This window comes from Solanum tuberosum, unplaced genomic scaffold (assembly GCF_000226075.1).
Source record: "Solanum tuberosum cultivar DM 1-3 516 R44 unplaced genomic scaffold, SolTub_3.0 scf00144, whole genome shotgun sequence".
NCBI lineage: Eukaryota > Viridiplantae > Streptophyta > Magnoliopsida > Solanales > Solanaceae > Solanum > Solanum tuberosum.
In genome coordinates this window covers 1060134-1121081 of record NW_006239074.1, presented here as the reverse complement: position 1 = coordinate 1121081, position 60948 = coordinate 1060134, and the positions used below count along the sequence as shown (strand labels likewise).

Genomic DNA, 60948 nt, shown 5'->3' with positions numbered 1-60948 from the left:
TCAAGAAAAATACAAATTTTTTTAACCTACCATACCCTAAATTAATTACTTTGAAAAAAGTAATATTTCTTGAAAATCTTAAATTTTTAATCCATCCACTTTATAATTAATAGGAGTAAAATGGTAAACTCACTATGTTAATCATTATTTTCTTAATAGATATATCAATTCAAAAGTGAACAAATAATTAGGGATCGAGGGAGTAATAATTTTATTTGTCATTTATCCAATTTCCTCATAAGTTATCTTTCAAATTAGTCCAGGTAACAGCCAACCAAACAAGTAACCAAAAATTGCACCTTAGAATTCTTATCCCCATTATATCCATTTATGACAATTGACTTGCCGTTCGGTAAAGGGATAAACTTGTAATTTCACACCATATTCAGATCAGTAACAGAGCCGCAAAATCCAGTATACACAACAATAAACAAAAGTCTCCACCTCAGCCAATTAACACTCGCCACGTAACAACAATCCACGTGTCATCCTCAGATGACAAGTACAATAACTCGTTAATAAACACCGAGGATACACTCAAACAAAACCCAACCGCTTTACAAGTGGCATTCGCTGGTGATTACACAACCCCTTGATGGGCAAATATGTAAAATTCAACTCTCGATTCGGTATCCCGCGTCACCAGCAAGCACACAGGAGTAGAACTTCAGTCACCTTTGCTTTTGTATGTATTTCTTCAAATTACATAAAGTTTGCTGAATTTTTCTCTTTTGATATCTGAAAAATTCTCTTCAGATTCAAATTTGGGAAAGTTGAAGAAGAAGAAGAGAAAATGAGAGGAAACGATCCGAATCCGTTTGATGAAGAGGAGCCTGAAGTCAATCCTTTTTCAGTAACCTCCTTTCTCTCGATGCGCTTTTTATGCTTTTTTTTTATGCAAAATATGTTATCCTTAGATCTAGGCTATTGTTAACTTTATTCGTTTAGCATTATCATTTTTCAATGTTTTTTCTGATTTTTTATCGGATGTTTTGTGGTGGTATTTGGAATGAGTTGTTTGATTTGATCTAGATCTGCGTACTTGGATGGCGGAAGTTTGTTAAGGAGTTTAGATTTTGCCTAATTTTTTGGGTACATTGTGGTGTTTAAGATTGGCTTGTCGGTGTGGTAAAGTTATACAGTATTTTAGTGAGATTAACATAAAAATCTAGCTGATTTTCTACGAATTTTAAGATAAATTAGTGAGAATGCCTTCAGTACGCTTAATTTGAAAGATTGGCTTGAGAGTTGAGCCTGGGGATTGATCTTCATCCTGTTTAATTTAAAAAGGATTTGCTTGGATATGGCCTTTGGTGTAAAGTTACTGGTCCTAGTTGATTTATGATGAGGACCTTAAATGAAAGATGTTTTTTTTAAAGGTTGGTTTATTTTATTTTTAGGTATACAGATGCTATTTTTTCATGTGTTTAAGGGAAAAGGGAGTTACGAAAATAATGACAATAGTATCAACCCTGGTTTTCCTAGTTATTGAAAAAATAGAGGGAGTCTAAACATTTAAAATTTATATTTATTGTTTACAGACACAAAAAAAATAAGAGAAGAAAAACAAGCAATTGAAAATCAGTCTGTTTTTGTTTGCCTCCACTTGAAATGAAGAAACCAGTTTTGTGTAATAGTCGGCTATTATGCTGCTGACAAGGGACCTATGATATGTGTGTGTATATATTGACAAGAAGGTATCTGTGAGATGTTTCGAGTTAAGTGAGAAAGCTACAATTTTTTTACCGTTGCATGCCTTGAAACACTGTATATGGAAAAATACCAAGTCAGTAAGTGGACATTAGACAAGCTTTAATACCCGAAAGTGTTTAAGAGAGGTTACTTACATTAACTAGAACATATTTTATAGCCCGTACTGGTGAGTGGCATAAAATGGTTCTCTTTATCAAATGTCACTTGCTGCCCTGCCCTGTTGGGACGTGGCTTCCATATCCTTCAGCAGACTCCTTACCTCCTTATTTGGATCCACAATCACCCATATATCTCATAGGACCTGAAAATACCTAGAACCATCAAAACCCACTATTTGTCCTTCCATAGAGATTATATGAATTTCTTTAATCTTTTAAGGTTGTGAGTATTGTTAGTGCCAAAACGGGCATGCTTCAGTTCTCGAATTATTACAGTGTATCTATGTTCAACTCACAATCACTTTGTCGTAATGCAGAATTTATTGTTACATTACAATTACAATTATAACTTCTTATGCACTATTTACTTTGAATGCTCTGAATGTGCAAGATCCTCCTTATTTATATCATCTGTATTTTCTTGCAGAAAGGTGGCTCCGCTCCTGCATCGAAATCACGCTTCCCTCAAATGATTGCTAGTACTCTTGGTTTTGGCCAAAAGCATGATGCAACTGTTGATGTCCCATTGGATTCAATGAATGTAATGAAGTTGATATGCTTTTGTTTGCAGTCTTGTAAAGAACATTGTTTGTTCTGAATATGTTCTTCTCAATTGTGTTTTAGGGTTCCAACAAGAAGCAAAAAGAATTAGCAACCTGGGAAGCAGATCTGCAAAGGAGAGAAAGAGTTGGTTCTTTTTCTTTTTATTTTAAATTGTTGTTTTCTATGTGCATTACTGCGAATTATACTTTTTTTTGTTGATTTCTGATCATCTATTGCTGCAAGGGTGCAAATTTTTGAAAAGTTATGTTCCTAGTTTTTTGGCTAAACTATTTACTACAACCTCCTTATCTCTTGTAGTGTATTTTTAGTCTATATTTTTCCCCAATTCAGTTTGAGGCTTGTGAATGCTTCCCAAAATGTTACTTTTTAGCTAAATGTGTTGTTATGAGTTCCTTGATATGTAGTTTATTCTAGTTCATATTTGCTTCAACTCAGTTTGAGGCTTATGCATGATTCTCATTAAGTGCCGGTTTAACAGGATATTAAACGAAGAGAAGATGCTGTTGCTGGTGGTAAGAAATGACTTAAGCTAGTTTCAGATTGTTATTAAATCGACTTATTTTCTCTTTAGCGTGCTGAGGTAATGCGTTTCTATGATTCAATTCAGCTGGTGTGCCAACTGATGATAGAAATTGGCCGCCCTTTTTTCCAATTATTCATCATGATATAGCAAATGAAATACCAGCTCATTCTCAGCGGCTGCAGTATTTGGCTTTTGCGAGCTGGTTAGGTAGCATCTCACTTCTGTTTTGTTTTCTTTAAAAGAAGAATGTTTCTTTGAATATCAAAAACAACTGTCTGCTAAATTTTCTCTAGTTTCCGCTTTCATTAAGTACCTACAAGTTTACCATTTGATTATGATTTGAGTGTACTTTACTAGTGCAGAATGTTGGAGTTTTGCATGAAACTCTTCATAGTTTCTTTACTTTTCTGGGCTCAACATGTGCAGTGTGCATCAGTTTCTCTGCTTTTTTGTCTGGATTTTGCTTAAAGGATGTAATGCATGAGATATGCTACTCACTATGTTTCATTTTATGTGACCCTCTTTAATTGGGGAGATTAAAAAAGAAAGGAAGACGTACCAGGTTTTAAACATGCCATACATAACATTTGTGTGGCTGTAAATGCTTGTCATTAGGATAAAATGGAAAGTTTAAGTTAGACCGTCTCCATATGTAGAAATGAATTGTCTGTTGGAACAGACTAAAATAGGGTCACAAACTGAACAGAGGGGAAAACCTGCTTTTCAGCTCAAGTTTATGGCAAGAGAAGAAATTCCTCTCCCTCTGTTTCTGCCTACTGTCTGTTGAACAAGAACCAATATAATTGAATGAACCTTGATTCATTGAGGTGTTTGACAGAAATTAAGACCCCTATGTCCCAAGTAGATGGGAAGTGCAAACCTAAATTTCTCTATTGAACTGATAGCTGAATGTTATTTCTGTAAAAGTAAACGCATACATCAAGAGCTTCATTGCACATAGTTATTAGTTTGATGCTATCAAATGTCTCTTACTATATTGAGTTGGTATTTTAAGACATAAGTTAATAACCAGTTGCTTTCATCCTTCGTCAAACTACATTTTCGTGTTTCTCCTTGACAAATTGCCAATATATTCATAAATGATTATATCTAATTAATCATGGGGTGACCTGTCAAGACCCAATTTCTCAGGTCCTGATGGCGCTTACTATATGACCCACCAGTAGGCAAGCCGACCCATATCTCGAAACTCGAAGTAATGGGATGTTAGGGTAGAAAACCAACCAATCAGCCTAAAATAGTAATAAATATAACAAGAACATGCAATGAACGGGCGGAATAGTTTAGTAAGGTATTTGGGACGTTTTCACGGATTCGTTTTTGGGATTCCAATTGTGGGTCCCACAATCCCATTTTAGACCCAATTTTGGGTCCGTCTCCGAAAAATATAATTTTGGTGTCAACATATTCGTAATGACGAGGTGATTAACCTTTTGATAGTGGGGAAGCATTTGGAGACCGTTCGGAGGGGAAAAGCTGCGGTACTGTGAGTTCAGGTACCCAGTAGGCATGATGCCGACTGAGCAAGATAAGCAAAAGTGAACTGAAATGCAGATAAAGGGTCACAATCAAGGGTAAAAGCGTAGTAAATGTGGGTATGTACACGAGCGTACAGGCAACAAAGACAAAGAATCTAACTAACTCCGCCGGGCTCCCATAAACCCGACGGGTACGCTCGTGCACAATAAAAGAAATCACCTGCACAGACCCCCATAAGCCCGACAGATGCACCGGCAGTTGAAGTAAAATAATGGAGCTAGAAGGTCTATCACAATATTACCAATTTCCGGACGTTAACTGAACCATTCCCAATTATATTCCAAGATCTCATTACGTCCCGGACTTTAATCGGAACATCTCCCACTAATGACCCTCCAGGTCATTTTTAAATTAAAGCATTCATTCCATCGTTTAGAGCGTTCCTGTAGCGACCCCAAGTCATTTATGACTTGCTGGCACTGACTGTTCGGTCACCTGGATGTTCGTTTGGGTTTTAGGCTCGTTTCCCTGTTTTGGAGATTTTATAACTTGAAAAGTTGACTTCGGTCATAAATTCAGGTAAAAGACGTGCTCAGATGAAAATTCTGACAGCTAGGTTAGCTTCGGAATATCGATTTTGGTCTAAAATGACCCTTTGTTCACTTCTCGAGGCTTTAGATTCCCGTTATGGAATCTGGCTCAAAACGATACTGGGTGTGGGACCCATTTTTCATCGAAGCGATCTCCAATGGAAATTCCGACTTCACCATTGAGTCCGAAATATCATTTCCAATCAGATTCCATGTATGGTTTGTGTTTTTCCGATTCCGAACGAGTTCGGAATATCGAAATTTAAGTTTGAAGAGTTGTTGAATTCTAACGCGGTGGTGACGTGGCAGAGCCACGTGGTAGCGTGTTGAAATCTGGAAATTTCCAGATTTAAGGACAATTTTCGTCCATTTTTTTTTTCCTCATCTTCAAACATAGATATCTCTTCCATTTTAAGCTCAAATTAGGTGATTCAAAAGGCTAATTTCGTGGGGAATCTAAAGGTGAGCTCATTTTTATTAGCCTTTTGAATCACCTAATTTCCCACGAAGCCTCCCCTCGCGTTTCTGAGCTCACCTTTAGATTCCCATGAAATTCTCTTGAAATTAGCCTTTTGAATCACCTAATTTGAGCTTAAAATGGAGGAGATATCTATGTTTGAAGATGAGGAAAAAAAATGGACAAAAAATTGTCCTTAAATCTGGAAATTTCCAGATTTCAACACGCTGCCACGTGGCGTCGCGTGGCTCTGAAACATCACCACCGCGTTAGAATTCAACAACTCTTCAAACCTAAATTTCGATGTTCCGGACTCGTTCGGAGTCGGAAAAACACAAACCATACATGGAATCTGATTGGAAATGATATTTCGGACTCAACGGTGAAGTCGGAATTTCCATTGGAGATCGCTTCGATGAAAAGTGGGGCCCACACCCAGTATCGTTTTGAGCCAGATTCCACAACGGGCATCTAAAGCCTCGGGAAGTGAACAAAGGGTCGTTCTAGACCAAAATCGATATTCTGAAGTTAACCTAGCTGTCAGAATTTTCATCTGAACAAGTCTTTTACCTGAATTTATGACCGAAGTCAACTTTTCAAGTTATAAAATCTCCAAAACAGGGAAACGGGCCTAAAACCCAAACGAATGACCAGACGACCGAACAGTCAGTGCCAGAAAGTCATAAATGACTTGGGGTCGCTACATGAACGCTCTAAACGATGGAATGAATGCTTTAATTTAAAAATGACCTGGAGGGTCATTACATGATCAATGAAGTGATCTTCTTTAGCTAATAGAAATATAGATACTAGAGTATTATTCAATAAAGGCAACCATTGTTGTGAAGGACACAGAAGTTAAGGTGATAGATTTTTGGTTTTCTTGGAAGCTACCTTTCACTTCTATTTTCCCCCCTTCCCCGAATCTATTCCTTTATTTATTTCTTTTGGTTTTTCCGATAAGGTACATTGTAGTTCCCCTCTGTTTTGCAAACCTCATTTTCAGAACCCACGGAGAACGTAATGAATAAGAGAACTAGAATAATGGTATTCATTAGCTCATTCAAGGAGTAACTCTTGTATAGAGGTTATCCCATCTTTTATTTTTGTGACTTGGATGGCCTATTGTTATATATGTCAGGCTTTACATTGATGAAATTTTGCTTACTGATTTAAAAAATAGTATATGAGAGAAACATACTTCTATGTTTAACACTACTGCCGTTTGTGATTATGGTCAAAAGACTTTAGCCTTTCTGCTTATACATCTTTTTGGGATCCAAGCAGCATAAAATTAGTAGTTGCAAGTTTTGAGTTTGTCTTTTCGAACTTTTATAGTAGTTCAGCTCTGAAGTTTCAATTATCCAATGTTTTGATTGAAATTCAGCAATACTGTTTCTTTATTAAAAGTAACAAGACCACAATTGATATGGAACCTAAGAGCAAGCAATTTGGCAACTTCATCCATGTGAGTAACATTTTAGGTTGAGATGTGAGTAATTTTTATAGGATGGAGAGAAACTAGTAGATTTTTCTTTTATTAAAACGACAGGGTTTATAGCTGTTGTGTAAAAGAATAAACTGGGATAGATGACTATCTTCTTTATGGGCTATAATACTTGTTCAACAGTTGCCCTCTCTCTCACAAATGTTACTCTTTCTTTCAAGGGCTCTATGAATCTTGTATTTTTTTACTCTTTATTTGAGTGTTATATGAATCTTTCTATTTCATAACCTCTTTGGGTTTGCTCCAAAATCTTTCTACAGGTATTGTTTTTTGTCTGGCGTTCAATGTTCTTGCCGTGACTATCTGTTGGATTAAGGGTGGCGGTGAGCTTTATTCTCTCTTTTCTGCGGCAGCTCATGTGGCATTCCTTTTTATTGGCTTAAAGATCTAAAAGTAAATTCAAGTTCAATATATCTAACATCATCTAGTTCTTGCCTTCTCTAGGTGTTAAAATCTTTTTCCTGGCTATAATATATGCTTTAATGGGATGTCCCCTTTCGTACATTTTGTGGTACAGGCCTCTGTATAACGCGATGAGGTATGTAGTGTTGTTTCTCTTAATTTCATCCCCCTTTTGCCTTTGTAAAATCCCTCCAGTTGTTTCTTTTCGTTTTTGATTTCCACATAACAGACTGACCTTTTATCATCTGAGCTTGTTTGGATTTGCAGGACCGACAGTGCATTGAAGTTTGGATGGTTTTTCATGTTCTACTTGGTTCGTTTTGCTGACAGAAGTGATAAAGATGCTGTCTATTTTATGCCAGGAGTTGTTTTTGAGTATTTTGTTTTCTTGTTTTTGTATGTGCAGGTCCACATTGGATTTTGCATACTTGCTGCTATTGCTCCTCCCATTGTATTTCAAGGAAAATCCTTAACGTAAGTTCTGCTGCAATTTTTAGTCCATTAACCTCTCATTATAGAGTTCAGTATTCTGTATAATCTGCTACTTCTGACAGGCTGTTTTAACTTAGTAGAATTTGCTAGTCTATAAGGATATGCCTTTTAGGTGAAAATATGCTTTAAATGCCCTTGTTGCCTTCTTCCCCTTGTTTCTGCAAATGATTTGGTTCATAGTGGGATGATAGAAGAGTTGAAGATCCCAAAAACCCCTTGGTGTCATACACCACAAAAAGAACATGGTTTAGTTTTGTGACCAACGGATTACTGCTTCCCTTCTTGGTGCATCAATTTTCCTGTGGTTGTACCATATTGATTTTTTTGATAAGGATATTTGTACCATATTGATATGAAAACAGTTAAAAAGAAATCGACCACTTAAAGGTCTGGTTGTACTCTATAATGTTTTTAAATGAAATGAGTGAATGATATGAGTCTTGAATGGTGAGAAATGCTCTTCATGAACATGAATAAGAGTGATGAAATATTGATGCCTGTTAAATGCGGTGATTGTTATCAAGGTTTTTCCACTTTCCCTTGGATTGTCATTGTCTTTTTATATTCTTCTTCACTAATTATTGTGCTTCCTTTTTACTTCATTCCAGGGGTATCCTTTCAGCAATTGATGTCTTCTCTGACCATGTGTTGGTTGGGGTAAGTTGTTTAGTTATTTACTCTTATTTTAATGAGAGGAAAAAAAATAACAAATTCTTTGACACATTCCTTTGAAAACAATAAATTGAATGCCATTGTTTACTATGTTTAATAATAGTACTAAATAGGGTGTACAAGTAATACTGGTACTAGTTGTACATAGGTGAGATTTGCAACCAAACATTGTATTAAAATTTTATACCAGCATTATTCTACCTAATAGACCCTACCAAACGACCATAATGCTTGATAGTAGATACTTCCCTTCCAAGTATTATTGTTAAAAAGGTAGAAGGGGAAAAACTCTTAGTTTCTCATTATTAGCAGAGTGAATTTGATTTAGCTTGTGCACTCAGCACTGTCTTTTACAGTTTACTTGAACAAAAACTTAAATTTCATTTTATTTTTCTCATTTCATATTGCAGTTAGTTTGTTAACTGATTTAGCAGATCAAAAACTTTTTGCAGAGTCATTTTCTTGAACAATAACTCAATTTCATTTGATATTCTGATTGCATATTGCAGCTAGTTTTTAAACTGAGTTACCGCATCAAAAGCTTTCTTAGGATAATTGAAACTCCCAAGAGAATTGAGTGTTAATGCTTGTATTAGCTTATCAGGCTGTTTGATCTTTTATCTTCTTAATATATATTCTCGTGTTGTCCTTTTCTTCTTTTTGCAGATATTTTATTTGATTGGATTTGGCTTCTTCTGCTTGGAAGGTTTGCTTAGCTTGTGGGTTCTGCAGGTGAGGCTTTTACTGTATTGTGTTTCTTCATTTCAGGTTCATACCTAGTGTACTGGTATCTGCTGTTCCTCTTTTTAGAGTTTTGCTCATCTTTGCCTTGCGGCTTGAGCTTCATGTGTATGTGGCCTAAAAGTGAAATCTATCAAGGGAAAAAGAGAAATTGTACATTAATTCATATTTAAGCTCTTGCTTGCTGTGTGAGGGGTAGTCTTTTTTGGGGAGGGTGGAGGACAGGGTATCATCTGGTTTCTCTCATAGATCAAGAAAAATGCATGTCCAGTCCTTTGACGATTTGCTAGGTTTTCCTTTTATCACAAAAAGAAGGAAGACAATTTGCTAGGCTATCAACCAGATAGGGACATCCAAGCAGTTTTTCTTTTGGAGCATGTACATCTTTTGAACAGTAAAGGTACTAACCGAAGAGTCAATTTTGGAAGTCACTTGGGGGTGAGGGTGTTGTATCATTTAGTAGGGCTATTCAGAACCTAAGGTTGAATTTAGTTGTGTTAGGTGATTAGATTTTTCTATGCCTGATAACAAGCTGTTCTATACTACTAAATGTTTAAATGCTATACAACTTGAGGGGAAAAGAGCTATCTTAGAATTCAAATGGGTACCATCTTGACAGTTGATTCCCAGGGAAGTTAACGGTCCTAGTATAAATCCTCAATTCCTCATATTAAGATCGGACAATTCCGGCTGAGAGAGAAGATGACATCTTTCCATCGGGCTAAAAAGGCAGAGTTATCCGGTATATGTGTTGTGTTGGGTAGGAGGTAGCATGTACCCAGTAGAATAGTCAAGGTGCTTCGCAAGTTGGCCTGGACACACTCATTATTTAAAATGGAAAAGAATAAAACCAAGCAATTTGATTCCCTCTTCCTTATGGTAGTATAATATGGAGGGGGGAAAAAGAAAAGGGTTTAATAAAGGAGCTGAAAGCCACTTGACTGTAAGGAGAGGAGAGGAGGCCAATAAAAAAAAGAGGTGTTAGTTAATCAAGCCGATCTGACCGTCTTTACTTTCATCTTGTGACGTTTTCTTCTCTGTGGTAGTAATGATATGGAGGGGGGAAAAGGAAAGAAAATGTTGTATGCCGACCCGACCGTCTTTACTTTCATCTTGTGAACGTTTTCTTCTGTTCTATCACTGCAGAAAGTGTACATGTATTTCCGGGGGAACAAGTGATGCACCTGTTTGGACTCAAAGACCTCAGTGTCGTAGCAACAAAACAAAACAATTCTTCTCCAGAGGAAGCTAAACATATGCCTTCATTATCAGTTTGGCTGAGTAATGACTTGCGTGATATAGTTGCATATTTTCTAGGTTTAATAGTTATCTTTGCTTCATTCAAACATATTCGTTTCATTGTCATTTTTGTATGTAATCACAGTTTGACCTTCGATCATTAGACTACTACATTACCTATATAGTACCTTCATTTTGGATAAAAAAAACACCCATTCGGTTTCTGAGTGATTTTGGTTTTTAAATTTGTCCACTTGTAGTCATGTTGATCAAAATGACTAAGTTTAGTGATTCGATCAGTTACTAGTCCTTGTATTATATTATTTAGTGTACTCTATATATGCTGCAAAGCCTCAGGCTCAGATCCTGAGTGTTTTTATTTTATTTATTTTAATAAATACGTCGTAATTAGGCTCTGGTGCTATATTCCAGGTTAGAACAACTTTAACTATGGTAATTTCTTGGGATGACTAGTGTATCATTCTATTGACAGGATTGATATATATTAAGCACTTGGACATCTAGTTTCGTTTAAGAATTTTGCCAACCAAATTCAAATGTTTAGATCTTAGCTTTTAAACACCTAAAAAATTCTCTGAAGCCATTTCCACTCCCCTATTCAACCCCCCTCTTTTGTTTCTTTATTCATTTGTCAGTGTATTATGATGATTTAGAATTTGAAGTTTACGGGTTCTTACAACGACCTCAAGTTAATAACCAAAAAAATAAAAATCTAGTTAACATCATTTAAAAGGAAGAGACAACTATTATTATTTTTTTGGTACACTACAAGCAAGTATTACATTGTGTAATATTTGAAAACTATTGATTTCATATTCATATTATCCCAGGACTAAAATACTAGTATTACACAAAATTGGGTTCTCCAAAATACTACTACTAATCTATAATATAAGTGTTTTTGTAGTGATCTTCTTCGTTTCATGGTATCCTTGAATTGGAATTTGGCAACCAAAAGTTTGAGGCATATGAGAGCATACAGCTTGCTGAATAAATGGATGTTGGAGTAGCTGTTCCGAGGTCCATCTTCTTAGAAGATCCTTTATCAAACACTTGTGTAAAAAATCATTGGCCATCTCAGAAACATTACCCCGAATCATAGGGTATTCATTCATAATCTGCACTTGCAAATCTCCAGTGTTGTGATAAATCCAAATGTGACTTCCAGTCATCATCTCTACCACGGTGCAGCCCAGCGACCATATATCATAAGCTTTGCCATGAAAACCACTGGTCAAAGATTCTGGAGGCGCGTAAATTAGAGTCCCTCGACAGCGTGTCCCCAAACTTTTAGTTTATCCTTAACTCCACCGTGTCTCTTCTATTTGTACTAAGTTTTATGTCATATGAATAACATACACCATGTTAGTTCGTTCTTTACTACAACAAATAGGAATGGTCTAAGGACTGCTTATGTCAAAGTTTCAAACATATGTCGAAACCATTTCTTCATCTAGACAAGAAACTGATAGGGGGTATTCACTCGTTTGTTTATTTATCACTTTGTTTCCCATTAATGAAGGAGAAGACCCCAAGGTGTGATTTAGTAGTCAATGAAACGAGTCAAAAGACTCACACCTATATAAGTTGAGCACGGATAATATTTTTCAATAAAAAATAAGGCACAATCATAAAATGATCAACAAAACAGACGAGGGCAAACAAATACAATAAAATTGAACTAAATTTGGTGGGGTGCGCCAGGCCCGTGCAATAGTGCAACACATGGGCGACGCGCAAGAACCCAGATAGCAAGCTACCTTAATGGACTCTCCCCCTTAAAAAAATAGAGTTAATATCGTGTGAACCGATGGTCCACATATCTGATAAGAACAGATACTACACTTGATCTTAGCCAAAAGGCCGAGAAAGGTATGCTTCAACAAGTTAACGGGCATCCGTTTATGTAGCAGCGCCTTTAGGCTGTCTACACATTGGCTCATTCCGATGTGGGAGATGTAAGCTTTACAAAAATAACACCATTGCCTTTGCTTCTCAATTATATAAATAACTTGCATTAATACTGTCGGAAAGTTAGGATCTATGTACATAACACTCGCCAGAACCATTTCTCATTACCATAATTAGAATATGAATTTCGTAAAACAACTCAGTGGTCACCATTGATCAATAATTATCATGAATCGATAAAAGTATTTAGTTTCCCAGGATGAAGTGGCTATTTCTTGATGTAAATTGAATGTTGTTGAGCCATGTACCTTAGTGAATCGCTCATGTAATTCTTTCTTTACATCCTCTGCGTTTGAAGCACTCTCTACCCTTCTTTCAAATATCAAACCAGAAAGTCAATTCCGAGTCCTTCTCTCAATTAAAAGGGAAGATAAAATCTTTAAATTCAAGCATTTTATTGTTGGACATTGATATGGCGGGGATGGTAAAATAAGTGGATCTAGTTAACATCATTCAAAAGAAACAAAACAACTACTGTATAACTTTTTATTTTTTGGTATATTACAAGCAACTATTACATTGTGTTATATTTGAACACTATAGATTTAATAATAGTAGAAAGTAATACACTATCGTCAATCATTGTATCCTGCAAAATTAATTAGTTTTAAAGAGTGCATTGATGAAGTCCTTTTTGAGGGATTGGAATTTGGCAACTATAAAAGGATTAACCCTTGGTGTAACCTCTTGAGTTTCAGGCATCGACATTGACGCAGTACATGAAGCTTGCTGAATAAAAGGATGCTCGAGTAGTTGGTCTGATGTCCATCTTGTTACTGGATCCTTTATCAAACACTTGCACAAAAAATCTTTGGCAACCTCAGAAACATTACTCGAAATCTCAGGGTTGACTTCATCATTCATAATCTTCTCTTGCAAATCTTCAGTGTTACAATGAATCCAAACGCGATCTCCAAGTCATCATCTCTGCCACAGTGCACCCTAACGACCATATATCATAAGCTTTGGCATGAATACCACATACCAAAGATTATGGAGGTGCGTAAAGCAGAGTTCCTCTGTTGCTCAACGGAATTCCAGTCATATATGTCTTTCTATCACCAACTTTCAACGACAATCCAAAGTCAGCCAACTTCAACTTGTGCATCCCACCATGTTCATTATTGAAAACCAAAATATTAGCGGGTTTAATATCACAATGAACCCACCCTTCCTTATGAACGTGTTGAATACCCTTTAAGAGTTGATATGTATAGAAACCTACTTCCAATTCTGACATCTGTATCATTCTTCTCTTGGAATTGTTTATCAAATCCTGGAGCGATCCACCGGATGCATATTCAAGAAACAAATTGTAAATTGGAATATTATCATTGTCAATGTTGATGTCTGTTCCAAAGAATTGAACCACGTAAGGACAACCTTTGAGAGTTGTCAAGATTTTTTCTTTTTGGAGAGAACTTGAACGATTATTATCAGTACATTTTACTTTCATCTCAGTTTGTGCTTTTTCCATTACTAATTTCTCAAACTACACATCTTTCGTTCTTGCAACACGAATAAATATCCAATAATGGATTGATGCTACAAGCAAATTAATTTTTTTCCTCTAGTGATCGTAAAGTGGCATTCATTATTGTCTATTCCAACTTAATTTGCATGGTATCACTTGAGTAACAAAACAGATTAAAACATTTCCTGATAAAAAATATTTGACTAAAATTGGTGGGGTACGCCAGGCCCGTGCAGTAGTGCAACACATGGGCGACGCGCAAGAGCCCAGGTAGCAAGCTACCTTAATGGACTCTTCCCCTTAAAAAATTGAGTTAATATCGTGTGAACCGATGGTCCACATATCAGATATTAAACTGATAAGAACAGATACTACACTTGATCTTAGCCAAAAGGCCGAGAAAGGTATGCTTTAACAACTTAACAGGCACCCGTTTATGTAGCAGCTTTCGGCTGTCTAAGCATTTTCTCTCATTCCAATGTGGGATATGTAAGCGTTATAAAAATAACCCTATTGCGTTTGCTTCATAAATATCAGCAGCTGCTCAGTTATATAAATAACTTGCATTAATACGGTGTTCAATATTGGTCCATTCAACAACAATAGAACAATTAAATATCTTAACATTCAAGATGTGCAATATTATTTGAGTGATAATTTGCAGTTCTTATATTAAGAGTAGTTTTTTTCATATAAGTCGTTCATTAGACATAACAACGTTTTATTCCCAGCATAACTAAGTTTACTTAAACAGAAAATAATTAAATCTAGATAGGAACAAGCAATTGTTTTCACTATTATTAGAAATATATGCAATATCCAAATAGTATTATACAAAATTTGTGTTCTGTAAAATATTAATACATCAGCAGCAGTCAATAAGTGCTTAATTTTGTAATCTCATTGTATCCTTAAACTAGTTGATGAAGTAATAAATGCTTCTCAGGTACTGAAACTGTGCAACCAGAAGGATTGACCCTTGCTGTCCTCCGCTGAGTTTCAGGCATCCAACTACATACAACTTGCTGAATAAATGGATGCTGGAGTAGCTGTTCCGACGTCCATCTTCTTAGACGATCCTTTATCAAACACTTGTGTAAAAAATCATTGGCCATCTCAGAAACATTACCCCAAATCATAGGGTATTCATTCATAATCTGTGATTGCAAATCTCTAGTGTTGCGATAAATCCAAACACGACTCCCAGTCATCATCTCTGTCACGGTGCAGCCCAGCAACCATATATCATAAGCTCTGCCATGAAAACCACTGGTCAAAGATTCTGGAGGCACGTAAATTAGAGTCCCTCGATTGCTCAACGTAGCTCCAGTCATATATGCCACTCCTTTGGGAACTCTCAACGACAATCCAAAATCAGTCAACTTCAACTTGTGCATCCCACCACGTTCAGCATTATCAAAGACCAAAACATTAGCAGGCTTAATATCACAATGAACCCACCCTTTCTTATGTACGTGTTGAAATACCCTTTAAGAGTTGATATGTATAGAAACCTACTTCCAATTCTGACATCTTTCTCATTCCTCTCTTGTAATTGTTGATCAAATCATGGAGTGATCCACCAGATGCATATTCAAGAAACAGATTGTAAGTTGAAATATTATCATTGTTGATGCTAACGTCTGCTCCAATGAATTGAACCACATAAGGAGAATCTTTGAGAGTTATCAAGATTTTTGCTTCTTGTTGGAGTGAAATAGAACGGTGCATATCAGCACATTTAACAGCAGCAACAGAAGCAGATAAAAAAGAAGAAGGATGGATGTTGACAGCATAATATATTTTTTCGAAAAATCCTGCATCAAGAACGCGAAGCTTCCTCCATTGATCCATAATAAGTATTATTCCTAATACTAATTTGTAATATAATGATTTGTGAATAATAACAAAGAGGAAGCAACTGCTGTTTATAACTTCAGTGCGGTTGTTTTTTTGATAACTTTCTATTTCCAACAAAATCCATATTTGACGCGGAAATAATTTCCTATATGCAACAAGTTTAAGGGAAAATACTATCTACATATAAGTAAATAATTTTTGGAATTTCAAATTTTGATCAATTAGTAACTTTGGTTCGATTTTTTACTTTATGATTTGTTTGATAATTGGAAAAAGGGCCACTACCAAACTTGATGTGGAAAAGGATTCCGTGCTGTTTTTTTTTGGTAACTTTACATTTCCAAAAAACAGAATCCATATATGACACTGGAAATGATAATTTCCTGCTCTATGCACCAAATTTAAACTTGTGAAATATTTATACGTAGAAATATTTGGCTTAATTAACGTAAACACTACCTACATAAATGTAAATATTTTGTTTTTTTTGGAACATCAAAATTTCAAATTTTGTGAAATATTTATACGTGATTATTCAAAAGTAAAAATAAAAGACAAATATTTATAGGATATACATATAATATATAAATATTTAACGACCAATTCATCCATCCAATAGAATGGTCTGAAATTGTGATAGGAAATTTGAATCTACCAACATTCGTAGCGAAATAAATTATTCCTGATAAATCACAAGTGCAAAATACAAGAATCAAATCCAAAATAACTCACGGGGATACTAGTATAAGAATTAAGAACATCTACGGATACAACGTAAGTTTGGAAAAGTTGATGTAATTATATGTTTATAAGAAAATAAGACATAAAATATAGTTTTGTTGAGGAGAAAACAGTTCACATGGAACTCTAACAACAACAAACTCGAACCACGTAGCAACTCTAGTACTGTTAGTACCTAGATTAGACCATGCATATTGATGCATGCAAAGAAGTGTAATAAGTATAGAGTACTTACAAAAAACACGTGTACTCAACAAGTTTTGATTACTGACTTTTTCTAGAGTGATATATTGAAATCAGATCAATACGTCACCTCGAGCCATCAGAGTTCAATCTAGATTTTCCTTTCAAAATTATAATAATCCATAGCATACCACTCCTACACGTCAAATTTCAGCTAAGACGGATCGATATTCGACCCCTAAATCATGAATTCTTACTCTATGAATCCTATGCCTAGCTAAAACTTCAATTTTCCATTTAATTCCATGGATTAAAGCATGAAATACTTGCGAAATTAGTAGAGTAATTAAATAACTAATTTAAGGTTAGAAAATTATCCCATAAAAGAAACAAATCCAACACTTCAAACTCAAACTTCTCAATTGCGAACCCAGAGTTCACAATTGTGATGCACAAGTCAGCTCTCAAAATAAACTTTCTTTGACATTCATTCCATCATAAATCACATATAAAAGCTACGAGAAAAATTAAAATAGGTAAAATTCATGGAATGTCTTATAGTTGCAAATGATCTAAGCAAATAAATTAAAGGGGGGCAACGTAAGGAAGTTTTAATGTTCTTGTTCATTTGTTAAACTCTGTCAGGTGATGTGAGTCTTGGAGTAACGGTAAAGTAACCTCACGATCTATAGGTCATAGGTTTATACTATGGAAATTATCACTATATAATATTCCTACTTGCATTAGGATAGACTGTCTACATCACATCCTTTAGAGTGCGATTCTTCCCCAAATCTCTATTAACACGGGATGTTTTATACACCAGATCGTCTTACTATTAACTCATTTTGTCATTTGTATTATCGGGCAAAATAAGAATCTTTTTCAGATGTAGGAGTGGAATCCTTATCTTGACAAAATAAGAAACTTGCTAAAATAGGACGTTACTAAGATCATCTAAATTTAGAAAACTTAATATAATTAATCTAAAATTCTATACGTAATTAATTCTTGAAAATTGAAAATTCCTTTTCCCCCTTTTATTTTCTAATTTCATGAATTATTTTCTCTTTCTTTTAGTAGTGAAATTTCTTGTATTTATCACACTAAAAAAGAATGTCAAAATTGGAGGGTTGTTAAATTAATGCAGCATACTTAAATCAATTAACAAAAGTTTAGTTAGTTTGAATTACTTCATATCATACTTAAAGTTTTATTTGTTGTATTTAATGTTTTTTAATATACAAATAATAGTGTTTTAGGCCAAGTTTTCCCATGCAATTACTTAAATTTGAATTGAGAACGAACTCATACTAATGTTGGGAGTAATAATAGCAGCAAATTGGACTGCACACAATTTGTTTTGGAAAAATATAGCACATTATATCAAATTAATTTTAGGCTGAAATTCTTTTATTTGACATCGCGATTAATTAGATTTATAGTATTGCCAAGTAATTTCTAATTACGTAAGCTATAAATACTTACTATGAGCTAAGTTTAGCCTTATCAAACTTTGTAATCCTTATGTAGTGTAGCTCCTCTTTTTGTTACTTTTGTTTTGCACTTGAGTTATTTTCTAGTCAAAGAAATTTTTTCTATGTTCCATTTTTAAAATTAAAAGTTGTCACAACTTCATTCTTATAATGGATTTTACAATAAAAATATAAAATTATTTATCTTATATTTGGTTGGACTTTTAATTCAGATTAGCAATTTCAAAATTATTTATACTATACTTATTATATATTTTATAAAATACCAATATAAAATAATAATCACGAAATAAAACAACAAAATAACAAAAGTTACCTTCTTCAAATTCAATTATCTAGTGCAAATTGAATACATATTATATAGTATATAGTATACTTTGTAAAATTCATATATTTCAATTTTAGTTCAACAAAATAAAATATATTTACTAAATAATTATACATTATAATCCAACCTTTAAAAAATTTCAAAATAACTTATTCACCCACTTAAAATCTTCCCAATTAACTTTCCAAAGGTACAAAAATATCAAGTAAAAAATCCAAAGCAAAAGTAGTACCCAAAGTTGTTTGAATTTGGATTACACATTCTCCTCCACACCCCTCTTTCTCCTCTATCTTCTTTTATGCCATCATCCTTCTGCCACGTGTCCTATGAAATATCCAAACTGAAATAAATCACCACCAAAGCTTTTCTCCATTCCTTTATCTATCACTAACATCATCAGCTAGCCCATCATCTTCAATCCTTCTAACAGAATAAATGAATAAATAAATTCAAGAAAAATAATATATTTTCTTATTCAATAGTGTATGTGGGGTGGGGGGTGTGGGTAGGGTAGTTCAAGTCAAAATGACCATTATACCCTTAAACAAAATTTAAAATTACAACCATGTCCTCTCTATTCTTAGCCTTAAAATAATTATCTAAAATAGTTAACCTAAATAGTCGTCCACCACCCAACCGCTTAAACTAAAAGCAGTCGTCAGACGTATAATTCATGTATATCAATGTATACCGGCTAAAAAAGAAAAGTAAATTAATGAATGAATCCTAAAATCTGTCGTCAGACGTATAATTCATGTATATCAGTGTATACCAATTAGAAATTCCTAACTCAATTCTTCAAAAATGCTGACAGATGTGTGTTAAATTCTCAAAAATTAATATACTACTTTTAAATAGTTCGATACAAATACAACAACATTTTAAGAGAGTTCGAGTAACTTAATACTACCTCCTCCAAAGCCAAGGGTAGACATAGAAATCCAAATCAACACACTTCACTATCCAAACAAAACAGCCATCTGTTTTCCTCTAACCATAACCATAGCCTTAACTTCTTACAAAATTTTCTAAGCCTCACATATTTTTTTCCTAATTCCAAGAACAAAATATCCTAAAAACCAAAAAAAAAATTAAAAAAATGCCCATTCATTCATTACATGTCACACATTAATCTATCAGAAAGTCAGTGAGAAAAAAAAAAGAGCCTCCTCCATAATTCTATCTCAAAAACCTCTCAAGAAACAGAGAGGAAAAAAAATCAAGAAAAAATGGCAGTTTGTACAGTGTACACTGCTCAATCACTCAATTCATCTTGTTCAATCTCAACTCCATCAAAATCCCACTTAGGATTTCACCAAAAACAAGTAATTTTCTTCACAAAAAGATCAACAAACAAATCAAGAAACACTGTCATAACATGCTCTGCTTCTGATGCTGAGAAAACAGTTGTAATTGGGTTAGCAGCTGACTCTGGTTGTGGTAAAAGTACATTTATGAGAAGATTAACAAGTGTTTTTGGTGGTGCTGCTGAACCACCAAAAGGTGGAAATCCAGATTCAAACACATTGATATCAGACATGACAACTGTTATTTGTCTTGATGATTATCATTCACTTGATAGAACTGGTAGAAAAGAAAAAGGGGTAACTGCTCTTGATCCTAGAGCTAATGATTTTGACCTTATGTATGAACAAGTTAAAGCTATTAAAGATGGTGTTGCTGTTGATAAACCTATTTATAATCATGTTAGTGGTCTTCTTGATCCTCCTGAGGTTATTAAGCCTCCAAAGATTCTTGTCATTGAAGGATTGCACCCCATGTAAGTGTACTCCGTTTAATTTGTATGCACTGACAATATCCTCAACTTTTTATGTGAGAGTGTTGGGTTGTGGAGTGAAGTTAGGATTTTGAGATTATAGATTCTGAATTTTGAAATACAACTTATCATTAGTGAATTTTTTATAGTTTAGTTAGGCATATTGAGTGGATTTTAAAACATCATTAATTTGAGTCAAAAGTTATTAAATTCTGTCAAACATGACTCCTCAGTCCACTCTAACAAGAGTGAAGAGGGAGTTTAAGAAAGTTTTTTTTTTTGAAATTCTTATCTAAAATATGTGGTGTACATTTATGTGGTTGTGAAATCATGTTGTTAAGGATAAAGAAGATTTTAAAATTAAATTATTTTTAGATATAACAAAAATTTTATTTTTAAGAAAATTAAATTAAAAATAAAAGTGTGTTACATAAAATGAATAAAAGAGATCACTTAACTTATTTTATGGGCTATTCTTCTATTTATTATAGTAATTATTTGTAATATTCTTTGAAGGGAAAAGAGTCGGAAAAATACTTCAACTTTGGTTGAAATTGCTGTTATGATACCAAACTTTATGGAGGACCTTTTACCCCTGCACTATTTAATAGTGTATTTTAAAGGTATATATGTGCCCACGTGGACACGTTACTAATTATGATGATGCAATATTTATGAAAATATATTTAAACTTTGATCGAGATTGTTGTAACAATGCCGAACTTTGGAAAAGACCTTTTACCCCTCCTATACTATTTAATAGTGTATTTTAAAGGTATATATGTGTCCACATGAACATCATAAATATTGCATCATCATAATTAGTAACGTGTCCACGTGGGCACATATATCCCTTTAAAATACACTATTAAATAGTATAGGAGGGGTAAAAGGTCTTTTCCAAAGTTCGGCATTGTTACAACAATCTCGATCAAAGTTTAAATATATTTTAGACTTTTTTCCCTTCTTTTAAACTATTCGAATAATATATGTAAATTTTTTTTATTGTTAATATATCTGATTTATATATAATATATAACTGTGACTATGTTATTGTTAAATTCTTGAAGAAATGCAATGATGTTTTTCTAATGTTAAAAATAAAACAACACCCATGCAAGAGAGGTGACACATTGAAAGAAAACTTTGGTTTCTCCGTATAAAAAAAATTAAGATTCTTTAATTCTTCTTGTCGTTTGTGTAACAAAATATACTTTATAATTTACTTTCCTACAAAAGGGAAAAAAGAAATGACAATGGTATATGGGATTCTCTTCTTTTGACATGTATTACTTGGGATCTTTAAGAATATTGACAAGTATGTGTCTTGATTCTTTAAAAATTATATATGATTTTTTAAGAAAATTTGATATATATATAATAATATTTTTAAAAGGTCTAAACAAGTCAAAATGTCGGTAAATTATATAAATTTAACGAAAAATTTCTTCGATTAATAATTTGATCCAAAATATGCGTACTTTGATCTAAAAATGGTGATTATGAGGCCCGTTTTAGGGTAAAATAACCACTTATGGAGTTACACATTTTACCTGTAAAACTTTATATGACATTTTCCAAACTTCATTCGTAGAATTTAAAACTCCAAAATAATACTAACTATTTCTGCTGCAAAAATTAGATAGAAAATCAGCAGTAGCACCTTTAAACACCATATATAATAATGCCACTCTTGATGCACTTATTTATATTACATTTAGAAGTCGTTTAGTAAGATGTATAAGAATAATGATGAATAAGAGATGTATTTACTGCCAAAATATAGATGGGAGAAAAATACGACTATCTAATGGGATAAAAGTTTCGGATATTGAGATTTGTAATGTAGAGATCAATTATGCTAACATTATTTCTTATCCACTGTGATTTGGTGTATTAAAAATAACATATATTGCATAATTTTTTTAAAAAGTGTTAGTTTTAAGAAATATCATCCGCATTCTTTAGCTTTGTACATTTTTAGGGACAATTGTGTTTTTAATCATTCTAATGCAATGCATGTATTAATAATCTTAGCATAATGTAGTAAATCTGATAAATTTATTTTTCATTTTCTATGGTATAAAGGTATGATGAGCGTGTGAGAGACCTCTTGGACTTCAGTATCTACTTGGATATCAGCAATGAGGTCAAGTTTGCTTGGAAAATCCAGGTAACTATAATTACAATTTAACATGTTATACAATTTACCTATAACGATGCGTATAAGTGACCTGATTATGTAAATATCTTTTACGTTGTCAATACATAGATCTTTAAGACTCGAATGAAATAGGCATGATATCGGTGCTTTTTTGAAAATGCAGAGGGATATGGCTGAGAGAGGACACAGCCTTGAGAGCATTAAGGCCAGTATTGAAGCCAGAAAACCAGATTTTGATGCTTACATTGGTGAACTACTTTCCCTTGAAATAACAATTAGCTATGTTGCTCCACTCTTCATAAAAAAAAAGCACGATGTGTCAGATACTTTTGGAGGATCTGACATGAGTGCGACAACATATTTGGAGAGTCCGAGCAACATAGATAGTTAATACAATACATGATTAATGAATAAGATTAGTAAAGTGGCAAAAAAATTGTTTCTTGGTGCAGATCCACAAAAGCAATATGCAGATGCAGTCATTGAAGTGCTACCAACTCAGCTAATCCCAGATGACAATGAAGGCAAAGTTTTGAGAGTGAGATTGATAATGAAGGAAGGAGTGAAAAACTTCAATCCAGTTTACCTGTTCGATGAAGGATCGACAATCTCATGGATTCCTTGTGGTAGGAAGTTGACTTGTTCTTACCCTGGCATCAAATTCACCTATGGCCCTGATACCTACTTTGGCAATGAGGTATATGTTGCATTCTTTCTCTACCTGCCAAAACTTGATCATACTAATCAATCGACTCTCTTGCCTTGTGGTCGACATTCCATTCCCCTTAGTGATAGGTGCTCGTTCTATTCTGATTTGAATGAGCCGAGCTCCCTAGGTACATATGGTTGGCCTTTATGGTGTCTCAGTGATACAAACATAGAAAATTTGGAAAGGATCTGAATGTGGGGGAAAAGGGATTGATCAAGAAGGCAAGAAACTCCTCTTTCCGAAAAGAGTATCTGCTCGAGCTATCTTAAAGTAAAGTTCTTCCATACTACTCCCTTAGAAATCAGGAATCCGCAAGGAAGGATAAGATACAAAATAACTAATTACGCCATGTAGTTTTGCACCGAGTATTAAGAATAAGCTGAACTTAGGTTAGATCAACAGGGTGCATCAGATGGCAATCTAGTCCACCTGTCTAGACTCGACCCGAGGAACTCAATTGGCAGGACATTAGTTGCTGATTACTAGTCAGGCTAGAAAATTAAGCTTTGTATGTGAGGATTCATCTTAAATTGACTAGGCTGAAAAACTTCAATCCAGTTTACCAACCATCCTTTGTTCGGGTTTGGGACCAACAATGTGAGCAAGCAAGCTAACACAGGTGGTAAATAAACACTAAAAGAATGTTAAAGCTTCTTCTCGATACCTTTCAATGATATGTCATAGTTCTTTAAAGACAACATGCTAGAAAATACCTGGCTAACCCAGAAAGCGGGTTTCTACCATTGCTCAGCTATTCTTCCAAAAATCATGCCGTATTTTCACCATCTGCTTTTCTTCGTACTTGCAGGTATCTGTCTTGGAGATGGATGGCCAATTTGACAGACTAGATGAACTCATCTATGTAGAGAGCCATTTGAGCAACCTCTCCAGTAAATTTTATGGTGAAGTTACTCAACAAATGTTGAAGCATGCTGACTTCCCTGGCAGCAACAATGGAACAGGTTTCTTCCAGACCATTGTCGGTTTGAAGATCAGAGACCTCTACGAGCAAATCGTTGCCAGCAGAGCTGGAGCTCCAGTCACAGCTGCAAAGGCCTAAACTTTGCCAAACTATATTAACAGCTAGGCCCCAGAATCATCTGTTGTACCTAGTTGTTTCCCTTCTTCCCTAAATTTTATTTGCCGACTTCTTTTCTCCACTTTCATGTCTCAGTTTCATGGTAGATAATTCCCCATAAATGAGAAAAATACACTTTGTTATGTATTTATTTGTAGCTGGAAATATGTTGAGAGTTGTAACATGGATAATAAAATGGTGAAATGAATTTCAATTCCAAGCAATTTCTGCACCAACTACTCGGATGTAAGCTACTGAACAATAATTGAGATTGAAACCACCAAAAAAAAATCAGAAAATCTGATACTCGTAAACACAATATTTCATGCAAAATGTGAGTCTCAGAATGTCATACTTTAGTTAGAACAAAGGAAGCATCCGAAGACTAATACAGAGAAGCATGATATTACCAGAATTTATGAGTACAAAGTTCAACATATTAACAACCCCCTACTCAAGGTTTCTTTAATGCTTACCGGAGGAAGCAACAGTTGGAGGGCAAAACAATATATACATAACATACGTTGAGTCAATTTTCCTCGTGTTCACTTGAGAGTAATAAACTTGTTACTACCATGTTTTGCCCAATGGTCCTTCAGGTCAACTGGATTAGAAAGATCATGACCTTCAGTTGCAAGTGTACACAGAAGCTTATTATATGCTCCATTAGACATTTTTCTCCCAGCCTTGCGATTTCCAGGCTTTGAGGGATTGAATGGGAGGGGATACACAGATAAGGAGGTGGTACAGCATGATGATTGCCACCCACCTCCACATTTGTAGCACCGTCTAGAAACACCTGTACAGGAACAAAACGGCGGTGGCAGGCCAGAAAAATCAGCATTAGCTCGGCCGTAAACTGGATTTGGATTCTTTGTTACAGTGGCCTCTCCACATCTAGCTTCTCCTTTAGTTTTTTTAGAGGCAGAAGACTTATTTTCAGGCCGTTCCTCTTTCAAAAGTTCCGATACAGTTTCACGAATTCCCTTCATAGATGTTTTCTTGTTTTTCTTCATCTTCTGTGATTTGGCCTTGAACTTGACATCCACGTTTTGTTCACCTGTCGGGGCAACAGAACGAATAGGAACAGCAGCACAAGGTTTTGATTCGGATCCAAATTTTGTTGCTGGGGGAAAATTATCTCGATGAATCCATGGAAAATGAGAATCAAATGTCCCTTCTTTGTGGTTAACTTGAGATGCCATTTGGTATCTTATGGGAGGAGGTTCTATCTTTGATTGAGCCAGTCCTGCAAATATTGTAGTTTGTGAGAATTTCAGTACAACAACAATGCCTTAGTCCCAAACAAGTTGGGTACGACTATATGAATCCATATTCTCTTTTTGTTTTTTTTATGACAAGGGAACCCGTAACCTAGCCCCTTTGTATGCTCAGGGTAACCGCACTAAGCAAGCCCTGTGCGACGAGCCACATTCTTCATTTAAGCTCATATTATATTATCAATTCATCATACAAAATGAAATAAAATTGACTAACAAGTCTTGGAACAAGTCTAAAACTCCGCCTGTGTGAGCTTGCTTACATTGTCATTCCCCGGTTCAGATAAAGGGAGAGGATTGTGGTAGGCTGGTAGCCAGCGTAAAACTTGCCAATTTATGTGAGAATTTCAGTAACCATATTTTTCATTTTCAAACAGGTCTACTAAGATGGTTTCAGTATGAGATACTGAAATCAGCCACATTAATTTACAAATGGAAACGTGATTATCCTGATTCCTAACCAATGCAAGGCAAAAACTATTCAAGAATGCAGATGCATAACCAGGGGAAAAGCAATTACACGTTAGCGATTGCACACGTTGGAAGCGTTACAGGTCAAAATCATTCAGCAATTGGTGTAAATATAGTAGCTAAGCATATTCCCCACAAGTTTTTAAGGGAAAACTGATAAAGTATCATTCTTTTTTTGTTTCGAGCATTCAAAAGAATGAGCCACAAGAAGCAGAAACGCCCGTAACTATATTATAGCTTGAAAACTGACATCAGAAGCAAAATCCTCGAATGCAAGTGACTGTAGTAGGTGTAATCCAAATGTCAAAAAGGTACAGGGGCATAGTTCCATCCAAGCCAATACTGTTTTGCAGATAAGTTATTGCCCCATCGAATTGTTAACATTTGAGTAAATTATACTAAATACACCTATAATATGACTCAGACACGGATACACTGTATTACAAAATCAAGTACTTTATCCTTATATAATGGGAATCTTACACAAACATTGAATTTTGTATAATTTCTAATTTTTCATTTGTGTTTTGATCATTTCAATACAATTTATAGTAATTTACTCAATCACGGATACATCCTCCGGTTTCAAAATCAAACACTATTATGGTGGGGTGGTAAGTGTCTCATTCATCCTTAACCAGAGGTCTCATGTTCGAGCCATGAGAATGGAGTCAGTCGCTTTTAGTAGGGAACCTTATACCTCAATTCCCAAAGTGTGACTTCTCGGCATGAATCCTGATCAGTCGGGCCCCAAGGGAGCACCGGACACCGGTTAGAAACCAAACAAGAAAAATCTTACATAGCATTTCATATATAATTGCCATCGAAATATATGGATGATCGGCTCTCTGTGTAGGATTTCAACTATATAGGGGGTTTAAGGGTTTGATTTTGAGATACTACTCCACTATATTGTATGAGCATTGAGGAACTTGTGACCAGTCTCAAGTTCCAACATTACGTCATGCACGAATTAAGCTTGATATTTAAGTGGAAGAGGAGGCAGGCCCATTATCTCCGAGTTTTAGTTAGCATTAAACCATAAATTTTAGATTAGATTTTGAAAATTATCTTCAAATATTTATTTTGACCATGAAATTTGATCTTCGAATATTTTCAAGTGCCCAAGAACTGGCTTAAACTAGTTTGTGGGACTTCCACTCACGAAACTTCGAAAATATTTCCAAGTAAAATACATGTCCAAACACAACTTTAAATTCCAAAATCACAACTTTGAAAACTCAAATTTTCCAAGTATCAAATTTCAACTTCAAAATTTATGACCAATCGAGAGCTAAAGGCTGTTGTTGTTGTTCTAGGGTTGAACCCAGACGGATTTCTTGAAGTAACATGCAAAAATTCCAAGAATACATAATCCCACCAAAAATGAAAACAAAAAGTGAAAGAGAACAAACAAAAAAATCATTCCTTTTTTAAAGCATAAACAACTAATTCCACACTTGTATTATATTATAAATTACAAATAAATCAGATAAACAGAATTTATGAAACGAAGAACACTTACAGCGGCAACAGAGTTGGAGCTACAAAGCTTTAATGGGGTTTCTTGTTTTTTTTTTTCTCCTTCTTTGCTTTGTTATATCTTAACCCTTTGTTTGGACGGTTGTTGCGTATTATTTCATAATCAATAAAATTATTCGCGCTTTGCACGAGAATTTAATGCCACAGAATTTATAAAATAATACTTAAAACCTATTGAGAATTAAAACTAAAACACTATATTATCTTACGTACAAGATTACACAGTAACAAACATTAATAATGTAAAAAAAAATAAAAATTATTAAATCTTATCATTTATCCTTAATAACATAAGCATAAATTAATGATTGTAAAATACATACCAGGATCTGTAACATAAGCAATGGTATCAGTGAGTCACTCAACAAGAGCAAAGTACACAAATATTTAATTGTGAAGAAGAATAAGAAGAGGAGGTTTAGAATTTTTGTTATTTTAAAATGAGAGAAAATCTTTATATTTATAGACAACAAATGGTAGTGTGAACAAAAAGTCACAACTTTTCATTAAAGTCGCAACTTTTTATAAAAATCACAACTTTTCATAAAAGTCGCAACTCTTCATTAAAGTCGCAACTTTTCATGAAAGGAGAGGGCTAGTTTTGGAAAGAAATAAATTAACAGGGAATTCTGGTTTGTGGTGGCGCCACGTAGGCGGGCCTAAAGTTCTCTTATATATATATATATGATATGATGTATCATATTGTATCACATTGTGTTTTATTATATGATACTGTATTATTTTACTGGTTATCGTGTTTGAATAGATAGTATCATTTGTCGTCTTTACATAATGTTACACATTCACAATTTGAATGATAAGCCTACAAAGAAAAATAGGATATGAAATAAAGTTAATATGAAAAGGTAGGGTAAAAAATGAAATATAATTATTAAATAATAAATAAAGATAAAATGAGAAGAAAATATTAAGGTAATGAAGTGATTACATCAAATTAATTAAGGCTAATATGAGTCTTTTCAGCTAATTATAAATTTAAACTATATGATATAATAAAATTTAAGTAATAATTAAAATAAATATTATATTTAAGATACAAAACAAGATGTAAAGGAACCGAGTGGAGGACAAAAGTCATGGCAAAGTCACAAATCCCAACATATGCTAATACATCTCGTCCATAATTGGAGATAATTATTTTTATTATTAATTTTTTTTTAAAAATGTAAAGCGCTTAACAATTTTATCAAATAAAGGGTAAATATGAAGAAAAAAAAATTGATAATTTTCTTGGACTTTGATAAATTATCTATTTTGAGTTATGAAAAATATATGAATAATTCACTTAATATGAATTAGAGAATAAAAGCTTGTCACTTCTTCCTATTTCATATTATTTGTCTATTTTCTTCTTTATATTTTATATAAAAAAAATTATAAATAAAAGGGATTTTCTTATTAATTTACCATTTAACTCTTTTCGATTCTCTATATTCATGTATTTTATCCCTCAATATCAAGATTAACAATGCTGATTTTTTTTGAAGTTTTATAATACTTATAATTTTAAAAATAATTAATTTTAACTTTCCAAAACCTAACTTTGGGCAATTTGAAGTAGCAGTGGGTGTTGGGTATTCAATTCGGATTTTCTAAATTTCAAATTAGTAATTTGGTAATTGGTAGTTAAAGGTAGGTATCAAATATCAAAATTTTAAATTTCGATAAACGATAAATTAAACTTTGATTTGATACGATATTCGGTAATACTGTATTGAAGCTATAGCCGATTGTATTACAAAGTTAATATCATTTCTCCAATCATTTCTAGTTTTTTTTATATGGAGACACGATAATAGAAGATTAATAAGTAAGAAAACATCAAGAAAAATAAAATTGATACAACTAAAAGACGTATGTATTTGGATTGTTTATGTTTATTATTTAACTTTCTCTTTGGACTTGTACTAATTAATGAGTAATGAATATATTGATGAAGTAAATACTTTGGTATTCGAAAAATACCGATCGAATACCAAATGGTACTAATATTTAATACCAAACCCAAATTCGAATACCATAATTTTGAATTTTTTCTCTCGAATATCATACCAATCCGAATTATCGAATATTCAATTATCACAAATTTTGATTCAGTTCGATTTTCGATATTTTATGTCCAACCCTAATTCGAAGACAAGCAAACTTTAGACATTTTCGTATCAACTTAAGGCACATATGTCTAAGGTTTAACCATTCTTTGACAAATCAATTGATTTTTTTCTTGAACTTCAATTAGTTTTTTTTATGAACTTAAGGCATATATGACTGAAGTTTAACTGTTTTTTTCCTGAACTTTAAGCACTTTTGCGCAAACAGATTTTTGCCTAAAATTAACTTGTTTTTCGAATATCAATAATCTAACATATGAGTCATCAACACCTACATCTATTTAAAATAAACTCAAATTTAAAATATGAATTTTAAAGATCATAAAGAACAAAACCTAATCATCAGTTTTTCAAAAACAACAAATCTAACACTCTTTAAAGATAAAAAAGAACTTAGGGCATATATATTATGATTTATGCCAAACTAAAACATATATAGATGTAGTGTGATGATAGCATGGAAGACTCACTAAAGGACTAAAGGATTGAAGCATGCATCAATGATACCAAGCCATAAAAATATTTAGATATATTGTGATGATTTCACGGAGGTCTCACTAAAGAACTAAAAGATCGAAGCATGCATCAATGCATAGAGGTCTCACTAAAGAATTGAAGCAGTGATCAATGATACTATAACAAAATATATGAAATTAAATTATGGTGAAAATATAAAGAATATTATGATTCGGGAAAAAAGCTAATGAAAAAAATAAAGAATAAAAAAATAATCCGAAAAAGGAGAAAAGAGAAAAGAAGGAACGGGAAATAAAGAAATTCAAAATAAAATAAAAAAAATGCAAAAAATAAAATGAAGGAAAAGAAAATGGAAAAGGGGGAAAAATAAAGAAAAAAAATACAGAAAAATAAATGAGTAAAGAAATAAATGAAAAAAAAAAGAAGAAGAAAAGAAGTATAAAGAATATATATGTTTTTTTTAATTAATTTTCATTTTAATAAATAAGTTAGTGATTTTAGTATTTTCTTAATTACTTGTTGTTGTAGATTAATTATTTAATTTTCCTATAATTTTATTAATTTTTTAATAGTTACTATATTTATTTTTAAAATTTAATTATATTTTTAAAAAATAATAAAAATGATAAAAAGGAAGAGAATAATCTTTCACATGAAAAGAAAGACCAAACATTTTTCATGTGACTGACTACATGGTCAGTCACATGAAAAGAAACAATAAAATATATTTTTTATTAATTTTGATTTTAACAAATAAGTGAGTGATTTTAGTTTTTTTTAATGAAAAGAAACAATAAAATATATTTTTTATTAATTTTGATTTTAACAAATAAGTGAGTGATTTTAGTTTTTTTTAATGAAAAGAAACAATAAAATATATTTTTTATTAATTTTGATTTTAACAAATAAGTGAGTGATTTTAGTTTTTTTTAATTACTTCTTGTTGTAGTCTAATTATTTTGATTTTCATGCATTTTTATTAATTTAAAAAAAGTTAAAGTATTATATTTATATTAAATTTAATTGTATCTTTAAAAAGAAAGTAAAAAAGGCAAAAAAAAAAAGATGAGAACAACCTTTCACACGAAAAGAAAGACCGAACATTTTCCATGTGTCTATGGTTACTTCATGTGAACGGGCCAAACAAAGCCAAATCCGTATACCTATTTAACCACCTATTTTTTCTTGTTTTTCCTGCTCAGTGTAAAATCATGGAGATTCATTTCAATTCTGTTTCATTCTTGCTTTCCTTTTTCCTACTCTTAGCTATTTTCGTTCGAAAATCGAAAAAAAGTAACCAAAGATTGCCACCAGGTCCATGGAAATTGCCTATTATTGGAAGCATGCATCACCTTGTTGGAGCACTTCCACATCATGTTCTTAGAAATTTATCCAAAAAATATGGACCTCTAATGCACCTGAAGTTAGGGGAAATAGATGCAGTTGTTGTATCATCTCCACATATGGCAAAACAAGTATTGAAAGTTCATGACCTTTCTTTTGCAGCAAGGCCAGAGCTTATGACATCTGATATAGTCTTTTATAGTCAAAAAGACATTGTATTTGCAAGATATGGTGATTACTGGAAACAAATGCGTAAAATATGCATTTCAGAGTTACTTAGTGCAAAGATGGTCAAGTCATTTAGTTTAATTCGACAAGATGCGGTTCATGATCTTGTTGCATCTATTCGTTCTACGCCAAATGTTGTGGTTAATATATCTGAAAAGGTTCTTAGACTTACTAGCTCTGTTATATGTAGATCAGCTTTCGGTAAAGTATGGGATGATAGAGATAATTTGTTAATGTTGATGAGGGAAGTACTATCCTTATCTGGCGGATTTGATGTGGCTGATTTCTTTCCTTCTTGGACATTACTTCACGGAATTGGTGGAATGAGAAGCAGATTGAAGAGTATGCATAAGAAGTTTGATGTAATATTGGAGAAAATAATTCATGAACATAAAGAGAATCGAGCAAATGGGAAAGAGGGAAACAGTGAGTTTGGGGGTGAAGATTTGATTGACGTTTTACTTAGAGTTATGGAGAATGGTGAACTCCGATTTCCAATCACAAATGACAGCGTCAAGGCAATTGTTCTAGTAAGTTTGGTCCTATCTCATCAATATAATCATTCATTTAGAGTCTTGTTCATGTTTACACTTATTGTGTCACATAAACTAAAACGAATGAAAAATGAGTGAATGCTCATGTTTACACTTATTGTTAGTTCCATCATTTGTCACAATCATATATATTAATAGCTGAACTTCAATGTTGCAGGACCTATTCTTCGGGGGAACTGAAACTTCATCAGTAATAATACAATGGGCGTTGTCTGAACTGATGAAGAACCCAAATATAATGGCCAAAGCACAGGCAGAAGTGAGATGTGTCCATAAAGGGAAGAAAGATTTGAATGACAATGATCTCGAAGAGTTGAAGTATCTGAAGTTAGTGATCAATGAAACACTACGGTTACATCCTGATTCTCCTCTTTTAGGCCTTAGACAATGCAGGGAGGAAACAATAATTGATGGATACACTATTCCTCTTAAAATCCCAAGTGGTTGTTAATGGTTGGGCTATTGCAAGAGATCCTGAAAGTTGGGACGACCCTGAAACTTTTGTGCCAGAGAGATTTGAAAACAGTTGTGTGGATTTTAATGGAAATCATTTTCAATATATTCCGTTTGGTGCAGGAAGCAGGATGTGTCCAGGAATGCATTTTGGTTTAGCTAACGTTGTGTATCCGCTAGCACAGTTGCTTTATCACTTCGATTGGAAACTTCCTTATGGACAACAACCGGAGGATCTGGATATGACTGAAACACTTGGAATATCTGCAACTAGGAAGAATGATCTTCACTTGATTGCCATTTCACATGATTAAAAATGTCATTATCATATATATAGTATAATGATGCTTAATTTCCTATTCAGACTCTAAGCAGAGTTGTATTTCAATCTTTCTAAGTTTATCTTTCTAAGTGCATAATTGATCTTGGTTGGAATTATACAACAGCTTTCATGAATATAGATTGATGATCTCCTCATTTGTTCATTGAAATTGCTTAAATATATTGATAAAAGATATGAGTAATATGGCAGTTAACTTAATCAACAATAATATCTTAAGCATATCTATTAAACCACATAACTTGTTTTTCGCTTTGGCGCCTCTCTAAAATTGTAGTCATGGTAAAATCTTTGTTTATTTAATCATCAAGGACTCCTAAGCACACGAGTTTTCAACAAATCAAAGTAGAAAAGGGAAGGCTTGTTATCCAACAATATAACATGACTTCTATACTCGTGTCAACCAAAGTTTATGTGGATCTATTCAAATGTTTAATGAAGTTGTTTGGAAAAATACGAACTTCTCTACAGAGAATTATAATTTTGATATGATAGTGAATTGCTCGAGATTCGAACCCGGAACTAGTCTGATGGAGTAGATAAGTTGCTTGTTAAATAAAATAAATGTTAATCTTAGATTAAATAAACAAGTAATATATACACACTATATTTATTTTTAAATTTAATATATATTTTTAAAAAATAATAAAAATGATAGAAAGGAAGAGAATAATCTTTCAGGTGAAAAGAAAGACCGAACATTTTTCATGTGACTTACTACATGGCCAGTCATATGAAAAGAAAAAATAAAATATATTTTTTACTAATTTTAATTTTAATAAATAAGTTAGTGATTTTAATTTTTTTTTCATTACTTTTTGTTGTAGTCTAATTATTTAATTTTTCTATATTTTTATTAATTTAAAAAAAGTTAGCTACTATATTTATTTTTAAATTCAATTATTTTTTTAAAAAAAGAAAAAGAAGAGAATAATCTTTCAGTTAGAAAAGAAAGACGGAACATTATCCATGTGACTGACTACATGGTCACTTCACGTGAAGGGCGAAACAAAGCCAAACCGCTTTAGCTATTTAACCTCCTCATTTTTCTTGCATTCTTCCTCAGTGTGAAAACATGGAGATTCATTTCAATTATGTTTCATTCTTGCTTTCCTTTTTCCTCCTCTTAGTTATTTTCGTTCGAAAATCGAAAAAAAGTAACCAAAAATTGCCACCAGGTCCATGGAAATTGCCTGTTATTGGAAGCATGCATCACCTTATTGGAGCACTTCCACATCATGTTCTTAGAAATTTATCCAAAAAATATGGACCTCTAATGCACCTGAAGTTAGGGGAAATTGATGCAGTTATTGTATCATCTCCACATATGGCAAAACAAGTACTAAAAGTTCATGACCTTTCTTTTGCAGCAAGGCCAGAGCTTATGGCATCTGATATAGTCTTTTATAGTCAAAAAGACATTGTATTTGCAAAATATGGTGATTACTGGAAACAAATGCGTAAAATATGCATTTCAGAGTTACTTAGTGCAAAGATGGTCAAGTCGTTTAGTTTAATTCGGCAAGATGCGGTTCATGATCTTGTTGCATCTATTCGTTCTACGCCAAATGTTGTGGTTAATATGTCTGAAAGGTTCTTAGACTTACTAGCTCTGTTATATGTAGATCAGCTTTCGGAAAAGTATGGGATGATAGAGATAATTTGTTGATGTTGATGAGGGAAGTACTATCCTTATCTGGCGGATTTGATGTGGCTGATTTCTTTCCTTCTTGGACCTTACTTCATGGAATTGGTGGAATGAGAAACAGATTGAAGAGTTTACATCAGAAGATTGATGTAATTTTAGAGAAAATAATTCATGAACATAAAGAGAATCGAGCAAATGGAAAAGAGGGAAATAGTGAGTTTGGGGGTGAAGATTTGATTGACGTTTTGCTCAGAGTTATGGAGAATGGTGAACTTCAATTTCCAATCACAAACGACAGCGTCAAGGCAATCGTTCTAGTAAGTTTGGTTCTTATCTCATCAAAACAATCATTCATTTAGAGTCTTGTTCATGTTTACACTTATTGTGCCACATAAACTAAAACGGATGAAAATTGAGTGAATGCTCATGTTTGAACTGTTTGATATAACAGCTGTTCCTGTTAATTGTTATCAGGAGAGGAACAGATTAAGAAACATGTGGAGATCTTACCATCTTTCGTTTAGTTGTTGGTATATCTATCTTTCTTTTTTATAACTGTGGTGTCTAGGTCAGCTTGCACGCCACCAGAAACATGTACTAGGTAACTCTGTCTATCTTTTGTCAAAAATCATATATTAATAGCTGAACTTCAATGTTGTAGGACTTGTTCTTTGGGGGAACTGAAACTTCATCAGTAATAATACAATGGGCGTTGTCTGAACTGATGAAGAACCCAAATGTGATGGCCAAAGCACAAGCAGAAGTGAGATGTGTCTGTACAGGGAAGAAAGATTTGAATGACAATGATGTCGAAGAGTTGAAGTATCTGAAGTTAGTGATCAATGAAACACTACGGTTACACCCTGCATCTCCTCTTTTAGGCCTTAGACAATGCAGGGAGGAAACAATAATTGATGGATACACTATTCCTCTTAAATCCCAAGTGGTTGTTAATGGTTGGGCTATTGCAAGAGATCCTGAAAGTTGGGACGACCCTGAAACTTTTGTGCCAGAGAGATTTGAAAACAGTTGTGTGGATTTCAACGGAAATCATTTTCAATATATTCCGTTTGGTGCAGGAAGCAGGATGTGTCCAGGAATGCATTTTGGTTTAGCTAATGTTGTGTATCCGCTAGCACAGTTGCTTTATCACTTCGATTGGAAACTTCCTTATGGACAACAACCGGAGGATCTGGATATGACTGAAACACTTGGAATATCTGCAACTAGAAAGAATGATCTTCACTTGATTGCCATTTCACATGATTAAAAATGTCATTATCATATATATATGTAGTTTAATGATGCTTATTTTCTTATTCAGACTCTATGTAACGTTGTATTTCAATCTTTCTAAGTGCATAATTGATCTTGGTTGGAATTATACAGAAATACTGTTATGTGATTTTGACACCAAATCCAAGCAATTTTCATGAATATAGATTGATGATCTCCTCATTTGTTCATTGAGATTGCCAAATTGTATTGATAAAAGATATGAGTAATATGACAGTTCTCTACAGAATTTTAATTTCGATATGATAGTGGATTGCCCGGAAAGTAAACCGGAACTAGTCGGATGGAGTAGATAAGTTCCTTATTAAATAAAATAAATGTTAATCTTAAATTGAATAAAAAAAAAGGGGAAGTTGATGCAGTACTTGTTGTATCATCTCCTCATTTGGCAAAATAAATTCTAAAAGTTCATGACCTTTCTTTTGCAGCAAGGCTAGAGTTTATGGTGTTTGATATATAGTCTTTTATCCTACTGTATTGTTTTAATAAATATAATAATGTTTAGATAAATTGTATCGTTACATTCTTCGTCGTTATATAATGTCACGTTTACATAAATTGATGATAACCCAACAAGAATATTAAAGTTCAGGGTAGAGCTGCTTTCAAAATGTATAGTAAATGATAAAATAGAATTATTAAATAATAATAAAGGCAAAATAAGAAGAAAATGTAAAAATAATGAAATAATCACACCTAATCAATTATTATATAAAATGAGTCATTTCATTATTACCTAATAATAAATTTAAACAATACTATATACTAAAATTTAAATAACAATTAAAACAAATATTATATCTAAATTAACAATACAATACTATATAACGGTAACCAGGAAATTGGAAAACAAATAAAAGTGAGACCTACAAGTCAGAAGTTTGCACCACTACCTACCGGCAAAATATGACACATCAAATAATTTGATTGATTTACACTACATCAAAAATAATCTTTAGCGGGAATTAATTAACGCCAATAACTCAATTGCTACTTAATATATATTTTTAGCAGCAATTAACACTCTTTATATATCTCTCTAAAGTCTTTAGAGATATTGAATCTAATGACACTTAATTAATACCGATAAAAACTTTAACACTCTTTATTAATGTGTCTATTTATTGCCGCTAAAAGTTATTTTTGTTGTAGTGCTAGCACATACCATTTATGGAAATATGCAACTAAATCTCATTGTGGATATGAAATCGTTTTGATAAGAGTGTTTTACTTTTTAATAAGAGATTTTTCGATATAAATTCAAATTTAATTGGGTCAATATAGATATCGAATGATACTAGATAGAGAATCAAAAGGAAAATCTCATAGTCTCTTTACTTTTAGCTCTTTGTGTATTGACATGTATATCCAGAATAAGGCTGGGCATCGGAACGGGTTGTACCGGTACCGTTTCGATCCGGTAGTATTCGGGACAGGATGGGATACATTGAACCGGTACACGAAACGGAACGGTATCATGATTTGGTACCGGTATACTGGTACCGATTCATCCCGGTTCATTCCGGTTCTGTTCCGGTCCCGATAAATCATTTTTAATTAAAATAAAAAATAATATTTTTGTCATTATTTACTTTTATTAGCATTTCTTTTTTGTTTATTTAATTTTTTAAAATTACAAACTTAAGTTATTTAACTTTACAAGTTATAAGTTATAACTTAATAACTTATAAACTTCAAAAGATTCAAATCTTTAAAATTTATAACATAACTACATAAGCTCAAAAACTTAAAAAGAAAACTTTATTAAACTTAACTTACAAACTTATATATGTAAAAATTAAAAATAATATCTTTAAAATAAACTTAAGTAAAATTATTATAAATTTTAAAACTTAAATACTATAAACTAATATAACTTAGAAAAATAAAAAAAACATTCATATTTTCGTAATTCAAAATAACTCAAAAAAATTAATTATTTTCTGAAATAGCTATATGTGCCGTCTAGTTTATCCCATCCCGTTCCATTCCGGTCTGTTCCGGTCCGTTCCGGTTCTATCCCGGTATATAGTGGGACGGGACGGAGCTGAGCCTCCATGTAGCACCTAAGGTGTTTACGATTATTCATTACTCCGTGTTGAAGGCTTAGGAGCTTAAATTTGAGAGATTTATTATAACATTATGCATGATTCGACAACACGATTTTAAATCAAAATATAAAAAAATGAATTAATTAAAATAATATTTTTAATATTGTCCTTTAAAATATCTTAGATATTTATGAAAATAATGTAGTTACGTTATATTGTGGTGTATGTATTATTTAAAGGATTTTATAATTTATTGATATTTTAGCAGGGATAGTAAATTATGTTGGAAAAAAAATATTATTATATGAGAAGTTTTATTCAAAATGATTTTATTTTTTTCATTAATTGTAGTATATGAAAAATGTATATTTAGTTTACACTAAATAATGAGATATAAATATATTGTGATATCACAACCCCACTTCCACGTGGAAGTGGGTAATGGCAGCAAGAATTCTCTATAGTGCCACCTATCATTTTCTATATATTGACACACTTAATTGTATATAAATAATTACTAAACAAAAAGGAAGCATATCTATGTGTTTGACTTGAGCAATTCGTGGGAACTCATTTTATTTAGCTTCTACGCTACTATATGAATATGCTTACAGCTTCAACAATCAGTTCAACAAGGAACACAAAAATCACTACTCTTCTTTCAACTTTTGTTGAAGAATTATTTTGGGAAATTCTATTTGAAGTCATATTCAATTACCAATATAAAAGTGATTATCTGCAAGTTATTCCAAATTCTCATTTAAGGTATGTTAAGGCAAAAAAAATTTCTTTATATCGCACTATTTTTTTGAACACTATAAATTATCGAATAATTAATTTTAATACTATTCTATTGCTAGGAAGACCCTCTGTGAAGGGCATTGAAATGTCAGCTGTTCATTTTTCTTAATTTTAACGTGTCATTGTTGTGCATGTACTGCTGTAAAATATGATTGATGGATAAAAGTTATGTTCCATAGTGTTCTTATTTCTTATGTCCATTAGCAAGATATTGTCCTAAGAGTGAAACTCAAATGATGGAGATTTATTATGTTATACCTAAGGGTATTGTTAAACCTTCCTTTCTCGTGCGAAGTTCTTACGATATGGTTTGAAAATCATATTCATACTAAACCTTGTACTCCATTCTTTTGATTGTATACTCATCAAGCAATAATGTTTCTGAAAAGAGTTATACTATTACCATCTTAAAGTCGTTCATAAATTAAGTCACCCATGTCAGTCTCCTATTAGTTCCTAAATGATTAAATTGCTAAGTTGTTTGAGTTTGTTCTAAAATCCTATGATTTCTATGAGTCGTTAACATGTTATACGGAAGGGATTACGAGATTATGAGAACAAGAGTACCAATGGGTCAAGATTGGGAACATGACTATGGCAACATTATGCATTATGAATTCATGACATGACATGCTATGCATTCTTCTCTNNTATATATATTTATATATATATATATATATGTATTCATGACATACGATTACACGAGCATACCATGCATATTTAGTTACTATGAGGTCAGATGTTGATCATGGAGGCTATTTGAGTTTCACTTTCAGGTTGAATCTCCACTACCCTTTTTATCGTAGTTATATATTATTTCACTTTCTGCCTTACATACCAGTACATTTTCATTCGTACTGATGTCCCATTGCCTGGGGATGCTGCATTTCGTGCTGCAGGTTCAGACAAAGGTCTTGATTGGCCTTTGCAATAAGGGGTGTTGTCTCAGCTGAGGATTGGTAAGCTCCATTCTTCCTGGAGTTGTTGGTCGTCTTTAGGTTTTGCATACATGAGTTTGGTATATTGTTATTGGTACTTTCAAGACCTCGTCCCACCCATTTGAGTTGTAGTATTCATAGAGACTTGTGGACACCCTATGTTGGGCCTTCTTAGCTTCCATTTATTGCCTTGTCAGATTATTATGTATAAGATTTTAGTTGCAGCCTTGTCGGCTTGCTAGTTCATTATTAATTAAGTTTGTCTTTTCGGCCCTTAGATTATGTCATTTATATTCTTGTGACCTCGTCGGTCCTCTTATCTTGCTTCAGTATTTCATTGTGAAGGCCTTGTCAGCCCTTGTTATTTTCTTTCCATTATGTTTGTGTCTAGCTTGGTCGAATAAGGTACCGCGTGCCCGTTGCGCCTCCCCTAGTTTGGGGCGTGACACTCCATCCCAGTAGTTCCGGTCCGGTTCATCCCGGTACCGGTCAACAACCCGATCAAACCGTCCCGTTCCGGTCCGGTACCGGTTCGTTCCGGTCCGGTGATCCCATTCCGGTCCGATGCCCAGCCTTAATCCAGAAGTGACTCATGAAGAATTATCATCCATACATTATATCCGGAAGTCTTAAATTAAATTAAAGTACATACATAACAACAAAAACAGTTTTTTTAGCGATAATATATGTGCATATTAACAAAAAATGTTAAAAGTCTTTATCAATATTAGTTAATTGTTATAAGATTTAATGTCGTTACAGACTTTAGAAACATTTTAAAAGAGTGCTAATTTGCACAAAAAAACATATTTAGCGGCAATTAAGCTATTGCCGTTAATTAATTATGACTAAAGATAATTTTGGCTTAGTGATAACACATAAATATGTTTTTTTAAACTTAATTTCAACTGATATTTATGACTTTCTAACACTTAACAAATAGATAGATACACATGTCATATATGACAATTTATGTGTGACGCCACATATGACACATATATCTATTTTTCAACTTTATATAAATTCAAGTATCTATTTGTGCATATTCAAAATTAAAGAATAAAAACATCAGTTGATGCAAAATTAAAAGACTCATTTATATATTATGCAAAACTAAAATATATTATCTCTTTAAAATCTTCTTATACTTTCTCTGAAATTGACAACTGAGTCATCATTCATCAACCCCTTTATACGTGGACCTGTCGACTGTGATGCTTGCTAAATTATTGTGGCTTATATAACTAAAGAAAAATAAACAAAATAACTAAAACTTTTTTTCTTTTATTGGGCCGGACCCTCCTTTATGACTTCTCTGTCTACTTTTATTTGTTTATAGGGTCATTAATCTCGTGGAAAGGGCATACGTTGGAAGAAGAATAGTCTTTTGAAATATTTTTGATTTACAATTTCATGAATTTATATAGAAAGTTCTTGAAATCTTCTAGTTACATAGAGAATATAAAATAACCAAGTAAGAATGAAGCAAATCTTGAGCAATATTATAAAAGTTTTCTTAAGCAATTCTTTTGTGTCTTTCTTTCATTCAACATTACCTTAGCGATTTAGAATAAAAAAGGCTTACTTGCATTGTTGCACACATTGTGCTTAGTAGATCTAGTGTTAAAAAGATTTACTTGAGCTCGTAAGATCACAAAAGATTCTTGAGCGAGTTGTCTAATGCAGCACGATGTGCTAAGTAGATATAGTGTTAAAAAGGTTTACTTGAGCTTGTAAGATCGTGAAAGATTCATGAGCGAATTGTCAAATGCTGCACGATGTGATTAGTGTTGGAAAACTATATGCACAACAGAAGCATATCAAGATCTTACTACTTTCATGAATAATAGATAACCAATACTGTTTATGCTAGAACACATAAACTTGCTGGAATTGAATTCGATAAATACCTCTTAAAGCGTGAGCAGATACCTTCAAGCGAATTCCCAAGTTAGACAGATCTTCAAGCGAATCCACAAGACAGCCAACAACTATAGTCTTGTACAGTGATCCCAAGTTCACATGCGAACTCTCTCAATACTTGGGTGGGAAAGTATGAATAGAAAATTAATCAATCTTTTTCTAGGTTAGGAGAATCTCTATTTATAGAACCAACTAGGAGAAGAAAAATATACGGTTTGTTTTATTTTAACCAAACTAACGCTACTTTTCTCCTTCTCCCTTAGAAAATAGGATTGTGAGTTCTAGTTAAATATGGGCACTGTAGGGACCACAAAATTAATTACTGAGGCTTCCTATTATGGAAATAATTCCAAATAATTAATTTGAATTATTCTTACCATAATAAATTACAAATCATTCCACTAGAAATTCGTAATTGCACTCCTCTATTTATATTTCGTAATTCCCCATTAAACACTTATGTAATTCCCATGTTAAGATTACAAATACTAATCAATAAATTAAATTACTGACGAATTTAATTTAATGATTAATTTTCTTTTAGAGCACTACTTAACTTATTTCATGTGTCGGATTCATAAATCCTCTTGTAAGGTTTGACACAATAAAAACTTATAAGTTTCTCAAAAGGCATATCGATCAATCTCTATAACGAGACATGGATTCTATGAACTAACTTATTATTTCACCAATATATATTATTATCATCCAACCTACCAGGCATATTGACCCATCTCATAATCTCACCTTTTAATAAATCAAAACGATAATTAATATATACATATCATACTAGTTATATCAGGATTAAGAATATAACTACATTTAATAGTTTAGAGAATATGTTTTTGTCAACCAGTCTAAAACAAGTATCTCTACTCGGTCCCGTTCAATACATACAAAATGCACTAGCACAAGAAGTTGTAACTATACCGTTCCCATAATCAAGATAAATTACATATAATCTTGTGCTACAATCGTACCGATGGCATGTCCAATTTCCATCCTAGATTGTGAACAACATTTTTTATACTTATAAGAACCGATGATTTAATCCTCTGTGTATAAGCTAAAACTCTACACACTAAATCATTTACTATTTAAGTAAACAGACACCATAAACGAATATATGATCTATTAAAACTGAATAAATATTTATTCTATAATAAATATTATATCTTAACATATGGTTAATAGTATATATCCCAACAATCTCTCCACTTAGACTTTTAACCATCACAATTGCTATAATGTACTATATCTAAATGCATGGTTAATAGTATATACCCTAACAACCTCCCACTTAGATATTTAATCTTGAAAATTGTCAGAATACTATGTCTAAACACATGATTAATAGTATATACCCTAACAATCTCCCACTTAGACTCTTAACTATGCATTTACAACTTTCACAGGCATTCATTTATTTCTTATCGAAATAAATTTACCAAGTTGTTTTCTCATGCAATTTTGTCTAGTAGTGCTTCGTCGTAACAAATCGATTTTGTACTAGATCTTGAGGGACCTTATCATAAAACTCTACAAGAGTGTGCTTCTTTTCAAGAGTTCTCTCATGAAATTTCTCTCACATATACAAAACAAATCAATCTATATTATGATTCTCCCACTACGACTAAGCACTACTACATAATCACACTTTCATTTCATTGAATCTTAATATTTTCTTCAAAATCTTTCGATATTGAAATATTAACAACTTTTCATGTAGTGTTCATTTGCTCAACATCACTCCCACTACTTAAAGTAGTAATTTTCTTATGTCTAGTAACGTTTCTCCCACTACTTAAATGCAATGGAACGTCATTTCTGACATACCGATTAGATGTTTTTGAGCGTCTGAATTTACAATTGACTTATTTGTTATTTCTTTGTTAATTCCTGTAAAACTAGTTTACTTCTAGGAACATGGTTTACTAAATGATCCTTTTCTAGAAATCAGACAATTGTGTTAACAATTACCTTATTTTATATTGAGAATATGAGATATAATACTTTCAATAGATCATAATATTTCGAATAATCCCAAATAACAAAATTCAGGGGTCATTTATACATATTATATTCATGCATCTCGAATAGCCAATCGATGGGATTGGAGAACTAATCATGCAATACACATGTACAATGACCGATTATTCACTCCATAAACTTATACAGACCTAACTCAGATGGAGAGTCTACTGTTAGTTTAAGTCAAGTGAAAATCCTCTAGTTACATTGATCCAATCCTATATTACTCAGTTTAGGAGAGTTAATACAGATTATCAAAATTAGACGATTAAATACATAGTGACTTGTATCAATTTCATCCTATAGGGAGGAAGGTCTAAGCCAACACATAAAACTAATACTTCACTATTATTTAATCAAATATGACCAAAAACTCATATAACGATCCAAAAAAAATTTAATTTTTTACTAGGTCGTTCTTATGAATTTACCAAATTTCAGATCAATCAGAGTTCTTTTTTTTTTCGAATTCCAAAACTATGATCAATTTGGTTGAAAACGTTATATGATCAAAATAGAATTTAAAATTTTCTCATTCAAAAATTCTCTAACGCATGACACATATCATCATTTATGAAATAGATTCACAAATCAAGAACAAAGAATAAAATTCTAAAAACTATTTACTTTATCTCAATACTATTTTCCAAAAATCAGCATGTTTATGAATGCATTGAATACGAAAATTCAAAACACACCACATAGATATTTATACATCTTGAACAATAAATTTTAATGAAAAAATAGCTACTCATACAATATACATATCTGGTGTCAAATATTCACTCTAATATATGTAAAACAAAAGCTAACTCAAATGGAGAGTATATGTTAAATTAAGTCAAGTGAATATCATTATCCCTAGATCCTTTGATCCAATCATATATTACTCAGATAGGGAGAGCCAATATAGATAATCAAAACTAGAGATTAAATTTTAATGACTTGTATTAATTTCATCCGATATGGAGGAAGGTCTAAGCCAACACATGAACTTAATACTTCACTAAAATTTAGTCATGAAAGCCATATAGAACAATCTCTATCACCACTGTATCATAGTCGAGTAATTTTCAAGATTAAAAAAATATCTAAAAACATTATCTAAACGACCTCAAATTGCCAAATCACTTCATAATAATGAGTATTTTTAATTTGATCGTTTCTGATGAACCTACCGAATTTCAGATCAATCAGAGTTCAAAAATAATATTTATCTCCAAAGCTATGATCAAATTCAGATTCAAATGATTTGAGGAAAACTAATCAGATCTACATCCTTATCATCTATCAATTTATGTTAACTCATCACGTATAATCATGTACCACATATAACATAAATAAAACCAATATAAAGGATGCCATTCATACTAAATCACATTTTAATTCTAAAGAACAATTAAAATCATTTAACGACCTCAAAGAATCATAACCACATAAGAATGAATACTTCTTACTATGTCGTTATCAATGAACTTACCAAATTTCAGGTCAATTGGAGCCTATAAATAATCTTTATTTCCAAAGCTATGACCAAATTCAAATTCAAGTATCTTTAGGAATTAAAACAATATGACATACATTCTCTTCACATATCAATTCATGTTAAATAACCATGTGTAATCATGTTCCAAATTTAACATAAACATAATTAACATAAAGAATGATCTTATCATATTCAAATCAAATTTTAATCCAACAAACTACCTAAACCCATCTAAACGATTTTCGTTGAAACCATCAAATTTCAAGTCAATTAGAGATCATAAAATTCATGATTACCTGAACTATGACCAAATTTGAAAAATAACCATTTTAGGCATAGTTAAAAATTAAAATAACTTGATTCATACTTTCATTCTCTTCTTATAATTATTACATGAGCATAAGTCATGGTGTGTGTCTTTTCTTTGACTAAGACACACAATTAATCTTCTTACAACAAATTGTTCTCAATTAATACACTTGAGAATCCAAGATATTAAGTTTTCTCCTTTTTTATACCGGTGAAAACCATTAATATCTCTTCTCATGAATTAATAGGCATACTAGCATCTTAAAGTAAATCTCCATTCATATAAATAAATGTTTATCACTAGTATTCACTTAGAACAATTTATACATGATACATTGAAGATATTCTAATGACTCAAATAAATAGATCACTTTCATAAATCTTACTTATTAATCATAATTATCAATTCATGTATTAATATATTTCTACATGTATAAAAAATTTAAGAATTTAATAATGATTCCAAATAAATAGACCTAATTAACAATTCTATTTATTAATCACAAATTCTTAACTTTTATCATTTATACAAGAAGAAAACAAAACAATGCTCGTATAATTAACTAACAAAGAGAAAAAAATAATAATCTAATAATGATGTGCCAGTGATTATCGCCGCCACTAATAATAATGTATGAACTGCACATTGCAGTTTTCCTTTTGTTTTAAATTTTTTTGACAAAAACAAAATTAGAAAAAAAGTTTTCCTTTCCAAAAATTAAAGGAATCCTTAGCAGTGGTTGCCTATAAACACAACATCAATTATTTTTCTAAGAATTAAAATAAATAATCAACAATCACCATAAATGGGAAAACTTTTACACTATGCACCTAGTAGCCGCCTACAATACCATTAATGATGGGTGCAATCGCTAAAATTCTTCTAATCCCATTATAATCAACTAATTAGAAGACAGATGGCTTCATTCAACACTGTGCAAAGCAGACTAACCCAATTTATAATTGTTATAGCAAATTTAGAAAATAAAGAGAAAAGAATTCACTTTGCAACAAATAGTCTACCACGGTAATGGCCCGATGCAAAGTAAAATCGATATTTTCATCTTTCCAAGTATCATACATAATCACTATGTATTTTATATTTGTTATCTAGATGCAAGCAAGGCTCTTGATGCCAATTGTTGGAAAACTATATGCACAACGGAAGCATATCAGGATCTTACTATTTTCATAAATAATAGATAATCAATACCGTTTATGCTAGAACATAATAAACTTGCTGAAATTTAATTCGATAAATACCTCTTGAAGCGTGAGCAAATACCTTCAAGCAAATCCCCAAGTTAGACAGACCTTCAAGCGAATCCACAAGATAGCCAACAACTATGGTCTTCTACAGTGATCCCAAGTTCACATCCGAACTCTCTCAATACTTGGGTGGACAAGTATGAATAGAAAATTAATCAATCTTTTTCAAGGTTAGGAGAATCTCTATTTATAGAACCAACCAGGAGAAGAAAAAATATACGGTTTGTTTTATTTTAACCAAATTATCGCTACTTTACTCCTTCTCCCTTAGAAAATAGGATTGTGAGTTCTAGTTAAATATGGGCACTGTAGGGACCACAAAATTAATTACTGAGGCTTCCTATTATGGAAATAATTCCAAATAGTTAATTTGAATTATTCTTACCATAATAAATTACAAATCATTCCACTAGAAATTCGTAATTGCACTTTTCTATTTATATTTCGTAATTCCCCATGTTAAGATTACAGATACTAATCAATAAATTAAATTACTGACGAATTTAATTTAATGATTAATTTCCTTTAGAGCACTACTTAACTTATTTCATGTGTCGGATTCATAAATCCTCTTGCAATGTTTGACACAATGAAAACTTATAAGTTTCTCAAAAGGCATATCAATCAATCTCTATAAAGAGACATGGATTCCATCAACTAACTTATTATTTCACCAATATATATTATTATCATCCAACCTACTAGACATATTGATCCATCTCAGAATCTCACCTTTTAATAAATCAAAACAATAATTAATATATACAGATCATAACAGTTATATCAGGATTAAAAATATAACTACATTTAATAGTTTAGAGAATATGTTTTTGTCAGCCAGTCTAAAACAACTATCTCTACTCGGTCCCATTCAATACATACAAAATGCACTAGCACAAGAAGTTGGAACTATACCGTTCCCATAAGCAAGATAAATTACATATAATCTTGTGCTACAATCGTACCGATGGCCTGTCCAATTTCCATCCTAGATTGTGAACAAAAAACTTTATACTTATAAGAACCGATGATTTAATCCTCTGTGTATAAGCTAAAACTCTACACACTAAATCATCTACTATATAAGTAAACAGACACCATAAACGAATATATGATCTATTAAAATTGAATAAATATTTATTCTATAAAAAATATTAATATCTTAACATATGGTTAATAGTATATATCCCAACAATTAATAGATCTAATGTTAAAAAAAACTTACTTGAGCTTGCAAAATTGTGAAAGATTCGTAAGCGAGCTATCAAGTTCAAGTCTTTTTTAAAATTTAACTATGTTGGAAACTGTTATGTGATTTTGACACCAAATATGAGCAATAAAAAATCTGGGATATGACGGTTTAACTTATTTAATCAGCTAGCAAACCTAAGGTATATCTATTTAAGTACCTAACTTTTCTTGTATATGGTATCCAATTTATACAACTTTTACTTGAGTTCCTGCTCAGTATAGAAATATGGAGATTCTGCACTTCCATTTCAATTCTGTTTCATTCTTGCTTTTCTTTTTCCTACTCTTAGTTCTTTTCTTTCGAAAATCGAAAAAAAGTAACCAAAGATTGCCACCAGGTCCATGGAAATTGCCTATTATTGGAAGCATACATCACCTTATTGGAGCACTTCCACATCATGTTCTTAGAAATTTATCCAAAAAATATGGACCTCTAATGCACCTGCAGTTAGGGGAAATTAATGCAGTTATTGTATCATCTCCACATATGGCAAAACAAGTACTAAAAGTTCATGACCTTTCTTTTGCAGCAAGGCCAGAGCTTATAGCATCTGATATAGTCTTTTATCGTCAAAAAGCATTGTATTTGCAAGATATGGTGATTACTGGAAACAGATGCGCAAAATATGCATTTCGGAGTTACTTAGTGCAAAGATGGTCAAGTCGTTTAGTTTAATTCGACAAGATGAGGTTCATGATCTTGTGGCATCAATTCGCTCTACGCCAAATGTTGTGGTTAATATGTCTGAAAAGGTTCTTAGACTTACTAGCTCTGTTTTATGTAGATCAGCTTTTGGGAAAGTATGGGATGATAGAGATTATTTGTTGATGATCATGAGGGAAGTACTACCCTTATTAGGCGGATTTGATGTGGCTGATTTTTTTCCTTCTTGGACATTACTTCACGAAATTAGCGGAACGAGAAGCAGATTGATGAGTATGCATAACAAGATTGATGTGGTATTGGAGAAAATTATTCATGAACATAAAGTGAATCAACCAAATGAGGAAAAGGGCCACGGTGAGTTTGGAGGTGAAGATTTGATTGACGTTTTACTCAGAGTTATGGAGAATGGTGAACTTCGATTTCCATTCACAAATGACAACGTCAAAGCAATCATCCTAGTAAGTTTGGTTCTTATCTCATCAAAACAATCATTCGTTTAGAGAGTCTTGTTCATGTTTACACTTATTGTGCCACATAACCTAAGACAAATGAAAAAAGACTGAAAGTTTCTTAATCTTAAAATCATTCACATATTACCTCTCTCATGTTTTAACCGTTTGATATAACAGCTGTTTCTGTTATCAGGAGAGGAACAAATTAAGAAACATGTGGAAATCTTACCATCTTTCATTTACTTGTTGGTATATCTATCATTATTTTTTATAACCGTGGTGTCTAGGTCATCTTACACGCACCTCGACTGATTCCACGGGATACCTGCCAACAGAAATAGGTACTAGCTAGGTAACTCTGTCCACCAAGCCTAGAACAAATGGGAAGTCGTTCTTTTGTAGTGGCATAATGTTACATAGAATGGGATGTACAAAGGTTTTCTTAAGTTCCTAGCTACCTCAAGTGGTAGTTTTTGTTAGTTCCATCATTTGGCAAAATCATATATTAATAGCTGAACTTCAATGTTGTAGGACATGTTCTTCGGGGGAACTGAAACTTCATCAACAACAATACAATGGGCGTTGTCTGAACTGATGAAGAACCCGAATGTCATGACCAAAGCACAGGCAGAAGTGAGATGTGTCTGTAAAGGGAAGAAAGATTTGAATGACAATGATGTCGAAGAGTTGAAGTATCTGAAGTTAGTGATCAATGAAACACTACGGTTACACCCTGCATCTCCTCTTTTAGGCCTTAGGCAATGCAGAGAGGAAACAAAAATTGATGGATACACTATTCCTCTTAAAGCTCAAGTGGTTGTTAACGGTTGGGCTATTGCAAGAGATCCTGAAAGTTGGGACGACCCTGAAACTTTTGTGCCAGAGAGATTTGAAAACAGTTGTGTGGATTTCAACGGAAATCATTTTCAATATATTCCGTTTGGTGCAGGAAGCAGGATGTGTCCAGGAATGCATTTTGGTTTAGCTAATGTTGTGTATCCGCTAGCACAGTTGCTTTATCACTTTGATTGGAAACTTCCTTATGGACAACAACCGGAGGATCTGGATATGACTGAAACACTTGGAATATCTGCAACTAGGAAGAATGATCTTCACTTGATTGCCATTTCACATGATTAAAATGTCATTATCATATATGTAAAGTTGTATTTTAATCTTTCTAAGTTTATCCCCTAAGAAAGTAATAAAATCTTATTTTATCTTTCTAAGTGCATAATTGATCTTGGTTGGAATTATACAGAAATACTGTTATGTGATTTTGACACCAAATCCAAGCAATTTTCATGAATAAGATTGATGATCTCATTTGTTCATTGAAATTGCCAAAATATATTGACAAAAGATATGAGTAATATGATAGTTAACTTATTTAATCATCAATAATATCTGAAGCATATCTATTAATCCACATACGTAAAACCTCACTAAATTAATATTCGGTTAATTAATAATCTTTTAAGATAATAATTTCCTTCGGTCCCGATTTGGGCCAATGGAAAAAATCACTCATTTCCATAAGATAATAAGATAATATATTTTCAGAAAACCCGTATTTAAATATATGGTCCCATTAATATTATAAATTAATAATTCTTTAAAGGCCAAACCCATCGATGGCCCACTAAAGTTGGCACCAAATTTCACTTAGACACATTAACTGGGAGATGTTCATTTTAGACACCTCATGTAGGGTCCCAATGTGTTATTTTGACACTTTTTGCTGACATGTCAAAGTGTGTGATACACTCAACAATAGCGCGTGAAAGGCTTAATTTAGCCAAATTTTTATTTTTTATTTTCTCATCTTCTTCTCCAATTTTCAAGCCACCACCTCCCACCATTTTTTCAAGCTTAAACTCCTTTAATGGAGGTCAAATTTTTTATTCAACTCCCTCTACCTTTTTTGCCGGATAAATGGATAACAACACCATATTTCATATTTGATCTCTCTTTCTTTCTTCTTTTCCCTCTTCTCTTCCCACAAAACAACACTAAAAAGAAAGAAAAGAATAAATATGAAAAGTAGTAAAAGAAAAGATTTTTTTTAAAAAAAAAGAAGCACAAAAGAGATATAGAGTGTAATGAAAAAATACGATTTCCGATTCCACCTTTTTCGCCGGAAAAAATGGATATCAACACTCATATTTTATCATTTTTCTTTCTTTCTCTCCTTGTCTCCCTCCTCATCCTCTCTTTTTTTTCTCAAAACAACACTAAAATCGAAAGAAAAAAAGAATCTAAAACAATTTTAAAGGGCAAATTAAGAAAATTGTTGGGTATAGTAGAGAAGACAACTACCATGCGGGAGGGGTTAAATTGATTTTTTAGAATAATATTTTTATTTTATTTACTAAATAGATTTTAAAATAATTTTTAACTTAAAATAACACATGTAATCATTTAACTGGTTGTTTGCCATGTCATCAACGAGTTTATTACACTCTCCTTCATCTTTTTTCTTATTGTAAAAAAAGTGTCTAAAATAAACATCGCACAGTTGAGGTGTCTATGTGAAACTTGGTGCCAACTTTAGGGAGCCACCGATGAGTTTAGTCTTCTTTAAAAGTACAAATATATCTAAGAAAATTTAGTAAAATATGATTCTATTATGTTCTGTTTTTTGTTAAAATTTAAATCTAGTTGAAATTCATCTCTAACTTTTCTTATTGCATCCAAAAGTTTTGGTGTTGTCTTTTCGAATTGCACCATAAAATTGTGAAGAGATCTAGATGCAAGTGTTTCCTTCCATGTAAATGGTTCCAAAGGTATTGTATCATCTTCAACTTTATCATCAACATTGTTTTTCCAATGATATCCACAATTTGTTATAAACTCTGGACCTCTGAACATGTATCATTTTCACAATCCAATATAGGTTATTAACGTCCATTTTATTACAGTAACCAAGATCATTAATCATGACCTCAAGTTCATGAATGGCGTTTACACAAGTGGTTCTTTCAAATTCTTTGAGATTCTATCCCTGAACAATTTTTTTAGTGTCGAACACACTTTAAATTAATAAATAATAATTTATCGATTAAATAATACCTCTATAAAATAATGATATATCATGATCCCGCCTATATTAATTTAGAGTGGTTTTACTGTAACTTGTTTTCGCTTTGGCGTCTCTCTAAAATTGCAGTCATGGTAAAATCGTTGTTTATTTACACTTTGTTTGGATCATTGTTACCCATTGTATTGTATTGTATCGTTACTATACCTACAATGTTTGTTTTGATTGTTACTTAAAATGTATTGTATTGTATTGTTAAATTTTATTGTTACGTAACAACGAAAACCCCTATTTTATGGAACAACCGATTTGGTGTGTTCCTATTGTTACTTAATTTCTTTTTCCAATTATATCCTTACATAATATTTCAAAATACTATTTTACCCTTTACCTTATATTATTTAATTCTAGTCAAACCTCCTTCCCTAGAATAATTAAGGATATTTTAGTAAATTTATAAATTACAATACAGTATGATACAATCAAAGCAAACAATTAAAATGTTATTAAACAACAACAAACAATAACACTCTAGCCAAAATATTGTATCTACCATACAGTACAGTACAATACAATACAATAACATTATGAAACAATGGGTAACAATGATCCAAACAGAGTGTTAAGGGAAAAGGGTCAAAAATACCTCTCAACTTTGATTTAATAGTTGACTATATCCCTAGCATTAAAATGAAGTTATTCATACCCTCGCCATCACTAATTTCACCATATATATCCCTCAATTGACGAAAATCCCAAATTAACCCGAATTTTAAAAAAAAAACCATTCCCCATTTTAAACTCATGCTCCGACCAATCTAAAAACCTAACCCAATAAACATATAACCCATTTTCCTTACCCATTCTTTCAAAAGAAGCCAAACAACTAGGATGCGGAAAATACAGTAGGCAAACCTGTGAAGGATTCATCTGCTGAAAAATTTTCGTTGGAGTATATTGTTATGCCATTTCCATATTCATTTGACTCTTTTTTCAAAGCGTTAAAATGGAAAGAAATATTAGTCTAAGAAGGTTGATGCTTAATGATAAAATCGATACTGTTGGCTGATTTTTTTTAGAGTCAAACAAAATAACAATAATCTTGCAGGCTTTACGCGTTGTGTTAGAGCAACAAACAAAAATCTTCTCCTTCTTCTTCATCCCCTGTTCATCATTATAACACAACTCGGGATGATCCGAGTAGCAACAAAAGAAAACCCAAAAAATGAAAAGATTTCAGAAACAAACTCTGTCTCAAACTTTACATTTTCTTTCAACACCATAACAATCCAGTAACTCCAGTTGAAAATTTTACATCTGCATCTGGGTTATTACTGACAAAAAAGTAAATGATTTATTAGTTCTTGAGTTTGTGAGGTTTGAGATATTTTGAAAGAAGGGAAAAGGGTCAAAAATATCCTTGAACTTTGATTTATTAATTGAGTATGCCCTTACCGTTAAAATGAAGTTATTTACTATACTCTGCTCATTCTTCTCAATGGGTCGCTTATTACAGGACAACTCCATTAGGGAAATCACCATTGGACTCTCAAGTTCTATGGGTCTTAACGGAGTTACAAGAACTGGAGGCTTAGAAATAGGTGGTGTTGGAGTTTTGGACTTACCCAATTTTTAACTGGTGGTGGTGGAGACCGTGCACAAGCCGAAATACTAATCAAAAGAGGCGGTGGTGGTGGTGGAACTGAAACTAATGCATTCTGTTGTATGTAATTGTTGATTCTCATCGGAGAATCAATATTCTGATCCCAAACATCGGAAATTCTGGGTGATGAGTCAATACTTCTGCTTGAATATCTCTCCGGGGATGATGCACTAGGCGGAGATGGTGAATCAGATTCCCGTTAATGATCAATATCGGTACAAAAATTTCTAGCGGTGAAGACGAAAGTGGGGGACACTGAGGTAGAGGAGCAGTACGAACAACAAGTAGTTTCGGTGACTTGGGCTATGAATTTTTGGACTCAAATTCACCGGTGGAGAAATGCTCAGCCATACTGGTGAATCCAAATTGAAACTGGAAGATGAGTACGAAGAAGATGAGCTCGACCCATCAAAATTCTTCACCTCAACGATCGCCATCTATAATTAGATTATCTACAGAGTTATATAGGGGATTTAGAAATTCTTTAGCCCTAAAGAAAGTTCTTTTGAGAATGGGTTGAAAAATTTTGGTCATGAGATTAGAGGGGTTGGCCATGGGTTTGTATGAATTCATTTAGTTTAGCGGGTCGGGTTATGATAAAAGAGAAAATCGGGTTATTTTAATTAAATTGGGCAATTCAAGTCAATTTGGGGCTTTCCATCCAATTGAGGGGGGATAAATGATGAAATCAGTAACGGCGAGGTAAAAATAACTTCGTTTTAACGGTAAGAGTATAGTCAACCAATAAAATAAAGTTGAGGGGTATTTTTGACCATTTTCCCTTGAAAGAATGGGTAAGGAAAATGGGTTAACTGTTTATTAGGTTAGGTTTTTAGACGGGTTGGGGCATTGGGTTTAAAATGGGGAATGGGTCTTTTTTTAAAAATTGGGTTAATTTGAGTCAATTTGGGGATTTCCGTCAATTGAGGGATATAAATGGTGAAATTAGTAACAACGAGGATATGGATAACTTCATTTTAACAGTAGAGATATAGTCCACTAATAAACCAAAGTTGAGGGGTATTTTTGACCATTTTTCCTTTATTTAATCATCAGGGACTTCCAAGCACACGAGTTTTCAACAAATCAAAGTAGAAAAGGGAAGGCTTGTTATCCAACAATATAACATGACTTATATACTCATAGAATTATAATTTCAATATGATAGTGGGTTGCCCGGGATCAAACCCAGAACTAGTCGGGTGGAGTAGATAAGTTTCTTATTAAATAAAAAAAATGTTAATCTTAAATTATATAAACAAGTAAGATCCCTCCCCCAAGCCGTGCACCATATATATATATATCATTAATCTACTTGTTTTGCATATAAGCAAAATTAGCCACACAAAAAAAGGCCATTGATGCACTTGCAACTAGGGGAAGTTGATGCAGTACTTGTGGTATGATCTCTTCATTTTGCAAAATAAATTCCAAAAGTTCACGGCCTTTCTCTTGCAGCATGGCCGGAGCTTATGGTGTTTGATATACTCTTTAATCCTGTATTGTTTTAGTAAATATAATAACGTTTAGATAAATTGTATTGTTACGTTATTCGTCATTATATAATGTCACATTTTCATAATTTGATGACAAATCTATAAGAAAATTAAGGTCTTGGGTAGAGCTATTTTGAAAAAGTAGGGTAAAAGATAAAATAGAATTATTAAATAATAAATAAAGACAAAATAAGAAAAAAATGTTAAAACAATGACATGATCACATCAAATCAATCGTTCTACAAAATGAGTTTTTTCGTTATTACCTAACAATGAATTTAAACGATATAATATAATAAATTTAAATAATAATCAAAATAAATATTATATTGAAATAAACAGATAACCAGGAAATTAAGTGAGACCTACAAGTCAAAAGTTTGCACTACTACCTACCAGCAAAATATGGCACATCAAATATAAGTGAGATCTGCAAGTCAAACCCCTACATCTATTTAACCTCCTAATTTTTCTTTGTTTTCCTGCCCAGTGTATAAACATGCATGAGATTCATTTCAATACTGTTTCATTCTTGCTTTTCTTTTTCCTCCTCTTAGTTATTTTCATTCGAAAATCGAAAAAAACTAACCAAAGATTACCACCAGGTCCATGGAAATTGCCTATTATTGGAAGCATTCATCACCTTATTGGAGCACTTCCACATCATGTTCTTAGAAATTTATCCAAAAAATATGGACCTCTAATGCACCTGCAGTTAGGGGAAATTAATGCAGTTATTGTATCATCTCCACATATGGCAAAACAAGTACTAAAAGTTCATGACCTTTCTTTTGCAGAAAGGCCAGAGCTTATAGCATCTGATATAGTCTTTTATCGTCAAAAAGACATTGTATTTGCAAGATATGGTGATTACTGGAAACAGATGCGCAAAATATGCATTTCGGAGTTACTTAGTGCAAAGATGGTCAAGTCGTTTAGTTTAATTCGACAAGATGAGGTTCATGATCTTGTTGCATCTATTCGTTCTTACGCCTAAAATGTTGTGGTTAATATATCTGAAAAGGTTCTTAGACTTACTAGCTCTGTTATATGTAGATCAGCTTTCGGCAAAGTATGGGATGATAGAGATAATTTGTTGATGTTAATGAGGGAAGTACTATCCTTAACAGGCGGATTTAATGTGTATGATTTCTTTCCTTCTTGGACATTACTTCGCGAAATTAGTGGAACGAGAAGCAGATTGATGAGTATGCATAAGAAGATTGATGTAATTTTAGAGAAAATAATTCATGAACATAAAGAGGAAAAGGGTCGGGGTGAGTTTGGGGGTGAAGATTTGATTGACGTTTTACTCAGAGTTATGGAGAATGGTGAACTTCGATTTCCAATCACAAATGACAACATCAAAGCAGTAATTCTAGTAAGTTTGGTCATTATCCCATCAAAACAATCATTCGTTTAGAGTCTTGTTCATGTTTACACTTATTGTGCCACATATACTAAGACGAATGAAAAAAGAGTGAAAATTTCTTAATCTTAAAATCATTCACATATTACCTCTCTCATGTTTTAACCGTTTGATATAATAGCTGTTTCTGTTATAAGGAGAGGAACAGATTAAGAAACATGTGGAAATATTACCATTTTTCGTTTAGTTGTTGGTATATCACTACAGGAAAACTGTGAATTACATGGGAATTTTTCTAGGGATTAGTATGAAAATCCTCAGGAAACTTATTTTCCTGCAAATTTTCATACTAATCCCCATGTAATTCACCCTTTTCTTGTAGTGTATCTTTTATTGATAAATGTGGTGTCTGGGTCAGCTTACAGGCACCTTGACTAATTCCACGGGATACCTGCCACCAGAAACAGATACTAGGTAATTCTGTCCACCAAGGTTAGAACAAATGGGAAGTCGTTCTTTTGTTTTTTTAAACTCCATGTAGTGGCGTAATGTTACATAAAATGGGATGTACAAAGGTTTTAATTTCTTAAGTTCCTAGCTACCTCAAGTGGTAGTTTTTGTTAGTTTCATCATTTGTCAAAATCATATATTAATAGCTGAACTTCAATGTTGCAGGACCTATTCTTCGGGGGGACTGAAACTTCATCAGTAATAATACAATGGGCGTTGTCTGAACTGATGAAGAACCCGAATGTCATGACCAAAGCACAGGCAGAAGTGAGATGTGTCTGTAAAGGGAAGAAAGATTTGAATGACAATGATGTCGAAGAGTTGAAGTATCTGAAGTTAGTGATCAATGAAACACTACGGTTACACCCTGCATCTCCTCTTTTAGGCCTTAGGCAATGCAGAGAGGAAACACAAATTGATGGATACACTATTCCTCTTAGAGCCCAAGTGATAGTTAATGGTTGGGCTATTGCAAGAGATCCTGAAAGTTGGGACGACCCTGAAACTTTTGTGCCAGAGAGATTTGAAAACAGTGGTGTGGATTTTAAAGGAAATCATTTTCAGTATATTCCGTTTGGTGCAGGAAGCAGGATGTGTCCAGGAATGCATTTTGGTTTAGCTAACGTTGTGTATCCGCTGGCACAGTTGCTTTTCCACTTCGATTGGAAACTTCCTTATGGACAACAACCTGAGGATCTGGATATGACTGAAACACTTGGAATATCTGCAACTAGGAAGAATGATCTTCACTTGATTGCCATTCCACAATGAACTCGAAGAATTGAAGTATCTGAAGTTAGTGATCAAAGAAACACTGCGGTTGTTATTGTTATCCTAACTGTATTCGAAAATCAAATACTACAAAACTTCAAATTAAGTAGAACCAGAAATGTAGATGAAACAGAATTATATCCGAGTCCACTGAATTCATAGAGTGTCCTTAAGAAACTTAATTCCCTCCTAATACCTGAGGTATAAGATTATTTCCTTCCACGAAAAAACGGATAAACCACCCTGCTGTAGCAGTACATCAAACACAATGTTAATTAGTAGTAAACCTTCGTATTTGGAAAATACTAAGGGCTCGTTTAGTTGGCTATGAGAAAAAATAATGAATGCATTAACTTTATATAAGGGAAATATTACACGAAGAACATTATTGTTTTATTCAACACGTTAGTACTTTGTTGAAGAAAATAATTCGTCATGACATTAATTGAAAACATGACTTCTATACCAAATTATGATTTATATTTTGACATTAATATTTGAATAGATATTTTGATATTTGAGGATATTTTCTTTCAAAGTCATTCAAGTGATCACTAGTGTTATACCGAGTGAAATACTATGACATTAGAACTTCTTGTTATAATAACTAGAGCCGTCAAAATGGGCTTAACTCATGGGGTATCCCAACCCAACCTATTATTGGGATAGGACTGTGATAAAATTTTCAAGCTAAAATTAGGACTTATAAGCCCAATCCATATAAGTTTTTGACCCTTGAGGCTTAATCGGGGCAAGACAAGGGTCGACCCATGATCAAAATTATTTATTTAATGGTAACTTATAAAAATTTCGCGATTGTATGTGATAATTAGTTAGATGCATGTTATGCTGTAATATTACGAATCTTACCAGATTTTGGTGCGTCTAGATTCATGGACTCAAAATTAGGTGTGTAATTTGTTCTAGATACACTCTATCCAAGTGAGATTCACATATATCTAGGATACATAGACAAATTTCGCGCCCTCGCCTCCCTCCCATCACCCTAGCCCTCACCACTCACTTATCTCGCTCCCGTATCTGGGATGCATCACACCAGATACATGTATCTCGTGTATCTAGTATCCTAGATACATGCTAATCAACTAGATTTTTCGCTAGTGTTATTGAAACAACATCATTATTTGTTATATTTTATTTGAAAATCGTTTCATTTTCTTGATGTTATAGAATTTTAAGTTTGAAAAGAAAAAAAAACAAATGGCTAACCCGCCCCAACCCACAACCTTTCTAGAGTTGGGTTGGGTTGAGTACTTTCAGGCCCTTCCAAATGAAGGACCGGGCCGCCCTAGCCCATCAAATTTGTTGGCCCATAAGGCTTGGGTCGTGTGGGATTGGACCGCTCCTTTTTGACAATTTGCTTTTAAAAAGTTATTATTAGTTGAATTTAAACTCCTATAAATTAGGGGCTGAACATGTTAGTTTTACCCAACACGTTAGTACTTTATTGAAGAAAATAATTAACGAAAAGCTCGGACTCTATAATAATTAAAACACTATTATGTATTTGGACATTAATATTATAACATATTATTTAAAGGACTCGCTCTCTCACTCGCCTTTCTCACTTTATACAAAAACGCAAATGTATAAAATGCGTGAAAATTGTATATATACATATATTTTCGTTCCCCTCTCCCAGATCTCGCTCTCTCACTCGCCTTTCTCACTTTATACAAAAACGCAAATGTATAAAATGCGTGAAAATTGTATATATACATATATTTTCGTTCCCCTCTCCCAGATCTCGCTCTCTCACTCGCCTTTCTCACTTTATACAAAAACGCAAATGTATAAAATGCGTGAAAATTGTATATATACATATATTTTCGTTCCCCTCTCCCAGATCTCGCTTGCCACTCTCCCAGATTTCGCTCTCACTCGCCTCTCTCACTTTATACAAAAAACGCAAATTGTATAAAATGCGTTTGTGTTTGTATAAAGTGAGAGAAAATTGTATATATACATATATTTTCGTTCCCCTCTCCCAGATCTCGCTTGCCACTCTCCCAGATTTCGCTCTCACTCGCCTCTCTCACTTTATACAATTGATCTTTTTGTATATGTATACCAAAACAGATTATACAACTGTTTTTTTTGTATATGTATAGCGAATTATACATATATATGTTTGCTATGGAGCGCAATTATGCAAACTTTGCTATAGTATACAACTATGAATTTTGTGTTTGCTATATGTGAAAGTTGCTCTAATTTAAATAACGAAGATATAAAAGTAGGTCAATATTTTAAGAATATTTTCATTATCAACATTTTAGATTGATCTTAGAAAATACTAACTAATTACTCTTGTTGAAACTGGGAAAGACACATACAATTAATATGGACTTCAAATAGAAAAGAGGAAAAGAACCAATATTATTAGTAGAGTTTTTTTTTGTTAGCAAAATTAGAAGAGAAAAAAGACAAAAAAAAAAAGAATGAAAAGGAAAAGGGTCTGATAGACCCCTCAACTTTATCATTTAGAACTGATATACCCTCATTTAATTTACTTAAACTAAGGTTAATGTTCAATAATATAGATAACATTTTTTTGGGTGCAATTTGTTTGAGTTGTGTCAACATTTAATGTCTTTCTATTTTATCTATGATTTGGTATTGCATATAATTTGCAGGTTGAATGAACATACTTTATTTCCAACTTGATCATCCTTCTTTACTAATACAAACACATAACTTGAATAAATTGATTATCTATGGAAAAATAGATTTACGATGTTGAGCACGGGCCATCCCACATATAAATATAGATAT

The 60948-nt window shown here is 32.8% G+C and overlaps 5 protein-coding genes and 4 pseudogenes across 6 annotated transcripts; 6 read left to right on the top strand and 3 right to left on the bottom strand.

Moving 5' to 3' along the window:
* Window positions 1-591: 591 nt before the first annotated feature.
* Window positions 592-10861, top strand: LOC102591813 (secretory carrier-associated membrane protein 4). Of its 2 annotated transcripts, XM_006352861.2 has the most exons (13): window positions 592-685; window positions 757-853; window positions 2299-2412; window positions 2496-2558; window positions 2914-2947; window positions 3043-3165; window positions 7273-7335; window positions 7457-7550; window positions 7682-7727; window positions 7821-7888; window positions 8515-8563; window positions 9245-9310; window positions 10466-10861. In XM_006352861.2, the coding sequence occupies exons 2-13, from the start codon at window positions 794-796 to the stop codon at window positions 10496-10498; spliced, it is 813 nt and encodes a 270-aa protein (XP_006352923.1). In that variant the 5' UTR covers window positions 592-685; window positions 757-793; the 3' UTR covers window positions 10499-10861. The 2 variants fall into 2 exon arrangements, with proteins under 2 accessions (XP_006352923.1, XP_015166606.1); XM_015311120.1 differs by having other exon boundaries at window positions 630-853.
* A 2680-nt stretch (window positions 10862-13541) lies between these two features.
* Window positions 13542-14027, bottom strand: LOC107061591 (protein kinase byr2-like). Its single transcript, XM_015311095.1, has one exon. The coding sequence runs from the start codon at window positions 14025-14027 to the stop codon at window positions 13542-13544; it is 486 nt and encodes a 161-aa protein (XP_015166581.1).
* A 908-nt stretch (window positions 14028-14935) lies between these two features.
* LOC107061590 (mitogen-activated protein kinase kinase kinase 2-like) lies at window positions 14936-15878 on the bottom strand. The gene is made up of 2 exons (XM_015311094.1): window positions 15543-15878; window positions 14936-15463 (listed from the first exon to the last, which is right to left on the bottom strand). The coding sequence occupies exons 1-2, from the start codon at window positions 15876-15878 to the stop codon at window positions 14936-14938; spliced, it is 864 nt and encodes a 287-aa protein (XP_015166580.1).
* A 3843-nt stretch (window positions 15879-19721) lies between these two features.
* Window positions 19722-24584, top strand: LOC102591470 (phosphoribulokinase, chloroplastic). The gene is made up of 5 exons (XM_006352860.2): window positions 19722-20412; window positions 22498-22582; window positions 22737-22821; window positions 23026-23270; window positions 24091-24584. The coding sequence occupies exons 1-5, from the start codon at window positions 19862-19864 to the stop codon at window positions 24340-24342; spliced, it is 1218 nt and encodes a 405-aa protein (XP_006352922.1). The 5' UTR covers window positions 19722-19861; the 3' UTR covers window positions 24343-24584.
* Window positions 24585-24695: 111 nt separating this feature from the next.
* Window positions 24696-27680, bottom strand: LOC102591142 (protein BASIC PENTACYSTEINE7-like). Its single transcript, XM_006352859.2, has 2 exons — window positions 27637-27680; window positions 24696-25609 (listed from the first exon to the last, which is right to left on the bottom strand). The coding sequence occupies exon 2, from the start codon at window positions 25563-25565 to the stop codon at window positions 24906-24908; it is 660 nt and encodes a 219-aa protein (XP_006352921.1). The 5' UTR covers window positions 25566-25609; window positions 27637-27680; the 3' UTR covers window positions 24696-24905.
* A 3793-nt stretch (window positions 27681-31473) lies between these two features.
* LOC102590790 (premnaspirodiene oxygenase-like) lies at window positions 31474-33186 on the top strand (annotated as a pseudogene).
* Window positions 33187-34195: 1009 nt separating this feature from the next.
* Window positions 34196-36270, top strand: LOC102603746 (premnaspirodiene oxygenase-like; annotated as a pseudogene).
* Window positions 36271-48346: 12076 nt separating this feature from the next.
* On the top strand, window positions 48347-50593 carry LOC102603412 (premnaspirodiene oxygenase-like; annotated as a pseudogene).
* A 5408-nt stretch (window positions 50594-56001) lies between these two features.
* On the top strand, window positions 56002-58217 carry LOC102603078 (premnaspirodiene oxygenase-like; annotated as a pseudogene).
* Window positions 58218-60948: the final 2731 nt, after the last annotated feature.

Excerpts from the sequence above, each read along its gene's own strand:
- LOC107061590 (XM_015311094.1), bottom strand. The coding sequence starts at position 15,878 with ATGGATCAATGGAGGAAGCTTCGCGTTCTTGATGCAGGATTTTTCGAA. Across the intron at positions 15,464-15,542 it reads GAAAGATGTCAGAATTGGAA|CCTGCTAATGTTTTGGTCTT; the intron begins GTAGGTTTCTAT and ends TGTGATATTAAG.
- LOC102591470 (XM_006352860.2), top strand. The coding sequence starts at position 19,862 with ATGGCAGTTTGTACAGTGTACACTGCTCAATCACTCAATTCATCTTGT. Across the intron at positions 22,822-23,025 it reads AGATTTTGATGCTTACATTG|ATCCACAAAAGCAATATGCA; the intron begins GTGAACTACTTT and ends TTCTTGGTGCAG. Across the intron at positions 23,271-24,090 it reads ATACCTACTTTGGCAATGAG|GTATCTGTCTTGGAGATGGA; the intron begins GTATATGTTGCA and ends TCGTACTTGCAG.
- LOC102591142 (XM_006352859.2), bottom strand. The coding sequence starts at position 25,565 with ATGGCATCTCAAGTTAACCACAAAGAAGGGACATTTGATTCTCATTTT.
- LOC107061591 (XM_015311095.1), bottom strand. The coding sequence starts at position 14,027 with ATGGAAAAAGCACAAACTGAGATGAAAGTAAAATGTACTGATAATAAT.
- LOC102591813 (XM_006352861.2), top strand. The coding sequence starts at position 794 with ATGAGAGGAAACGATCCGAATCCGTTTGATGAAGAGGAGCCTGAAGTC. Across the intron at positions 7,728-7,820 it reads GGTTTTTCATGTTCTACTTG|GTCCACATTGGATTTTGCAT; the intron begins GTTCGTTTTGCT and ends TTGTATGTGCAG. Across the intron at positions 7,889-8,514 it reads TTTCAAGGAAAATCCTTAAC|GGGTATCCTTTCAGCAATTG; the intron begins GTAAGTTCTGCT and ends ACTTCATTCCAG.